Below are 72,089 nucleotides of genomic sequence, written 5' to 3'. Positions count from 1 at the left end.
ATACAAAAAAGAGTGCTAGCTTTTCGTATTTTTGATGAATCTCACAATGCTCTAAACATTTTTAAAATGATTAGTATTATTTTGGGAGAATATGGTCTATGTAAAAAAGTTTTTTCAATTGGTTTTGATAATGCATCCGCAAATACCGCTTCTATTGGAGAGTTGCGAGATCTTTGCCAACCTGGATTAGGTGGTAAATTTTTTCATATTAGATGTGCATGCCATATTTTAAATTTAGCCGTACAAGATGGTTTACGAGCACTTGAAAATCATATAAAACCTATTAGAAAAGCAATTTCTTATTTATGGGCACACCCTAAATTAATGAAAAAGTGGAGCACTTTTTGTAAAGTCAATGGAAAAAATCCAAAAAGATTTTCAAGAGATGTTCCTACTCGTTGGAATTCAACATTTGAATTACTCAAAGAATCACACAATTATAGTGAATTATTAATTGCATTCTTTGCAACTAACATGACCGAAATATTGTTGCATGAAAATAATTGGATTGTTTGTAATAAAATTTTAGAAATTTTATCAGTTTTTAATGATGCTACTTATACTTTGTCTGGTGTATATTATCCTACTACTCATTTATTCCTTACCGAGGCGTGTAATATTGTTGGTTGTCTAAATGAAGCTAAAAATGATGATTTTCTGAAGCAACCTATTAGGGAAATGTTTAGGAAATGGACTAACTATTATGAACATATTCCACATATATATTTAGTTGCTTCTGTTTTTGATCCTCGTGTTAGATTAGATGGTTTGCATGAGTATTTGTCATCATATTATGAACAAATATATAGTAGCGAAAATTATGCCCACGATGTTAGTAAAAAAGTGTTTGAAGTTAAAGAGCTTATTTGTTCTTTATATAATGAATTTTTTATTACTTATGGTGATCGATTTCCTACTAGTATTTTGGAACCCTCTAGTAACACTGATAATAGTCTTAAAAGGGCTGTCAAGATTGGTGATAGAATACTTCTTGAAAGGTCAAAACGACAAAAGGGTTCACCTAATACTAATACGGAACTCGAATCATATCTAACTACCAAGTTTGAGCATGATGATAGCAGCTTAACTAAACAGTTTAAAGTCCTTGACTGGTGGAAGCGAAAATCAGAGAATTATCCTATCCTCTCCCTTATTGCTAAGCAAATTTTAGCAACTCCAGCATCAACAGTAGCAGTGGAACAAGCTTTTAGTGCCGGTGGAAGCATTTTGGATGAGACAAGATCGAGATTAAGCCCAGAATCACTAGAAATTCAAGCATGCGTGGATGATTGGACTAGATCAGAATATAGACAACAAGAAATGGAAAAAAATGAAGAAGAAGAATTCAATTATACAACTGATTCTAGTGCCGTCGCAAGCAATGAAGATGATTAAATAATTAATGTTTGTTTTGATATTTCATCTCAATTTCAATGAAAAAATCAAATATTTTCTTTTCCATTTAAAATGATTACCATTTGATAGTGTAATGTAATTTGACAATGTAATGTACTTTTCATAAAATTTGTATTATCTATTTATTATTTCGTACTTTGTAGAATAATAATAAAATTAAAATATAATATTTATTTTGTATTTTTTTTTACATTTTATTTAAAATTTTAAATATATTGTTATATTTGTATTAAAATTGGTAAGGATAAGAAATTAAATAAAATTGCATATAACCATACGGAACCGGAACCGGAACCGGAACCAGAACCATAAGGAATCGAAATCAGAACTATGCGGTTCTGGTTCTACCTTTTTGAAGAACCAGAACCGCCGGTTCTGGAACCAGAACCAGAACCATCTTATATGGTGCGGTTCTGGTTCTACCTCTTTGAAGAACCAGAACCGGCGGTTCTGGAACCGTGGCCATGCCTACTCTAAAGGAGACTTCTTTCAAGAAATATCCATTGACCTTTTCTTTTTCTATTACACGCTCCATTAATTAATTTAATATATCCAGTAGTGGAGTATATACTGATCCTCCGTCCTATTATTATTATCATGTTTTTATTTTATTAATATTTTAAAATAAAAATTATCATTTTAAATTTGACACGTACTTTTAATCTTACTATTTGAAAAAGTAATTTTTTGAAATCTCAATATATATATCTATCAGAAGAATATTTTGAATTCAAATAATACATATATAAATTCACCAATATCATTCCATCTATATATAATGATTACCATATCTCTATGAAAAAATTGAATTCTCAAAAAATAGCTCTAATATTAGGACAGAGGGAGCAGCACTTTGCAATCTCTGTGTAGCAAAAAAGCAGTAGTATAGATGACGGGTGTGAGCATTTGGTCTGGTGGAAATGCGCACGCTGCGTCGGCAAACTGAGAATTGAGCTTGAGGCATCTGAACAGAATATTCTAGTTCCAGATGACCTTGATCGGGTGAGTGTTAACTTCGTGGAGAGATGCAAGGCCTCTTGCATTGAAGAAATCAGGGACTGCTTGGTTAAAGGGTTTGGGAATCACAGAATGGAATAAACCCCTTATTTGTTGCTTGATTTAAACCTATCGGAATGCAATCTTTGGAATCATTTCTAAAAAATTGGACTTCCTTCATTCCCGAGCAAATTGGGAGGTTTTGGACAAAACCCTCAACTGATTCCCTCAGACAATATTTATGACGGGCCTACCTCTCTTTCTCTCCATCACACGCAGCACCTTCTGTTCTTCTTCTTCATCAGATTTCCTTTCTCTTCTTCTTCATATCTTATCCAAAATTTCTTCTCCGTTGCCTCTGCAATTTTCTTCTCCGTTGCCTTTGCAATTTTCTTCTCCGTATGTAAGCTTTTCTCTTCCTTCTTCTCTATTTTTTCAGGCTACTCACTGGTTAGCGAAAAATAAAAAAGAAAAGAAGGGAATCTGATACAATAACACTAACTGGACAAAAATGCTATGCTCTGGACCCATCACCTTCTCACTTTTATTCCACTCACGCTACTCACTATGTTTTCTTGAATTACGCATTCAATAGAAGCTCAGAAACAAAGGGTCAATCGATTCTTGATATTTTGGTTATTTGATCCGTGAATACTGGTATAGTTTGGGTGGGCTTCTGGTTGCTTTGTACCTATTTGTAAAATTGTTTGCCTGAATACCTTTCAGTTTCATAGTTATGGGCATTAAATACAAAACCTGCGAGTTTCCCATAAAAAGCAGGTATCTTATGAGCTATTTCTTTTTTTTTTTTTAACTTTCACATATTTAATTTATGTTAAATACAAAACACACTAGTATTCCTTTGGCCGCTATTTAACCAGTTTTTCCTATAAAGAGCTGGTGTGTTTCTCATAAAGAGTTGGTACAAAACATACTACAAAACCTGCCAGTTTCCCATAAAGAGCTGGTATGTTATGTACTATTTAACCAATTTTTCATATTTAAACAAATTTATGAAAATTAAAATAACGTATTTGAAAGTTGCATTTTTATTTGGAAGAACGCATTCCTTGGATGCATTTTTCACCCTTTGGGAAGAGACTCAAAAATCGCCACCCTTTGGGAAGTTAGTTTAAAAACTCCCTCTTTTTGGGAATTTACTCCTTGTTAATGCAGCCACTACATTTATTTTCTGGTATTAATTTTTTTAAAATTTATGATTTTCTTATGTTTTATCAAAAAGTTAATAACTATTGTAGTTACAATTATGGAGATGTTAATTTGTCGTATGTGTAATTCTTTTATTTTATAAGAATTGTTATATCAGAGGTAAATTTGAAATTTAATTGCATTAAATTCTGAAACACTCATCAAACCAAGCATCAGGAATTGGAATGATGCTAATTCCAATGTGTGAACCAAGTTAGATATTGGAATGAAAAGTTTAATTCCAAAACTAGAGTCCATGATTCCATTTCCATTTCCGATTCCAATCTGTGAAACAAGCAGCCCCTCACTATTAACCCCTTATCATTTTGTATATTATAATACATTCCTCCTAACAGTTTAATATATGTACACAACTTCAATGTGAAAATTTAATGAAAAATAACATCCCTAACATTGTAGTTGGAATGCTAGCATTCGTCTTACTTAAACACTATATAGAACAAGAATCAAACCACCTTACAACAGAATGATTATTTGGAGGATGTAAAACCAGGGGCGAAGCTAAGACTCCACATTAAGTGGGGTCAAATTTTAGTACAATAAATTTTATTTTTTAAAAAAAAATAATTACTAACTTATATATAAGTTCAAATTGTACCATACGAGTACTCATTTTTTTAAAATGTTACAAAATCAATTCATTATGAATTTGTTAAATACATCTTTTTCAATGTAACTAAATGAATCTCTTGATTTTTTTTAAAAATAATTTGTGCATTACCATCAACTTGATCTTGTACGGGTTTCTTTTAAGAAATTTATCTTTGCCGTGTTATGACTAATAGTAACTTAATTTTGTATTACAAATAAAAAAGTTTATCGTCCACTTGAAAAATTCTTGTTTTTTGAAACTTTAAAATTTGAAAATTTGATTTTCTCACTCAATTCAAGAAAGTTCACCCCTTGTTTTTGGAAACTTTGGATGAATTTATTCTTGAACTAACTTCTATAAATAACTTGAAATAAATTCAAAATTATGGTGATGGTAAGAATTATGAAATTTCAATTGTTTGGGGTCAATGTATATAGGGATAATTGCAGAAACCTCCCCTGAGGTTTCTGACACTTGCACCGACCTCCCATGTGGTTTGAAAAATTGCACTGACCTCCCCTGAACTTACTAATCCTTTGCAAATTAAGTCCAAACGATTAAAATATTGTTTTAGGAAGTGAAATTAGAATTTTGTACCAGATTTGCCCTTTGTGCTACATGTCCAATGAATAACAAAGTACTACAAATCAATTAATAATTAATAAACTTTAAGGAGTGTAGTTTATGAGTAAATACGTATTACCCATTTAAAGTACCGGCTCTTTATGGATATTTTACTTTCAAACATTTAATTTATGATAAATATATCAATGTTTGTAAGTAAAATTCAAAAAGTGTTACAGTAATATTCTTACAAAAAAGAAATCGGTAGGTTATCTATTTAATATAATTAAATATTTTTTTAAAAAAAAAAGAAATGGCCCATAAAGTATTAATTCTCTGTGGCTTTCATCCATTAGATGAGTAAGGTATTGGCTCTTTATGGGCATTTTATTCTTAATCATTTAATTTATGTTACATACATAAATGTTTGTAACTAAAATTGAAAAATTGTTACATTAATATTTTTATGGAAGAAAAACTGGTAGGTTTTATATTTAACAAAAATTAAATATTTGAGAGTACAATCAAATATTTATACTACACCCTAGCAGTTTACTCTCAAATATCATTGTACTCTCAAATATTAATTGTTAATTGACTTGTACTACACCCCTACTAGTACAATCAAATATTTATACTACACCGCTTAAAGTTTATTAATTGTTAATTGATTTGTAGTACTTTGTCATTCATTGAACATGTAGCACAAAGGGCAAATCTGGTACAAAATTCTAATTTCACTCCTTAAAACAATATTTTAATCGTTTGGACTGAATTTGCAAAAGATTAGTAAGTTCAGGGGAGGTCAGTGCAATTTTTCATACCACAGGGGAAGTCAGTGCAAGTGTCAGAAACCTCAAGGGAGGTTTATGCAATTATCCCATGTATATAAGAAAAGAGAATTTGGTAAAATTTAGTGGGGTCAACTAAGATCAACTTTAAAATTTTTTAAATTACCTGTGCCTAAAAACTAATTTTTCAAAATTAAGTGGGGTCAATTGACCCCACTTGCTTGCACGTGGCTCCGCTGTGTAAAACTATACTGTATATCGGGATTAAATGGATATTTATATAAAATCATAAGAGAGTTAAGCGGATATTTTATCATATACCCATTTTCAAAACATGTTTGGATCAACCACGATAATCGAAGGTAATTTGTATTCATTTTTACTTTACATAAAAACACAATAGAACTATGTGAATATTTCAAACTTTAGGAGGTTATGTTATATATAAAATTACATGGACAATACAGCCCGAAATATTCACATAGTTCACATTTTTCATAGCCGTTGCACAATGCACCCCGAAATATGTTTATAGGCACTTTGCACCTTTAGAAAACGACCGTTCACACATTTCACGGTGAAACAAAGCACGTGGCTTGCACTTTCTCTCTGTTGAATTTGCTGACAGAATTGCCCTGACATTGCCACTGATGTTGAGATGCCTGCTGCTGCTGCAAACAATGAGATTGTCCCAGTTGAGCCACAGCCCAACACTATGGAAACACCACCAAGCAACCCAGAAACTCAACCTAATGAGCGTAGAAAGAAGAAGTCTATAGTTTGGGAACACTTCACCATTGAAACAGTTGGTGCTGGTTGTCGAAAGGCATGTTGTAAGCAATGCAAGCAATCATTCGCATACAGTACGGGCTCAAAAGTAGCAGGCACTAGTCATCTTAAACGCCATATTGCTAAAGGAACCAGCCCAGTTGTCCTTCGTAATCAGGAGAAAAATCAGTCCAGCCCATTTAGTGCACCTTCAAAGGTTGGTGGATATGGGGCAGGTACTGATACTCCAAGACGTCGTTACAGAACTACTGCAGCACCTTACGTTTCATTTGATCCTGACCGCTGCCGCGATGAGATTTCTAGGATGATAATCATGCATGATTACCCCCTTAACATTGTTGAGCATCCTGGCTTTGTTGCTTTTGTTCAGAATCTTCAGCCTCTATTCGATATGGTGAGTTTCAACACTGTCCTAGGGGGATTGTGTTGCAACCTACCTCAGGGAAAAACAGTCCATTCAAAAGGTGATTGAAGCAATGCCAGGACGTATTTGCCTCACCCTGGATATGTGGTCTTCCTGCCGAGGACTAGGCTACGTCTTTCTAAGTGGGCATTTTATTGATAGTGAGTGGAAAATGCACAGGAAGCTTCTCGACGTCATCATGGAACCTTATCCAGATTCAGATGCTGCTTTCAGCCATGCAGTTGCTGCTTGTATCAGATTGGAGCATGGAGGGAAAGTTATTCTCTGTCACCATAAATCAGTCCTTGAGTGATGCTGCGGTTGATAATTTAAGAGCTCTACTCTCTGTTAAGAACCCTCTTGTTCTCAATGGTCAGCTCTTGCTGGGCAATTGTCTCGCTAGAAGTCTAAGTAGCATTGCCCAAGATGCATTAACGTCTGTGTTCGGAACGGTTAAGAAGGTTAGAGACAGTGTGAAGTATGTGAAAACTTCAGAATCCCACGAGGAGAAGTTTCTTGAGCTCAAGCAGCAACTTCAAGTGCCTAGCACAAAAGTTCTAGCCATTGACGACCTAACTAAATGGAACACAACATATGAAATGCTGTTGGCTGCATCTGAACTGAAAGAAGTTTTCTCGTGTCTGGATACTTCAGACACTGATTACAAGGAGGCACCGTCACTGGAAGACTGGAAGCAGGTGGAGACCCTGTGCAGGTACCTGAAACCCCTTTTTGAGACGGCTAACCTCCTGACAGCCCCAACCGTCCTGACTACAAACACATTCTTCCACGAAGCTTGGAAGGTTCAGTTGGAGCTTAGACGCGCAGCAGGAAGCGAGGATCCCTTCATTAGCAGCCTCACCAAATCCATGCAAGAGAAATTTGATAAGTATTGGAAGATTTGCTGTTTTATTTTAGCAATTGCTGTGGTCATGGATCCCAGGTTCAAGATGAAGCTTGTGGAATTCAGTTTCTCCAAGATCTACAATGAGGAGGCTGCCACTTACGTCAAGATCTCTTTGCCTTGTACTTTCCGCCGGACATAATGGGTTTGATTGGGACGAAGTTATTATTTGAGGATAAAGTTGTCATTTATGTCGTAAAATAAACGGTGTGTAAAGATCCGTTACTTTTCAGTAGAGCTTGGGTGTAAAGTGTCTATAAATATATTTCGGAGTGTATTGTGCAACGGCTACGAAAGCTCATGGGGTTTTCTGCATTTAACCCTAAAGAAAAATCGAACTTTAGGGGTTAGTCCGTATTTTGGCCATACTTCATAAGAGGTAAATGCAATGAACCAAAACAATAACAACAAAACACTAACAACATCATCCTCTTCCTCCTTCTCTACCACTACCCACCCACCGTCACTATTGCACAACCTCACCGCTGCACACTCTATCCTCCCTTCCTTTATTATGCTCATCCTCCCCTCCTTTCCCTTGCTTTTCCTCACACCCCTTCCCCTCCCCGCCCCTCCTTCCCCTCAACCTTGTGACCAGATTTGGTCATGGGGGAAGAAGGGTAGTGGAGGACCTTGTGACCAGATTTGGTCATAGGGAAAGAAGGGTAGCGAAGGGGAAGGAATGTGAGGGAAGGAGGGGAGGGACAAGAGGGAGAAGAGGGAGGGAGGGAGGAATGAGGGGAGGAAGAGAAAGAGGGGAGCGAGGGTGCTGGGGGAGTGGTGGTGGAGGAGGAGAGGAGAGAAGTCGGTGGCGAGAGTAGTAAAAAGTGGACGAGAGAAGGAAGTGATAAGGGTGGTGGTGGAGGGGAAAGAGGAGGAGGATGTGATAGGAAGGTAGTAAAGGATACACCTATGATTGGGATGGAGAAAAGAGTGAGGTGGCATTATTTAGACATTTTATCCTTTAAAATTTCTAGCAGAAAGAGATTCTAATGGCTTGTTTTAGGAATTATGTGACCTTTTTGTAAAAAAAAAAGAAAAAAGTTAGACGACCAATTAATATCATTTTGAATAGTTTTGTGATAATTTTGGCCATTCACTCTTCACAGTATGGAAATGCAAAATTGTCTAATAACCCGATGCAATTTTTTGAGCTCGTCTAAGTAGTTTCACATCGGTGAAATTACTCTGATTGAATAAATTAATTACTTTTAAGGATGTGTTAAAAACTATACTACCTTTTATGAATAAATGTATATTGATATATTGTAGAAACACTTTAGACCAACCATAGGAGTTGCAGTGTGGCAGCTGAAATTTAATAATTTAGATCATTAATGCAGCAATACATACTATTTATGGAGCGATGGGCGCTATTAAACATTCGTCACCAAAATTAGGAGAGTCTGGCCGTGCAATTTACAGTCTAGACCTGCATAATATTTTAGTTTAGCTGGGACCTATGAAAATTAGTTTTACTAATTATTTTTTTTGGCAATTTTAGATCGTTAGACAAATTTAAACGTGCACTATTTAAAGAGTGTTGTTATATTATTACTAGATAGAAACATTAAGCATACATGTTAGTTCCTAAGGCAATTTGAAGAAAAAATCAAAAGAGAAAGTATTCCTACAGGTTTTTGTCGTATCTTTTCCCTATTTACCATAAAAAAAAATAAAAGAAAAGAGTATTTCCCCTCATTTTAAAGAGTAAATTTAAGGTGAAAATGAACATAAAAAATGCAGTGATTTGGGTAGGTATATTTCAAATTATAAAGTCTCCATATTTTTTGATATGTTTATTTCTAATTTCTTATTGGAACAATTACTTGTATGGTTTAGACAAAAATATGAAATGACGTAATTGAGATTTTCATCAATTATTGAGCTGTTATTTTCTATGCCTACATTTTTTGAACAATGAATTTTAAATTGGATTAAATTTTTATGAAAACTAAAATCTAAATAAGAGCAGTGATGTTCAAATTGAAACAACAAAACTCTTTCATACTAATTCTTTTATTAACCGAATAATTAATTTCTTTGCATTTTAAATAAATCTGGTCAAAATAGCCCCAAAAAATGGCTCAAAACCAGGGCCGCCACATTGCAGCAAAGACAGTGGTAATTACGGTTACTCCCTTTGCCCCTACCCCCTTCGCCCAAGAAAAAAATAAAATAAAATGTTCCAATGGCTCTCAAATTATAACAAATTTTAGCTTTTGACCCTTCAACTATTAAATGTGTAATTTTAACCCTTCAACTAATTAAAACATATACTCATAGTCTTTTCGTCAATTTGAGTCATTATATCTAACAAAAAATAGTACCAAAAGTGTCAAGAATCACATCCACCATTGAACATAACTATTCAAGTTGACGGAAGAGTTATGAATATGAGTTTTAATTAGCTAGATGGCTAAAAGTACCCATTTAATAATTGAAGAGTCAAAAGTTGAACTTTGTAATAGTTTGAGATTCACTAAAGCATTTGGCCCAATGGTTTAACACGAACACAAGTATTATTAGTTCACGCTTAGATTTCAAAGTTTCCTTTTCATGTGGTAATATTAATACTTCTTATGTTGCTCTTTGGGTTAATGTTTCTTAGACTGATAATAATGGATCTTAATGCATGATACATAACTTGTATCTAATTTTTAAATTATCTTTTTGTACATGTCATATGCATCTAATCCTGCGAATGTACAATTTATTTTAAATTGAAAATATAGGAAATATTAATTCATACTCTTTTATAGTTAGTGATTTTGCAAACGATTCATCACTAAGTAGTTACAAAAATTTTCTCTATTATTCCTTTTTTTAATAATCTTTTTATTTCACATATAATATATCACAAAAAATGTAATATTAAAACCATAGAAAAATTTTCCCATACGGTCTTTTTTTAAATTTTTTTTTTCAATAGGGGAAGAATGAAAATTAAGAAACAAAGAGAAGGCAGGGGCATTTTAATTCAGTACCTCTAATTCTGGCCTTAAATCAGGGGCGGATTTAAGTTGGGGGCACGGCCCCCACTACCCCTTTAAATTCCTATAATACTTATATAATTTTGACATAATTTTAAATGTGCCCCCAGAGTTTTTTTAGAAAAAATGTGAAAGAATAGGTCACAAAATTTAGTTTAGTTACTTATATTGAGAAAAATATACTTCGTGAAATTCAAAATGAGAAAGTTATAAACCGTTATCAAAATATGAAAACTCATCTTGAACAATTGTAAATATTTTAGTTTGTTTTTGAAATAAAATTATTATTACATTAATAATTTTGAGTTTGTCTTTTTATGTTTTTCATGAAATATACGTATCATTTGTACTTGTTAGTGAATTTTTTTTTTTTTTTTTGCTTAAAAACTATAAAAAGAGTAGATAAAAAATTTTAGTGTTATTTTTGCCCCCACTAAAAATTTTTTCTGGCTCCGCCACTGCCTTAAATCCCATATGATCTTCAATCCAAGCGGACCTGCAAACCAAATTTGATGGCATCCACTAATTTGATTTTGGTTAACTACATTTACATTCAAAGCCGAATTAGAAAATCTACCCTCTGCTTTGATCAAAATACAGTCAACTCCTATTGCTAAATTTAACTAATACCAGCCTCACACTAATCAACATCACAAAAGTGGCTTATGCTAGCACAATATATGCATAATACCCGAAACATACCTTCCGAAGTTTAAGTTATTATATTTACCTCTCCTAAGATTTGTTCAAATTACAAAATCAATTGTATAATGTATCCAACATTTTGAATGCCAAACAATTGGCAAAGAAACCCCCTCCATTATTCAATTGAGGTAATGATAAAAAAATTCTTAATGAAATTCTGGAAATAAGAACAAAAATTCATCAAGAAGTAGTATTACGTTGAAGAATATAAAACTTCTTTGTATTGTTTGATTTTCCATTAACATTTTTTTTACATATATCATAGGACAACGTATTACAATTAATAATACAAATCTTTCCATGCCATCGTCAAACTGTAAAAAAGAATGGTAGGATTCACTAATTTAATTTTAGATTAACTTCATTTATCTTTCTTGAGGTTTGACCAAATTTAAAAAACTATCAATAGTTTGACCAAAATGCACTCAACCCTTTGAATTTCAACAACTGTCATCACATTATGACTTACATCAACATAATACCACAGGATGAAAACCCGCACAACGCGTAGGTGTTTGGTGCCTCTATTTAAAATTTTTTACATAATTTTTAAAAAAAAATACAATAAGATTGAGAAAACAGAAAGTATTACAGATATAAGTTATTAAATATATATGTATATATAAAGTAAGTATCAACTCAATTGACGTAGAATTACCTATAAACAAATCCTTTCACACCCTACATAAAAATAAAGTCAATTTTTAAGTGCACATAGCATTTCTTCTACATATGTTAATCAAGAACCTAGAAGGAAATGTCAAAAAAGGCTAACTGAATAACGTAATAAGAAAACATCCAAAGTTGAAGTTATAATATGTTACTTTTTATTATTCAACATCAACATAACAAATGAGGACTTTTTTTTTAATGTCAAATAGATAATTCTCATCCCTATACTACAGCTCATTACAAGATTTAAAATGTTTAACCTTTAGGTTTGTTCTTAGCTAGTTTTATCTCATTCACATCAATTTTGACAAACCTGACACTCAAAAAGAAAGAATCAATCTAGTAAATATATTATGGAAAGCTCAAAAGTATCACACAAATAATTTGGAAGTATCAAACAATCCATCTTAACTATGATCGAGGAAGTCCCTAAGTTTTTGTGCACATAGAATCCAAAATCCAAACAAGTTGATGCCTAATATATTTTTGGTCTCGTCAAGCAATCTGTCAAGCATGATGTGGATTGGAGCATAGAATTTATAATTGTTTTGATCAATAGAAAAACAAAACATAACATGATCCTCCAAAAGCAGGATTTTTAAAAGGAAATAAATTTATAGGTTCGTATTGATGGAAATCCATTGAGAACTAATAACTTGAAATTAAGAGTTGGCTCATAGAACTTATTGAGGATAATTTTTGCACTTTTGCCTCTCCTAAAGCAATCGATAATGTCGACACCAAATTTGTTGCATTGGACAAACAAAAATGAGTAAAACTTCTTTGGGAGCTCAAGGTGTCTATTTCATAAAGCATTCTTGAAAGGAATAAGTGACCCGTTGTCACAATTTAGCTCTAAAGAGAATGCCCTTCACACTCTCTTGAAAGATTCACACTATAGGAAAATGTGAATATTTGTTTTTTATTTGATAACACATCTCAATCGTAATGGTGAAATACCATAGAAAAACACCCCTTATGTGAAAAGAGCTTATTTGGTAGAACAAACCCATCATGAAGCCAAAATGAGAAGAAATTGCACACCTGAATTGGAGTTGGTAGCCATAAGTAGAAAGTGGTTAATGATATTTCCCAATATTTGCTTGCAGATGTGGTATTTTCAGTACCAACCCTGCAATGATGATCAAACATTCACTCTATGTTTCAAAAATTCCATATGAATAATGAAATTATGCTAGTGGAAAACAATCATACATAGAGTTCTGTGAAAGCAAGCAAATGAAAATTTGGTGGAATAGAAAATACCTCTTTGGAAGGTTGTACTAAACTGAAGGGAGTAGTTAAATCAACAAAATTCTAATTTATAAGCTTCACAGCTTTGATACAATTAAATTGGAAATAAAGAAGATGAATTGGAACAAGCTGGCCGTGTTTGTGATAATGATCATCCAACATAAGTTTCATAATAATTTGCATTAATTTTACCTTTATTTCTTTCTTCCCAATTGGTTTTTTCCCCCTTATAAGAAACACAAAGAAATATATGAATTTAGAACAAAATTGGAAATGGCAAGAAACTGATCTTAGTTTTATAGAGTGGTATACATAACTGGCGCAATTTAAGGTTAGAAAGAAGAAAAATCCTACATTCGTCAATGTTGGGGAAAAATGGAAGAGCAAGAAGCAAATGGATGAATGTGTGGATAATTAGAAACAACTGTTACTTAGATAATAATTAATTCAATTGATTGTACATTATGGGAGACAAAAAGAAAGAATTTTGATTAGTTGAAATTTATTGATTAGGTCCGAGATAGTGGGGGTTGAGACAATAATGACGAGTCCATTAGAAACTTGAAATAATGGTATGTTGAACAAAATTCTTTCTTATTCATGCTATGTTCAAATCCAAGGATCACAGGATTATGTAGCGGGATCTTTCCTCAAAATCAAAATCAATAAGCATGTCAAAAGAGGGAGATTTTTTTCACAAAAAAGAAAACAATTAGTCATACCTGGAATAAAGAATGCCCGATTATCAAAACCCAAAGGCAACAACTATTATGCAATAACAAAAAGAAATAAAAGAGGAAGAAAAACCATCGCATATTATCGTAATGTTATTAAGAGGTAATTATATGATAATTAGAGAGATTCTAGTTTCCCTTAACCGTTGTACCTTTACTTCAAACAATGACTAGGATATTGCAAATTTAATTACCAATTCGAAATGACAAAAAATCCACAAAGTTGTGGAACCTTTGAGTGTTAATTGCCACGTCAAATGGCAAAGCAGTAATTTCACACATAAATAGTGTAATAATTAATTAATTGTCACATGCATAACCACACATTCAAAGCACAAGAAAGATAATATAGTCAAGTTAACAAAATTTCATGCTTCCATTATTTGTATTTCAAGGTTAACCACATATCAATACTCACTTTAAAAGACAAAGATAACCCTTCATGCAGTTGAAATTCAAAGATAAGTTTGACTAAAACTCATTATTATATAGTATAAGGATATATTAAGAGCCACACAACACCCTTTGGTAGAATTACATTTACCACAAATGATGTTTGTACAAATTACAAATTTAGTCATATGGTTTGCGTAGATCACGATCTTACGCTTTGAATAGCCAAACAATTTTCAAAGAAACCTTCTCCATTTTAAATTGAATTTATCTCCACAAAAATTTTAAGAACATGCTCGAAATAATCTCAATAATTCAACTTAAAATTAAAAAAGAGCATTTTTAAATCAAAATACCAAGTCTAACCATTACACAATAATACCCTTTCAATGTACAAAGCATTATCTATCTCACCATTATATTTGTTCTATACATCGAAAGATAATGGTTTTATGTACAATAAAGGATGGTAGCAGTTGAAATAAACCCCAAAAAAGGGGCACAAAAACAGAGATGAGAGGAAGAGCTTTCTTACTTTTTTTCAATTTCCTTTTGTCTTTCGTTTTTAGTAGTGTTATCACTTGGATTCGTTTAGCTTTTGTTCAATATTTCCTGGATGAGTGTTAATGGATGTTTTATTTCAACAAACAATTAGCAACTCAAAGGCTTAGAATATCGCATATTTTTAAGCTATAGAATCCCTTGTCATTTGCATGCAACTTTGGGAAAAAGGGTATTTTTGTCATTTCACATCTTCCATCTCGCACACCATCGGGTTAAGTGTAATTTAATTAAACTGCAAATTTCATTTGACAATTTGGTTAAATTTCAGGGAGGCAAATCTAATTAATCCTTTAATTTTGGTCAAATTTCACTCACCATTTTTGCCCTTTGTTTCGCCTACCTTGGTGGCTGTCTCATGGTCTACATGCTCAACCACCCCCTTCCGGCGGTTGTTGAAAATGAACTGCCACGCATCCTTACGCCCCGCGACAAAACTGCTTCCCCACTTACCACCATAAAAGCTACTATTCCTACTCCTCCTGTCCACGTTCTGCAGTGCCAGTTTCTTTATGTATGGGACAAGGGGCAGGACGGTCATAGAATGACTGTCCTTGAACAGTCAACGGCTAGATTTTGGTCAAAAAAAATGTGCGATCCACATCACAAGTTGTATATCGATTTTCACAATGTGTGTGGGTGTACAAATTTTTGTACTAAAATTACACGTTATGCAAATAAAATTACACCGTATGCAACTAAAATTATGCACCGTGTAAAATAACCAAAACTGCCAAGAACAGTTACCAAACGGTTACCGTTCCTGCCCGCTGTCCTTATGTATGCTATAGGCTTTTAGCGCACACTGTGTGTGCGTATACCAAAAATATATATTTTCACCTTTTTTTAATCTCTGCATCATTCTAAATCAATATTTTATAAAATTACATTTGAGTTCCCCTGAAAATGGACTCGCATAAATTTTGTCCCCATAACTCTCAACTCCTACATCCACCAGTATGGTGCCACGGCAGACCCATCCCTACCTTATTTTTTTTTTCAGGGTTAATTACGTTTACTTCCCTTAAGGTTTAATCATATTACCAAACAAATCTTGTGATTTGGCGAAATAACAAATACCCCCTAACAGTAACTTATGTTAATTTAATTTAACGGAACTAATGAAAAGTCAATATTACCACTTAGAATATCCGGGAATTAGGAGTCGAGATAAACATGCAAAAGTCCGGAAAATTTAACACTTCATTTGGGAGATTGGATTTGATAGGAAAAGAAAAGAAAGTAGGAGGAAGGAATATTTTTCTTTCGTTTGGACTTTACTCATGATAAAAAACAAAGAATTTAGCCTGATTTGGAGGGATCCCTTTTGCCGCTACCGTTGGAAAACTTTTCTTCCCACCTATGGTTATGGACTGATTGGGACGGAAAGTTTCGCCTACAAATTTTTTTAGAAATACAAATTTGAAACAAAATTTTAATGATATATATATATATATATATATATATATATATATATCCAAAATCATTAGTGTAGTATTTATTTCTTAAGCTCCCAAATAACATCAAAATCACTTCTATTCTTTTCTTTTCTTTTGTAACTTTTCTCTTCTTTTCTATCCTATGCTCCCAGACTAGACATAAATCCCCTATTTGCAGCCTCAACCCACAATTTGCCGCGTCATCCTTCCCCCTGGCCACTGCCGCCGCCGCCGCCGCCGCCATACCACTACCGTCTCTTCTACCTCCGGGCTAAGTCCAATTTATCTAGCTTCTCCACCAATTTAGAGTTAACTATGTACAAAAATTATAACAACTCTCACAGGACTTGCTCCAGATGAGTAACCAATGTTGGATAAAAAAATAGTATGACTTTCGTCAACTTCCAAATGTACCATGCATAGGTTCATCTCTCATCATGGAATAGTACACCAAATCCAACTTTAATGTGAAGGTCCATAGCCCATGCTCAACAATTCAACTCCAGATTCCAATTTCAGGAGATAAGAAATAGAGAAAACAATGCAGTCTTCATGGTTGAAAATTCATGGAACAAGATCCTCTTAGCCCAAATACTAGTACTCTAGTAGAATTGCAAGAATTACAAGAAATCCCATTTCAAGAAACCACGTAATAATAATTCCAGAAAAACCCATCTCACTAATCCCAACTATAAACCAAAAGATCACCTTTTATGGCAATTCACCGAACAGAACGCAAATGTAGGTGGAAGTGGGTTTAGGATCAAAAAAAGTAATGCTTATTATAGTGGGAGGAGATGGGTTGAGGATGTAAGGGATGCTATTTCCGCTGTTTTTCCTTTATGGGTTGCAAAATTTTTGGTTGATGTTGGTGAAGGTGGGTGCTGGAGGATAGGGGGTGAATTAATAAGGTCGGGTTAATGACTGGTGAGGAAGAATAAAACTGTACTTTTTTGGGATTTGGTCTGCTATTTTCTGAAATTTTTATAGAAAAAAATATATTATAATGATTTGATATATTTGAGAAAAAAGGTGATTAAAAAATATATTTATGAAAAAGATAAAAAAAATTTTAATGACAAATAGATTTCCAAATAAGGTCGAGGATTAAGAAGAATTGCGTTTCTGATACGCGGACATTTTGGGCCTTGAAACTTCTCAAGTCGTAATGTCATCGTCATTTCTAACATTTGATAACGGCAAGGGGGGTTGTGTGATAAATGTTTGGACATTGAAGGGGGTTTGTTGTTATTTCGTTAAACCATAAACCATAAGGTTTGTTTGGCATTTTGATTGAACCTCAGGGGAGGTGAATGTAATTAACCCTTTGTTCATATATACATTTTTCTTAATCTACCGGATTTTAATTTTCTTTTGTGTGCCTTTTTTTTAATTAGAGTAAAAGAAACTGAGAGAAGATAAGGAAAAAAAGGTTTTTTTTTTCAACAAGTAAAACGTTGGAAAAGTAGAAAGTCAAGAAAAGATAAAAGGAGCTGTCCTTTTTCTTTTTTTTCGGCAAAGAATCTTTCAGGACAAACAAATCAACATGGTGACAAGTCATGTCATCAGCGTCCATCCTGGAGTGGATACAGCAACCTTTATGCTGTGGCCTACAATATATATATATATATATATATATATATGTCAATTATTACGGTTCTGCTTTTATGTTTTTCTAACTTTTTTCTGGGGTTTCATTTTACATTTTCTTTTTTACTAAGAAATTTTAGAAAAGCATATGATTATAAGGGTATTCTAAAAAAATATTTGAATTTTTATAGTTTAACGTTGTATATTAATTTTTTTTTTCACTTAAGGGTATCCCAATCTTTCGCCCAGTCTAATTCCTTAAGACTGTATAGAGTCTTGTCCCAAGAATCTATATCTATATGTATTGTAGGGAGGGTTTTTATGATGGTTAAATCAAAATGCTTATAACTTCTCATTCTTTGTTTTATAGAGTTTTAAACTTTTTTAATTGTTATATATCATTTCATGTCTTTTGAATTTAAAAATAAGAAGTGGTCCACTTATATAGAAATTTGATTTGAATTCTATTAATGTGAGGGTAAATAAAAAGGAAAATCACTAACCCTACTAAAAGTAAAACAGTAAATAACAATATTTTACTTTTCAACTTAGTAATCCTAACTAAAGAGGCAAATTATATAGAAAACAAAAAGAACATAGTATTTATTGGTCGTGGATTTAAAATATCAATAATGGTACCATTTGTGAATCCTAGATTATGAAATCACTAAATAGAAAACAAAGTACTACTAGCCTAAAAAAATAAATTATGAATTTAAAGGGTTTGGGAGAATGGTGAAGGGAAAAGAATTGAAATTAGGTGGTAAAGACAGAAAGTTAGAGCCTAACTATAGGTGAGAGAAAGAAAATAGTAAGTAATTAAAGAGTGGTGGAAAAAGTCAAAAAAGAAAGGTAAACTACTACAAGATTGGACGAAAAGAGGGGAAAAGAAAGAATACGATTGTAGGGATATGACAAGAAGGATGACACCATGATAAGAGGTTTGAAAGTCATAGAAGGCAGTGGATAATCAGTTAGTAAGTAGAAGACAATGGAAATGTGACAGCCCCACCTCCCCCTAAGGCGAACCAGAGGGTTCGGCGGGCCGCCTGCCCAGCTCTCGCCGGAACTCAGTCGTTCACTACAATTCTCAAATGAATTACAAGAATAAACCTCAAATATTACAATATAAATCTCCAATATACATCAAATTCTCCAAAAATTACATGTCATAAGCGAAGCGGAAACAATTCCCAACTATACATAAAATGATTCCAAATCCAAACTGTAGAAGATATAGGCCATCCAGACATGTGAATAAGCACAACAAGTCCTTCCTTCGCTTTGAGCCCTGTGGAGGGGAATAAAATATTTTTGGGGTGAGTTAGAAGCTCAGCAAGTAACCGGTAAAATCAGTAATCAAATCGGTTTAACAATAGTTCATTTCAATGATGTCATAAATCAAATGTCATAATCAAATGATAAGTCCAGAAACAATTACAACATTTACAAGACATTAAATATGGAGTATCAATAATTCAAGAAACATGTACAATGGAAAGCGATAGTAACATTCATGAAAAGGATACGTTCGTTCTCCTGTCATTTCTTTTTTTTTTTCATTTGAAATTGCATTTTTTCATTCCACATTTCCCGGACATCGTCCAGGCTCCACCAACCTCCACCAACCTACAAAGGTAATACTCGAGTATACCAAACGTTCACCCAGGTCCCTAATCGCCCGACCGAGTCCGCTTCTGACTCGAGACGACCGGTAACAAGGGGCAATGGCCAGTTCAGCCCAAAAGGCTTACATTCATGCGCAAGTAGTATTTAATCATTAATCATGAAAATTTCACATTTATTTAGGTCGAGTGCGATAAAGTACACACTCGCCCAGAAAACTCGTTTTAACAATCATTGAAAGCACTTAACACATTATCAATCCATAATAGCAAGCCAATAAGTCAAGGAAATATATCAAACAAGGAACACTCTCATATAAGCACGCATGATATGTAGGAAAACAGTTCAAAAGTAACTTTGTAAACAGTTCAAAAGTAACTTTGGAAACAGTTCAAAAGTAAATAATGCAAGAAACGTTTCACAAGTACTTTGGAAATAGTTTAGGGTCACTCACCTCCATGGCTCAGAAATCATCCAGCATATAACATTGCCTTGCTCAAATCCAAGTCTTAGATCACAAACTCAATGCAAACAAATCCCTTCAAAGTTCGGACAGCACTTCCCCTGAATTTGCTAACTTTTCCAGCCATCATGGCTTCATTATTTCCTCATTCCAACCCAAAGGTACACACACAACAAAAAGTTCATCCAATAGCCATTCAGCAAGCTCCAAGTAGTACTAGTACAAGTCAAGCTAGGGAAAAGTCCGGAAATGAAAGTTAAGCTCAAAACCAGAAAAACAGTTTTGACGTCATTTTGCGGTAATGGTACCAAAGGCGCTACGATTGTCGGATGAAGGTGCAAGATACACCGTTTCGAAGCTAAGAGATAGGGCTACAATATTGCAGAAGGTCACTCAACCCAGTTTCGAGTGTAACCAGGTCAAAAATGCAAGATACCATACTAGAATCACAAAAACAGATCCACAGAACGCATTCTAGCGGAAACATCATAAAGCAGGCTATCCAAGTCCAAATTCAGAAATTCCAAAACCAACTGAAAGATAAGAAACAGGGGTAAATTTCATCAGAAGACCTCAACAACCAATTCGGAAGCAATTCCAGCCAAAACAACCAATTACAGGCGCAATTCTTACATTCGGGTAAAACCAGAACAGCAATAGTAATTTCGACTTTTCTCATTCTACACTACTCCGATTGACCTGAAATTTTGTAAGCACCTCTAAAATGTCATTCCCTACAACTTTCATGTTTTAAGCCAAGGCCAATTCGGCCTCTAACTAGGAGCTATAAATTCGGGCAGAATGTAATTGCCAAGAACCCTAATTTTCCAGATTTCTTCCAAAACAGAAATTGCTTGCAATTATCCACTTTTTCCACCTCATAGAGTCCTTAAATATCATTTCCAATCATCATATATAACCACACAATCATATCCATATGAAACAGAAAAATCCCCAATAATAATAAAACTTCATCACTTCAACCACAAATCAAGAAATAATCCATAAACTTGCATCTTATACCACCACCAATCATGAATTGAACATCATTAGAGGAAGGAAAGTGGTTTTTCACAACTCACCTTAGCAATACAAGAGATAGAGCAACTAGTCACCTTAACTTTCCAAACAACTACACAACCAAGCTCAACTCCACCAAACTAAGAGGTTTTACGAAGTAATTGGAAGATTAATCGGTTTAATTGAAAGATTGGACAAGATTGGAGACTAGAAAATTGAGAGCTTTTCTTTCTTTCTTTGAGCAAGAGAATTCGGCCAAGAAGCTTGCAAAATGAAGAGATTTTTGGCCAATTTTAATTAAATGGTAAAGTTATGAATAGTAGTCAAACTCAAGACTAAATCTTATGGTGACACTTGTCACCTTTAGGTTTAAAACTTATCTTTTTGTCTCTCCAATACAAATATCTTAACACTTTGTAAAATAATATCACTTAATACAAAAATTCCAATAAGTTGTCAAAAATATAATGCATTTACCACACTTGCAGGTCCCACGTTCAAAATACGCTCTTAATTTCTCAAAAACTAACCGATACTAGAAAAATCATTTTAAAACTATCTTTGCTTATAAACTTTATCTGGGGAATTTTTCTAATAAAGAAAATGTAGAAAAGGCGGGCGATTAAAAAAAATAAACCCTAGAAAATTAGAAAATTTCTGGGTTCTCACTCTCATTCTTTTCGGGGCGTCATAGGAAAGGATAATAGTTGTGAATAATTTTGAAAATTTTAAGAACACATCTTACAAAGATTATTTTAAATCTATATTAAAATTTATGAAGACCATTATTCTATAAGCACTCAACAATTTTAGGATTACAAGATGAAAGAAAAATTTTCTAAAATTGAGGAAAATGAATTAGTTATACTTTATATTTTAATGTTAAAAATTTTGATATATGGGTACAACACGATATATTGATAAATAAGTTTACACTTGCTCTATCATGTAAATTGTTATAAATTAAATTATTTTATTCAAATTGTTATCATATATTGGCAGACAATAGGTTAACAAAATTTGGTTTCAACTTATTTAAGATATTAAAATTTAGAAAGTCCATTTTGTACTTACAAATTAAACTTTTTTTTAACATGTTAAGCCTACACTTCTTTGAACTTTTTTGCCTTTTTAATATACCTCATCCTATATTATAATAAATAAGTATTGTTTTGAATTGAAATATAAATCCGTACACAGCACGGGTCAAAATGCTAGTCTATATGTATTGCAGGAGAGGTTTTAGTGGAGGCCTCCTCGATGACTTCCAAATCTCCCATATTTTTTTTTCTAGATTTTTCATTTATTTTAATACATAAATTCAATTAAAAAGTTGAAATAGTGATTTATAAATAGTCCTATGACAATTCAAATTTAAAATTTAAACCTATCTTTCCCACTTCAAATGAGTGCTTAATAAATCGTTTATAGTTTGTTATCAAAATTTAAACCCTTTTTCCTTCCATAAGTAAAGAAAATAAATTTGCATAATTTGACTAGTCCCATATTAAAATCATTCACCCCATTCCAATTTTATCACTTGAGCCCATTTTATTCCTTGATTAATAAAGATTGATTTGTCAAATTTGAGCAATAATGTGATTAGTCCTATTTTTTAATCATTTATATAGTAATATTTTTAGCACTTTCCTTCCAGGTATATATATATATATCTGTCAAACATTCAAATAACATATCCAATTATAACTGTTCTTTAACCATTTTACCTATTGCAACTAAATTAATTTTTTTGGCCTTAAACTTTTCTTATTAGACGATTATTCCAACCAATGAAATAAACATTCTGACATACAATGTCATCTAAATAATTTTTGACATGCACAAAATTTTATTTGGATAATTTTGCATATAACACATACATCAAAAGTGCACATTAAACAAAAATTTTATATGAATTTTAAATTAATAAAAGGGGCATTTAGATGGTAGTTTTTTTTAGTTTTATAAAAAAATTTAAAATAAATATTTGTTTAAACAATTATCGTGGGTGATCATCACAAAAAATAATAGTATTTCACCAAAATTATACCCAAATACTTTTCCTTAACGAACATAAATCTAACTCTTTATTTGAAAAAAAAACTTGAAAAGTGAGGTAATGAATCTTAAATCATAAAAGGAATAGAAAATTGGAGTATAGGGTTGGGAAGGGTAAAAATAAGATAATGAATCCTACATAATAAAATGAGTATAAAGATAAGAGCATAGGTTTGGAGAAGGTAAAATCAAGGAAGATGTAGTTGTGGCTTAGGATGAAACTATCAAAATGAGTAATTTATGTGGATTAAATGGATATAGTTTTACATAATTTTGATTATATTACCCATTTACAATCCACTACAAAATTTTATTTATTTGTTCTCCCATTTTCTTTGAGCAACAAAATAAGATATCATTGTAATCAACAAAAATAAAAACACATTGCATTAATAAATAAATTTTTACCTAAAAAATAAAAAAGATTACATAGAAGAACCAATAGTGGTGATCATAAAGAGTTTCAAATTTTTCACTCTACAAGAATCTCAAAATAATTTAGGTTTGCGTGCAAGAAATCAATTAACCCTTAATGAGTTAATTAAAACTTTGATGGAAGAAGAGAGAAAGTAGGATAAAATTTAACAAAATTAAAAGAAAAATTAAAGAACAGGAGAAGAACATTAAATATGCTTTTACAAAAATTAGAATGTAATTATTGAATTTGTAGTGACTTAAATTACTTATTAATGAATTTGAATCTACATCTAATTTAATTAGGTCTGAATAGGTAGTTCCAATCTATCAATTTAATAGCCACTAATTAATGAGTTTAATTGGGTTACCCATTTGAAGTAAAAAAAATTGCATACACATACTCATTTGTTGAAGAACAAGTTAAAAAATTGATCATTATTTACAACTATATATGGGTGAAAAGAGTAATAGTATAGGAGGTAAATAGATTGCGAAATTGGATAAGAGATTACACAATTTGATAGAAGCAGGATAGGATGAAGGAAATGTAGTGATGTGGTAGAGAGAAGAGTTGGAAAGATGTAGGAAGTTTAGGTTAGAAAGGTGACAAAGAGCAAGGAAATGTTAACAAGAAGTGGCATAAAAAAATAAAACATGGAAGGTGTGGGGTAACAATTTATAGTTGATGTGCTTTTAGTATTTTTTTAAATATTTTTGTAACCTTTGTTCATATTTTTTTAATATACGTTAAGGTTTTAGATAATGTACATAAATACAATATAAGTTGGATACTAAAATAGCACTCTTTTGATTTTTTTAACCTTTTTTATGTAACGAATATAAATAATTCATTTGCTATTATTATTATATTAAACGTAAATTCGTGCATAGCACGGGTTGCAATACTAGAATACAGTAAAGTAGTATATAAGAGTCAATCACGAAATCTACTGGTAACTTCCAAACTACGGAATTAGTTGAAAGGGACTTAACATTGTATATTAATAAATACACCAAAAAAGGAGGTGGGTTCACTATAAAATTTTAACGTTATTATTCACTCCTATAACAATGGAAATTCAAGCGTTTGCACTTTGCAGACAAAATGTACCAAACATTGAGTTTTTTAATTCTGTAATGGCGATACGCGCATCAATTACGCGTGGGATTGGGACTTTTCGAAAAAGACAATTGTATTGACGTAGTTTATTTGGTTTGGTATTGAACTGAATTGACAGTAGCAGTACAATAAGAGTGCAAGTGTTCCCTGTCAATTAGGAGTTGTATTTTGTGCTTTCTAGATCTGTGGTTGAATCTCGCGTGCTTTAATGATATGAACGTGGCCTTTACGAGTCCAGAAATATTTGTTCAACATTGGCGCCTTGGAGGCTAGCGTTGAAGTTTGGATGGCTTGTTCTTTGTGTGACTGTTAATGTTACGTGGAATAATATGAATTAGGGGCCGGAACGGTTACATTAGTGACTGTTTCTCAGCCATTATGTATGCTAATGCTAAAGCCACACCCATGTGTGTGTAATTTAAGAATAAATTAATTTTTATAAAATTTTTTTAATAAATTGATTGTTATCTTGATAGTTATGTCAATTGGTAGTTATCTTGATAATTAAACTCTTTTCATAACTCTTTTCATAAAAAAAAAACTCTTTTCATAATAAAAAGTTTGAATATTTAAATCTATTGGTAGTTGAAACAAAAATTATGTTGGTTATATAAAATTGGATAGTTAGGATAAAATTTAGTTTTTGTGAGGATAAAAATGAAAGTTTAAAAAGTGACAAAAGATGTTTAATGGATAATAGAGATTGATAATAGGGATAAACGTTAATGGATAATAGAGATAAGGATAATGGATAATAGAGATAAGGGTAAATTTGAAAACACACAAAGTAAATACCAAGTTAACTACCTACACAAGTTTTATTATTGTAAAGATTTTAACAAGATGTAAATACATTTGTTCAAAATGTAAATCATTTTAAGTACAGTATAAGTTTAGTATATATTCTCATAGGATCCATACATATTATTAAAAATGTTGTAAAATTAATAAAATGAAATACTATAATAGGAATTGAAATACCAGGGAAAAAGAGTAGAGGAATGGAAAATGATTTTCTTATATTTCAACTAATACAAAAAAGTCCTCACAAAAGGTGTCAATGTACCTCTATATATAAATACTACAAGATTAAACGGTACATCAATCCTATTAAATACCCATTACTACAAAAATATGAAAAATCCTATGAAACGGTTTCTCCACTACATGAATAGATTGTAACTTCTATACATAATATAACAATAAATTAAGAATTAATTCTCTTGGGAATACAAAGGAACATCCACACTTTTAGTTGTTTTATAACACTCCCCCTTGGATGTCCATTACACAAAGAATATGCCTAGTTAAAACCTTATTAGGGAAAAACCCATCAGGACAAAAATCCTAGTGAAGGAAAAATAGTATACTATTCCTGTGTATTAATTTCTCCCCTTGATGCAAACATCATTTGAGATTTTTTAATTGTCGCATTCTAATATTCTTCACCAATTTCTCAAATGTCGCAGTTGACAATGCCTTGGTAAATAAATCCGTCAAATTATTATCTGATCAGATTTGTTGCACATCAATTTCACCATTCTTTTGCAAATCATGGGTAAAAAAGAATTTTGGTGAAATGTGTTTCATCCTATCTCCTTTAATGTATGCTCCTTTCAATTGGGCTATACAAGCTGTATTATTTTCATATAATATAGTTGGAGGATTTTCTTTTTCGGAGGACAACCTACAACTCTTTCGGATGTAGTAGATCATTGATCTTAACCAAACACATTCTCGACTAACCTCATGAATTGCTATTATTTCAGCATGATTCGATGAAATAACGGCTAATGATTATTTTGTAGATTGTCAAGAAATGGTTGTACCTCCATATGTAAATAGATAACCAGTCTGAGATCTTGCTTTATACGGGTCAGATAAATACGCAGTATCAGCATAACCCATCAATTCAGATTTGAATTTATTTGAATAAAATAAACCAAGATCAATTGTTCCTTGGAGATAGCGAAAAGTATGTTTAATACCATTCCAATGTCGTCTTGTGGGCGAGGAACTAAATTTTGCTAATAAATTCACTGCAAATGATATATCAGGTCTTGTACAATTAGCAAGATACATTAGTGCACCAATTGCACTAAGATATGGTACTTCAGGACCAAATATCTCTTCATTTTCCTCTCATGGTCTAAAATGATCCTTATTAGGATCTAGTAATCTGACGACCATTGGAGTACTCAATGTATGTGCTTTTCCACATAAAATCGCTTTAATACCTTTTGGATATAAGCAGTTTGGTGGATAAAATTTTCACTTTTCAAATACTCAATTTGTAAACTAAGGCAGAATTTTGTCTCTCCAAAATTTTTGATCTTAAATTCCTTTTTCAAATATTCAACAGCATTTTGAATCTTTTCAAGAGTTTCAATTAAATTAAGATCATCAACATATACAGTAATTATCACAAAATTTGACCCATTTTTCTTGATAAAAACACATGGACATATTGGGTCATTAATATAACTTTCTTTAGTTAAACATTCACTGAAACGGTTATACCATATACGTCCAGATTGTTTGAGCCAATACAAAAACTTTTGTAATTTAATAGAATAAATATCTTTAGAATTTGATTTGCATGCTTCAGGCATATTGAATCCTTCGGGAATTCTCATATAAATATCATTTTCAAGATTCCATATAAATATGCAGTAACAACTCCATTAGACGCATATCTAGTTTTTCATGTACTGCAAAACTCATAAGATATCTAAATGTGATAGCATCCACTACAGGTGAATACGTTTCATCATAATTAAATTCAGACCTTTGTAAAAATCCTTGGGCTATAAGTCTTGTTTTATACCTCACAATTTCATTTTTCTCACAAATACCCATTTATATCCTACTGACTTTACACCTTTAGGTATTTGGACTACAGGTCCAAAAACTTTTATTTTAGCCAGTGAGTCCAATTTAGATTGGATCGCATCTTTTCATTTTGACCAATTATTTCTACATCGACATTCATCAACCGATTTAAACTCATGATTCTCGTCCTCTGCCATAATATCAAGTGCTACATTATATGCAAAAATACCATCAATAATTATTTCTTTTTTGTTCAAACTTTTTTCTTAAAGTAATAAAATTTATTGAATTTTCTATAATTTCATTCTCTTCAAGAATTGGTTCTTTAGGAGCGACCTCTTCAGGTGATTGAATTTTGTTATTAATTGTTAATTCATCTACTCTTCTTTTCTTTCGAGAATTTTTATCTTTGGAACCAAGAGGTCTCCCACGTTTCAGGCGTGTTTTAGACTCATTAATACTTGTAATTTATCCTTCAGGAACATCGATTTTAATCGGAGTATTTTCAATAGGAATATGTGATTTAGTAACTCTTCTGGAGTCATTAAATGCATTCGGTAATTGATTTACAATTTTTTCCAAATGTATTATTTTTTGAACTTCTAGTTCACATTCTTTAGTACGAGAATCATGGAAATCCAATAATATTTTTGAAGTGATTTCCTTTTTCGATTAATTTTTATCTCCCCCTAATGTCGGAAAATGTGATTCATCAAAATGACAATCTGCAAATCTTGCAATAAATAAATCACCTGTCAATGGTTCCATATACTTGATGATTGAAGGTGATTCATAACCGACATATATCTCTAATCTTCTTTGGGAACCCAATTTACGACGTTGGGGCGGTGCAATTGGAACATAAACCGCATAACCAAATATTCGTAAATGAGAAATATTGGGTTCATAACCAAAAGTTAATTGTATGGGAGAATAAGTATGATAACTTGTCGGTCTAATTCTCACAAGTGTTGTTGCATGTAATATAGCATGTCCCCAAGCAGATGAAGGAAGTTTAGACCTCATCAACAATGGTCTAGCAATTAATTGTAACCGTTTAATAAATGATTCGGTTAGACCATTTTGTGTGTGAACATAAGTTACAGGATGTTCAACAGATATTCCAATGAACATACAATAATCGTCAAAAGCATGTGACGAATATTTACCAGCATTATCTAAACGAATTTTCTTTATTGGATAATCTAAAAATTATACTCGCAATTTAATTATTTGAGCAAGCAATCTCGCAAACGCCAGGTTGCGAGTAGATAATAAACATACATGTGACCATCTAGTTGATACATCAATTAGCACCATAAAATATCGAAATGGTCCACATGGTGGATCTAAAATTCCACATATATCACCATGAATTCGTTCTAGAAATGTAGGGGATTCAGTCCCAACTTTAACTTGCAATGGTCTAATAATTAATTTCCCTTGAGAACAAGTAACACAAGAGAATTCATTGGTTTTTAATACCTTTTAATTTTTAATGAGTGGTCATGTGAATTCTCAATTATTCGTCTCATCATTATAGATCCGGGATGTTTGAGACGATCATGTCAAACCATAAAATCATTAGGATGAGTAAACTTCTGATCTACTAGGTGATGAATTTTAATTGTACTAATTTGTGCATAATATAAGTCAGAAGAAATAGAAGATAATTTTTCTACTATACATTTTTTCCCAGAAATGATACTTGTGATTAATAAAAATTCATCATTTGTCTCAGTCATTGTCTCGATATGATATCCATTTTTGCGGATATTTTTAAAAACTCAATAAATTTCTCCAAAACTTGGAAAAGAGTAGTGCATTATTTACGACAATTTTAGTCCATTCAGGAATAAATAGAGTAGCTCTTCCGGAGCTCTCAATCAATTTTGCACTATCACTGATGGTATTAACATTTGTCTCTCTTATTTTTAAACAAAAAAATATTTTTTATTTTTCAATATGGTGTACGTAGTAGCACTATCAATGAGACAAATGTCATCATCACAATTATTTAATCCCAAATATTTAGCATCCATTTCTTCTTCAGGAAGAAAATTTCAAATAAAAATAAATATTAATAAAGATGCGAAAATAAATATTAAATAGAAAGAAAATTACATGAAAGATATAAAATATCATAAAATATCTAAATAATCATGGAGTATTTGTTGACATCTTCAGGATGTTCAAAAAAATCAGCTACATCAAAGTGTGTCATATCAGCATCATCACTATCATCATTCTTTTGATCAATGAAATTTGTCTCAACACCTTTGTCTTTCTTTTTCAATGATGTTTGATAGAGGTCAACAAGATGCTCAGCCGTACGACAGGTACGGAACCAATGACCATCCATACCACACCGGTAACATTTTTCTTCATAAACTTTCTTTTCTCCATTTTTTTTATTGTAGTTATTTTCCCTCTTTTGGGAAATATTTTGTTGTTTGCCACGGTTATAATTTTCACGGGGCACAAATCTATTACGATCACGTCCAAGGCTACGTTCACGTCCACGACCTCCTACACAGCCACCTCTATAGCCACGTCTACGACCTCGATCAGATTTTGAAATTGAGTTGCATTCGATTCAGGGAATGGACTTCCACCAGTTGGTCGGGATTCATGATTTTTCAGCAATAATTCATTATTTTGTTCAATCAAGAGAAGACATGTGATAAGTTCAAAATATTTTTTAAATCCCTTCTCTCGATATTGCTGTTACAGGAGCATGTTGGAGACATGAAAAGTAGAAAATGTCTTTTCTAACATATCTTCATCGGTGATTTTTTCACCACATAATGATAATTGAGAAGTAATTTTGAACATTGTTGAATTATATTCGTTGACAGATTTGAAATCTTGTAGCCGTAAGTGAAGCCAATCATATCGGGTTTTTGAAAGAACGACCAACTTCAAGTGGTCGAATTTTTCTTTCAAATCTTACCAAAGGACAATAGGATCTTTGACAGTAAGATACTCTATTTTTAATCTTTCATCTAAATGATGATGAAGGAAAATCATAATTTTGGCACGGTCTTGGTTTGAGAATTCATTTTTTTCAACAATAGTATTACCAAGACCTATTGTCTCAAGATGAATTTCAACATCTAATACACATGATAAATAATTTTTTCCAGAAATATCAAGAGGTACAAACTCTTGTTTTGTAAGATTAGCTATAAGAAATTAAAATAAGTTTTTGAGTAAGAAATTTACCTCAGAATTTACTTGAAGAAATATGGGCAGAATTTCGGCAAAATCTTGTGTTTCACTTTTGTTCAAGGAAGAGCCTCCGTTTTCACCTTTTGCTCAAAAGTAGAGACTCGTGCTGATAACGTGTTGTAAAACTAATAAAATGAAATACTATAATAGGAATTGAAATATTAGGGAAAAAGAGTAGAGGAATGGAAAATGATTTTCTTATTCCAACTAATGCAAAAAAGTCCTCACAAAAGGTGTCAATGTACCTCTATATTTAGGTATTACAAGATTAAGGGGTACATCAATCATATTAAACACCCATTACTATAAGAATATGAAAAACCCTATGAAACAGTTCTTCCACTACATGAATAGATTGTAACTTCTATACATAATGTAGCAATAAATCAAGAATTAATTCTCTTGAGAATACAAAGGGACATCCACACTTTTAGTTGTTTCATAACAAAAAATGATTTATTGCTCATAATTTGAGCCATATATTTTTTTTTCCTTGGTCAATCCTGACCATTAGGGATGGCAATTCCTGACACGACCCAAAAACACGACACGAATCTAACACGAAATTAATGGGTTTGGGAGGTTCGGGTCAGAATCGGGTCGAACCAGATGAACCCGAAAAGAAAACAGGTTGATTTTGGGTCAACCCGTGGTGACCTGATATGACCCGTTTACAAATTAAAAATAATTTAATACACATAAAAATTATTTGATCTAACTAAACTAAATCATTCTTTTTTTTCAAAGGCATTAAATCATTTATTACTTAATCCTAAATGAATTTATTTAACTTGTGTGAAGTTAAAATTATCATATTTGGACAAATAATATATTACATTATTTTTTACTTTTATGCTATTTTAATTTATTTTATATTTGGTTTGGGATAAAACACTTTTACGGTGTTTAATTTATTTTACATTTGGTTTGAAATTATTTATTTAAAATTTTATTACTTGATAATGTAATTAATTTTGTAAGAAATTGATTTTATTAGAAATTACAGTGATAAATTAATAAATTAAAATTAAGTTTCGGGGTCATTTCGGGTCGACCCGCCAACCCAAAATTTTCGGGTTCGTGTCAGGTATCCTGACCCGTTTCGGGTTGGCGGGTCAGGTTCGGGTCAGTTGTTATACTTGGGCCTCAACCCGACCCGCCAACCCGAACCCGACCTGATTGCCACCCTTACTGACCATAAACCTTCCAAGAATTGTTGCGCTGCAATTCCCTCCCCAAACTCGGAATAATTGTGACAGTCCTGTAGGGGATTGGCAACATTAATCGTGCCATTTTTGTTTAAGTTTCTCCACTTTGTAAATAATTTTCCTAGTTTCAATTATTTTGTCCATTGTAAATTTCAATATTCTAGCCCTTTTCCATTTAATTTGATAAGCTAATTGTTGTTACTTTGTGATAAGTTGTAATAATTGCCATACTTTTAGGATATCAACTGCTTTCTTGAATCAAATTTCTGCTTGGAAGATATTTTCCGAGTTTCAAGTCTCAAATGCTTAATTTCTATTTTTTTCATTTTTTTTCATTTTTCTTAGATTGTAAATGTTGTACATAAAAAAAGAAAGAAAATAGTCTAAAATATTGGTATATCAATATCTAAATTATTCTTTATATATATAAAATGTAACGAAGTTTATAGCATTAAGTTTTATATTTCTTGAACCACTTTTTAACTTTCACAATAAGGGGTAAAACAGTTCTATCTTTTTCAAAAATTATCCTTTTAGTTTTTATTAGAAATCCTTTTGGGTACATTTTTATAAGAATTAAGGGAGGGGCACATGCACATTAAGTAAGAGTACAATTATATGAAAATTATAAATGAGCAGTACTGCTCCTTTACAAGGCCAATACAAGGAATACTCATTCTATCTAATCTAAGAAAGCCATTAACTTCAAAAAGGAACATTTGAAGAGGAAACACATATATATATTTGTGTCAACACAGCTTGTTTTGCAAATGATCCGCTACCTTGTTAACTTTCTCCGTAAGCATGCCTGAAAACAAACTCTCTTTGAGAAACTTGGAGCCTTTATTTGCACTATGTACTGATGAATCCTCCAAGGAACCTTGTGTGAAGCAATAGAAGATAATAGCACCTGCGAGTCCATCTCAACAATCAATCGAGCAAAGCCCCAAGACACGCACAATTGAAGCCTTCAAGTAATGCTTTAGCTTCTGCCTCCATATTAGTGCAATGTCCATAAAAAGATGATAAAGCCGCTATATTTTTTAACAACTTCTTCATGAGTAGACGAGATGCGAAAAACTCCACCCCCTTTGAAGTTTAAGACAAGCATCAACGCCTCTTGTAGAAGGAATATCCAGAAAATTTTCAAATTCAGCCACACATCTTGCAACCTGTAACAAAGAGCAAAAGCATGATTAATGCTATCACAAAACGGACATTTGGAAACCATATGAAAGCCGATAAATCTCCACGTAACAATGGAGACATTTTTTTCAATAGACTTCTTGGAAAGAAAAGCTCGTGTGAACTGTGATGTGGCTTAAGTATTGTTGGTGTATTTTAATAAAATCTTAATTTTTTGCCTTGACCAAATCTTTACAAGGAATTATAATAATTTATTTGGAAGTTATGGGAATTATAATGTTGGGAGTTACAATGCATTTTGAATGGAGTTATTATACAATTATTTGAATAAGAGTTACAAATGAATTATTTGGTCAAATGAAGAATTATTGAGTCTTTATAAACCATTCAAATGTGAATCAATTTTTAGGTTACAAATTCTATCAATTAACTACAATTTAATATGGAAAAATTGTTATACATTGGACTTTCAACCCTTTTTCTAAAGGTTTTTGTAACCTATAAATAGTGAAATTCTTTGGAAAATTATAAACACACTTCCCTCAACAAAAGATCATTCTAAATACTATTTTTCTCACACTCATTTCTTTCTCCCTCATTCTGTTTACTTTGGACAAAGTAAGATATTGGAAAGCTTCTGCTTCTCTTGGTCGTGCAGATCAAAGGGAAGCAACAACTATAGAGTCGGCTGTTGTATGCTGAAGGCGGTAGGCATGCTAGACCTTCTGCATCGGTTAAACAAATATCATAGGGGCGCATATCGTCTTCAATAGAGCGTTCTACGCTTCAACCCTACCGAACTTTATAGCAGCTATCAGATTTAAGGTGGTTGGATTGAAAATCAGAAGTTATTCGTGTACTCTCTTTCAATAATTCTAAGATCTAGTCCGCGCGTTAACTCATGCCAAATTAACTTTTGATGGTACAAATTATTTGTATTTATTAATGCAATATTGAGGCATGAGATTTTTGTTAATTTCTTTGTTAAATTTTATCAAAGAAATTACTATTACTTATATGATTATTTGAGTCTAGAACCAACAAGTATTGTGAATCGAGTAATTAAAGCCACAACTCTGGGATGAAATCCAATATTTTTAAGTAGCAATGAGACGCAAGACCACGATGGTGCACGATCAAAAGCCTTCATCATATCCAATTTCAAAATAAATTGTTGTGGTACCTTGTCAATTGATTGAACAAGTCCTTGTGCTAAGAGAATATTGTCTGGCGTTTCACGCCCCTGAAAATTTGTTTGCCGAAAGAAAATACCACAGATTGATATTTTTTATCAATTCTTTTTCATAGTTTATGTTGACCATTTTTGCTGTTTCGACTTCTGCTATGATAACTCAAGCCAGTTCTGTCTCAGGTCTAGCACTTGAGCCCACTAATGAGCAATGAGCTAATGGTTAGAACAGAGCAATGAAAGAAATATTATTGAATATGTTCTTTAATCTTATGTCATGGGTAGACAAATTCTAGAGCCATCACATAAATGACAAATCACAATTCCAAAATATGAACTTATTAATTCCACTTTGCATCCCGTAAATTCTTTTCAAATTTCACTTTGCTCCCTGAGATTTCAAGTATGGACATATTACAACTTTGGTTTGCACATCCACCCACTTTGTCCCTTTAAATTAAACACACTGAGAAAATTGACATTTTATGGCATATCTTTGATTAAACTTCATGCACCTTCAGTCATAATGTCAGATAAAAAATGTGCAACGGGTATAAATGGGCTTTTAATTGGTATTTTACCAACTTGCTCATGGAGTCAAATATACAAAAACGAGAATATTGAGACAATATCACTTAACATTCTTGAATTTTCAAAAATATCACTAGCCTTCCCTAGATTTAGCTTTTTGTAACATTCTAAACTTATTTCATAATGCATAATTAAAATATTCATTTTGAGAGAGAGAATATAATATTCTTCCAAAATTGCGCTTTTCTCGTGGTCCTTTAATTTTGATAACAAACAAATATATATGGTTGATTTTATGTCAAAATATATACATTAACTCGAACAATTTCCCAAATTAAATTATATTTAATTAAAAGAACAAACAAGATTCTCTTTAACTCAATATTGCATGAAAAAATACAAAGAATTTGTACCGTTAAAGTATATTTGGCATAGGTTGAGGCGCATAATAAGTCACTCTCTTTAAGATGATTTGTACCCCCATGGAATATAATCCGGTGTAGTAGGCCTCAACATATTGTTTCCAGAATACAATACCGCCACACCCTTCCCTTTCTTCCTCCTCCATTGCCAACACCGCCCCTCTCCCTTCTTTATTTCTTCTCCTTCTTTTCATCCTCCTCATTCCTTCTTCCTCCCCCCTCCTCACTCCTCTAGTCTTTGTTCCCAATGTTATGAAAACCGGACCGGACCGGTTGGTTCGACCGGTTGAACCGCGAACCGGCCATGGCACCAGTCCAGTTCTATGCTTTGGTTGACTTTGCTAAAGAACCGGTCAAAACCGTGAAAAACCGGTGAACCGTATTGAACCGGTTTTTGAGTTTCTTTTTTTTTTTTAACTTTTTGCAAAATGCTTCTATCAAGATTCGAACTCAAGACCGTTGCAATAGAAGACCAATGTAGTAACCATTGCACCATCACATTTTATTTGCTTTTTTTGATAACTTATTTATATAAAACAAACATCTATATTTCATTTTTCCATTTTTCTTACAAAATCTCATCCTCTCATGACTTTTTCTTTTTAATCTTCAACTCTTTCTTTCTCTCTCATCTTTTCTTTTGTCACTCCATTTTTAATCAAACCTCATTAGTTTTAATTTATTGATGTTTTCTTCTATCTTTTAATTTTATTTTTGTCCATTAAATTGGAAAAAGTTAAAAAAGAATTATTGTTCCTTAACCCAAATTATTTAATGCCACAACCACTCACTTTTATCTCATTTTTTGTTTCTTATCAAGTTTGCATTTCTATTTTCAATTCTCTTAACTTCTTTCGAACTCAAAACTTTCTTTTTTAAATTACAATCTTTAAATCTCAAATACGTAAATTAAAATTTAAGTTCACAATGTCAAATTCTCATAGACGTGAATTTTGTATAATTTCAAAATATTGTGATATTTTTGGGTTGGATTTAAGATTTTTTTTGGTAGATATAATTGAAATTGAGATGAAATTTATTTGTTTTAACTTATAATTTAAAAAATTTATTTTTGAAAATCCAAATTATTCAAAAATAGTGAACTTTTCATCATATAAAGTTTTAAATTAGTCCATTGCATGTCTTATTTTGTGCATATATATATTTATATAAATTATTTTTAAAAAAATTCATTGAACCGAGGTTGAACCGGTCCGACCGGTTGAACCTCGACCCTTTCACCTCACCAGTTCAATTGACGGTCCGGGTTTTAAAACATTGTTTTTTCCTCTCCCTTCCCCTGCAACACCCTTCTCCTCTCTATGCCTAGAGAGGGAGGAGAAGGAAGAAGTGGAGGAGAGGAAGAGGAAGAGAAAGGAGAGAGAAGGAGGGAGGCAGGGAGGGACAATGGTGGATAGTGGTGAAAAATAAATAAAATTTTAACAATACCCTAATAAAATTTTAAATTTAAATAAAATCCTAAAATACATTTTCAAAGATATTTAATATATACGGACCCATCTAAAGTAAAAAGTTTTCAAAATACAATACTACAGTGTTGTTTTTCAAATACATCCTTGAAAACACCTCTAATTTTTATGGATATTATAATTTTAAGCACTTTGTCTTTTTGTGCTACTCAAGCCGTCTATCTGGAGAACAAAAGTTTTAAGATTTTTAAATAATTTACGAAACTCCTAAATTCATCCAAAATACCTTTACATTAATTTTTAATTTTTTTTCCTATCTGGTGCCCTAAGGATACACAATAAAAATAAAGTTGGGTCCAATATTGAAGTTTTAACTCACCACTTACCCTCTGAGTTCCAGCACTTCTACATCTACCCTCTGTTGTAACTCACCACTTTTAACTTACCCCATCTTAAAAACAAAATAATACTGGGTCCATTCTTTATTGTGCGCCATTAAACTACCAACTAAATGAATCCTAGAGGAAAAAATTTCTTTTGCAGATTGAAAACATCTTTAGTAAAGTTTTAATTGTTTGTTTGTACTTTAAATAAATATAGTGCTTATGATTACTGTTGCCGTATTTTGTCTCTTTAGAGTTACACCTTCAGACTTTTTGTCTTTGATGAATATGCTTACAATTTTGCGAAATAGTAGGACAACAAAGAGAGAGCATGGAAAGAATTATCTTCCCTCCTTCAAAATGAGTATTTACTCATACATTTTAAATTGGGTTTAAAATGTTACAAGAACTTAAAAATAGGGGAGGTCACTGATATTTTTAAAAGTTTAAGGGTACTGAGTTATATTGTAAGAAAGCTCAAGGAGGTTTCTAATATTATCTCAAAATTATACGTGCATATGCTTTGCCTTTTGTCATTAACTCTGTTTTCAATTTGATTTTCCTTCTCCTCATCTTCAAAGAAGGAAGCTGCTGTGTCACACAACCTCAAAATAATTTTTTTTGCTTGTACTTTTTTTTTTTTTTCGGTGTTTAAGAAGAAACAAGTTGCTCCTCAAAGAAATAAAAGGAACAACAACTTATGGGTATGCGTCGTTTTCTAAACCACAAGGGAAGAAACTTATCGATAAGGACCTTCATAGCTTGCAGTAGGAGCTACAGTTAACAAACCAGGCAAATCACGTGATTTAATTTATTGACTGTAATTAGATTGTGCAATCACTAAAACTAGCGTTTTACGAGTCATGAAAAGGACTTCTAAGCTAAAGGATTCGGCACAAGGCTAAATCTGTGCTGCGTGTTTAAATTGTTTCTAGGGTTAATTACCCCAGAGTATACCTTGATTTTTATTTTAATCTTTATATTTATTACTTAATCCCATAAGAGACAAAAATGCCCATATATTATACTAAGTTTTATTTCAAATTTTCTACTCCTTTTAAACATTGAATTTTTACCTATGGATTGATTTCGACCACTCTAATTGGTAGTGGTAATGTTTCATATGAAATTAGTCCATATATTAAGGAATACCCTAGAAATTGAGTAGTTTCAAAAAAAAAGGACAAAGAAAAGATCCTAATAAGCAATAATTCATTAGAGGAAAAGCAACAACAAGAGAGTCCAACATTTGACATGTAAATATGCGATTGTGAAAATGAGTAATTGACTTTGAATTGTCTAGTTATAAGACAATAGAATACAATTTTTTTTAATTCCTTAAAGTGGAGAATAGATTAAATTGATTTATAAAAAATATACATAGTTTCTTCAATTTTATAAATTAGCCAATGTACATCATAAATTTTTTCTTAGAAAAAATTTTTATTTACTTAAAAATAAAAGTTTTAAAAAAATAATTTGGAATAAAAAAAGAAAAGAAATACCTACAAAGGAAAAAAATCAACATAGTAGAGGGATATTTTTGCCACTTAGAAGGTTAAGTGACACAAAATAAAGGTTAGGGAGGTAAAGTGAGAATTAAGGTATACTTCAGAGGATAAATTGTAATTGACCCTTGTTCCTATTTTGAGCTTTAATTTACAAAACATATCTGAAGTGAAACATTATCCACACTTTGAAAATAAATATTTTATTCTACTCACAAAGTCTCTTGCAAAATTATACTCCTATCTGTTTTATTCTTCTAGAAGAAAATATATTTCATTGTGAAAAAATTACTATTACTTCTTTAAAAAGTAAATTGTGTACCATCAAATTAAAATGGTTGGATAGCCAAATTATAAATTGGTTCATCAAACTAAAAAACTCTTCCTACTTGATACTTCAAAATTTAAGATCTCATTCCAAGTTGATACTTCAAATTGAGAAATATATCCTACTTTAGGCTATTTTTTTAAGGGATATTCCGATTTAGTCTTACAAACCGACAATTGATAACTAACTATGGAAGGATATAACCGAAAAAAAAGCAACCACTTTTTAGTCCTTCTATAAAAAGCTTTCAAGCATTTATTATTTGTATTGTTTCATTTTCCAATAACATTTTTTTTAATGTCATAGGACAAAATATTAGAACCATTATTTCCATTCAATCGTCAGACTGTACACAAAATTAGTAGGACGCACTGATTTAATTTCCAGTTAAGTACACTTATCTTTCTTAAGATTTGACCATATTACAAAACTAGCCAATGGTTTAACAAAATTGCACTAAACCCCTCGAATGCCAACAAATAGGCTTCTCACGTCAACCTATTGCCACAAAAGTTGGCTTAAGTAAGCGTAATATCTTACTATCTTACTATATAATAAAGCATGAGTAGGGTTTGATGTATAACAAAAAGTGTTAATATTTATCCTTCCAAAAATATTCTTTCAATATTTATGATTATCTATTCACGTCGTATTTGAAAAAACGCACACTCTTACATAACTACCGCTACATAATTATCATTACACTTCTCGATTAACTAATTAATTACTCCACTAATGAACATTGCATCACCTCCCAAAAATCCTTCTAACTAATTTTTTATTCGATATCTTTTTTATTATTTTCTTTTTTCTAAAATAAGCACACACATAATGTGTGCCCAACCCACTAGCATGTTTTAAACCCCCGTAGTACTCTTTTGCAGTTTAAGTCAATTACATTTATCACCTTTGAAGTTTATAAAAATTAGAAAATAAATTTTGTGGTTTGTCTGAATCACAATCTTACGTTTTTTTTTTAACTAGTTTTTTCAGCCTCACGCAAGGCGTGAGGATGCCCTGAGTCTATGTTAATCAAGATCAAATGAAGGCAAGTGGATTAATGTAAAATGGTTATATATTTAATACATGATAGGTGTTAATAAATGTGGAGAATTTGACTTTAGGTAAATTGAATATTGCTGTTACTCATTTACTCATTTGATTTGTAATTTTCTCTTAGATAGTCAGTCTTTGGCTTAAGATCTTTGCGAATTCTTGATACTATAAATAAATGATGCATTCATTTAAAATGTACAAGTACATACAAATATCATAAATATGGTGACGCTGATCACTTTTAAAATTATGCACACACTATTTGTATCTAATCAAGAATGAAATAAGTTTAAACAAGATCAGCTAGGTGAGAGTGCGAAAACTTTACCTTGTAAAACCGCCAAATCCAGGTCTTCAATTGGAGAAAGAAATACATCCAATATATTGCTTTTCAGATGGCTTTCTCTCAAGATTACATAGGCAATACAGCTTTGTGCGGCTCCCACAGACCGCTTCGGACACTACCCACCGCCCACTCACCAGGGGAGCTCAAGCAACTACAACTATACGATGAAGATACAAATACACGTCTGAACTCTGAAGCACAAACACAAAAGCCACCAAAGTTGACCAAGCACACAACTGAAGCACGAATGCAAAAGCCACTGAAGTTGCCCATAATTTAGGCGGTGGATCTATTTTACAAATGGGGTAACAAACTCGTGTTTAAAATCCAAAAATATATATTTATAGAATCGTTTTTTCATGCTCGAAAGAAAAATTGGAACTACTGTAAAAGTTTAAAAATTATAATCCATTTCTTAAATTGCATATTTTTTTTATGAAGAAAGTTTATCCTTTTGCAAAAAAAAAAAAAAAAGGTTTACGCAGCCACGGGATACTTTCATATTTTTAGTAACAAACTCGTGTTTAAAATCCGAAAATATGTATTTATAGAATCATTTTTTCATGCTTGAAAGAAAAATTGGGACTACTGTAAAAGTTTAAAAACTAAAATCCATTTCTTAAATTGCATATTTTTTTATGAAGAAAGTTTATCCTTTTGCCAAAAAAAAAAGAAAAAATGTTTACATGGCCACGGGATTCCTTCATATTTTTTTTAAATTTTTTTTTCCAAAACAGGAGGACCCTCTTGTTTATATTGGTAGTATACATTTTCACATTTTAATGCATATTATTTAATCCAAATTTGAATTCTAATATCAACTTTTGTATATATGACATGTATCCAAAAATGATAGTGAGTATGTTTGGATTGAAATGATTTGAAAAAATAATTTGCTTCACAAATTCCAAACACCTTTTTATCTCATATATATAACATCATAAAATATGCTATAGTAATTATCTCAAATAAATCATCCAAATAAACTCCTATCCAAATAAACTCAGTGTATACTGTATATTATGAAACTCTTGGTTGAAATGTAAGATAATTAAAGAATATTTCGTAAAGCTACATATGCAAAACAGTGGAAATGTAAGATGCTGCTTTCAACGTGAATCAAACACAAAGATGCCAAGTTTCATCGGTCTATTGCAGCAAGAAAAATTTGCTTGCATGATATTGCACTATTAATGCCTTACACGAAGAGAATTAAAGAGGATAATAATGGATATGCCATATTATATCTAAAAGTTGAAGCACTCAAAACTGGTCCAACTTCCACCATACATATACCCAAACCCTAAGAAAACAAATCGAATGTTCCAATTTCTAGGTTTCAATTTTTATAGCAAGCCTAATTAAGAATATAAACAAAAATTAAAACTCTGAATGAAGAAAATACGAATAAAAGTATCTAAAGCTAAAGGTTGGATAGTACATTACTTTTCTGAAATTTCTTATCAAGAATTAGTTCAAACATGTTCAATAATTATTTTCTCGTTATACATAATAGTGATTAAGGCACACTCAGATGTGTGTATAACTAATTAGAATAAAAATATTTGTAATAATAATTCTCTTATAAAAGTGAAGTATTATAGGGGAACAAGTGAATGGACTTAATTTGGGTAATGTTAATAAAGAAAAATTGAAGAAATGTGTGTCAAATATAGTAGATAAACATGGAGAAATTGAACATAAAAATATGGGAAGATTCGAAGTTATAGTAAAATTGTTGTTTTATTATTTTGTTAGATAATAAATCCATTTTATCCTTTATAACAAAGGCAAAAAAAATAAAAAGAAGAAGAAAGAACTAACAATATAACACCAAAGGGCATCAAGCTTTATATATGGCACATATATAAAAATGCCACGGAAAGGGTAAAGAATTCTAGCGTCTCTCTGGGGCAAGAGGGCAAGCCCAAACAAATTCTTATGAAATGCCATTGGAATTGTCGAAATTTACAGCATAACCAGTCTATCTGCCTATGAAAAAGCCACCGAAGTTGCTCAAAATTACCGGATAACCGGTCCATGAGCACTGTAGCAACTCCAACTGACGCTTTTAGTATAGTATAGTAAGGATTAGCAAGCCTGACAAGAGGTTGGGGTGCCAACCCAACTTTTATTAAATAAAGTAAATCAAAGGATGGAGCGTCTTACTACAGTCTTACGTTTTGAATACTCAGACAATTATCAAATAGACCTTCTCTACATCAAGTCGAACTTATGTCTACAAAAATTTTTAATAAAATGTTCAAATTAACATAAAAATTCAAATTTCAAAAGAGACCATCTTTGAATCAAAATACCAAGTCCTATTGTTACGCATAATCTAGCTAAATTTTCTTGTTCTATATTCAATTCTAAATCTTTATATAATGGTTGATTCTTTTACTGAAAATGTCGGTTGAGAAAGTATGCAGAGTTGAAATAAGGCAAAAGCAAAGAAATATAGATGAGAGGGAGAGTTTTACTTGTTTTTTTTTGTTGCCATTTCGTGTTGTTTTTCGTTTTCTAACGGTGTTACCAGTTGACTGTTTTCATTTAAATTTTGTTCAAGATTTTCTGGATGAATTTTAATGGATGGCTTTTATAAACAATTAGCAACTCAAAGACTAGATTGTTTATTTTTCAAGCTTCGGAATCCTATTTGTCAGTTAAAAAACCCTCTACGGAAAATTGCATTTTTGTCATTTCATGGCTTCCATCATGGCTACCATCAAGGGTAGATGTACTTAATTTAGGGTGTGTTTGTATAAGGATTATTTGTCAAAAAATTATTTGCTTGCACCGCAAATACATTTTCTAATACACATTTTTTATCATATTTTATCTCACATGCATCATATTACAAAAAGTACAATAGTAATTATTTTAAATAATCTTCCTATCCAAGCACACCCTTACTTAAACCACAAAAGTATATTTAATAATCTTATTCTATATAAGGCAGGAAGGAAGGGTTCGATGTAAACAAATTGTGTCATTTTGTGTATCATCTAATCTACCATTATTACTTATTTCTAAAATCAATTACATCATTTTTTTAACATCTCATCCTTCTCTACACCTTCCTACCCCAATTGTCAGGCTCTAAAGACAATTGCATCATTTTAACTAGGGATAATTTCAGAAACCTCTCTTGAGGTTTCTAGCTATTTCACTAGCCACCCTTTATATTTTAAAAATTACATTAACCCCCTTCAAGGTTTATTATCTTATAACATCTAGATCTAACTAACAATTAAAAAGTGATATTAGGAGAGATAAGATAATATGATTCCACTATCGTCCCTCATTTACTGTATTATTTATTTAATCTAATATCAGCGTACACATTAAGAAAAAGGCTAGAATTTGCTGTTTATTATTAGAGATCAAATCACATATAACATCAAAAAATAGTATATCATTCTATACATTTTCCTTAATATTAAGATTCAAATTACACTTTTCAATTACATACCTATTGTCAAACATGACCAGTAACAAATAATCAAAAAAATCTGAAACCAAAACATTACAAAGGCAAACTTTAAGATCATAAAAATTTTCAACAACTAATCTTAATATGTTGACAAAGATATTTATGATGTTAAAGTTCACTCTTTGTAATGTTTCAATTGCAAATTTTTATTATTATTTGTTGTTGATCATGTTTGACAATGGATTTATAACTAAAAAAAATAATTTGGATCTTACATTAAGTAAAAAATATAGAATGATATATTATTTTTTGAGATTATATGTGATTTGATCCCTAACGATAAACCACAAATTTAGTGTTTTTCTTTAATGTGTGTGTTGGTATTAAATTAACTAAATAATGTAGTAGATGAGGGGCAATGATGAAATCATATTATTTTCTCTTTCTTAATATTACTTTTTAATTACTAGTTGAATCTAAATGTTATAAGATAATTAATTTCAAAAGTAATTAGTATAATTTTTAAAATTTGAAGAGAAACCAGTGAAATATTCAAAAACTCAAAGAAGGTTTCTGAAATTATCCCTTTTAACTATCCACCTGTCTATTACCACTCTGCTTCTTTTGAATTAATTATCACTTTCCTAGTTTAAAAACTACCACTTTTAAAACAGCTGAGCTATTTTTTTTACTACCTTCCCACGAAAAATAACGCTACTCGTCCGATAGTTGCACACATATTGGGTGCGTCTCACCCGGTAGTTTGATTAAACATCGGGGGAGGTAAATCTAATTAACCTTTGTATCTTGCTCAATTTCACTTACCTTTTTTTTTCCCCTTTTTGTCACCTACCTTTGGTGGCTGTATTTTGGTCTTCGCGGTCGGTCAGTCCGTCCCTCCCCATGGTAGTTGTTGACAGTAAGCTTCCACCTGTCCGTGCGAAACCCGTACAAAACGTGCCACCAGCTGCCCTATTACCACCAAAACCACCTGTCCTGCTTCTCGTCTATTTCTTGTACTAGTTTCTACATATTCAGTATTACTACTACCTCTTTTGGACTGAGTTAGAGTCTCCCAACTCTCTCCTTCTTCCTCTGCTTCTTCTTCTTCTTCTCCCAAGCAGCAGCTTTAGGGGTTGTTGAAGCAGCTGATCAAGTGGATAGTAGATACCACTACAAAGACTCAAGTAAGTTTCTCTCTTTCTTTTCTCTGATGGCGTTTATTCCAACATTTTGCTGTGTTTAGAGCCTGCGCATACCCCTTTTTTTTTTTTTTTTTTTCCCTTTTTTGAGTTTTCTTTGCATGTTTCTTGGATAACATTTCTTTATCTACTTCTGGCTTCAACAAAAGCTCTTTGATTTTATGTTTCTTTCTCTTTTCTGCTTTATTGGGCCTTTTTACTGGTCTTAGAGGATGACCGGGAAGAAATCATCTGAGTTTCTTGAAAAAGCTGATAATTAAATTTGTATCCTCCGAAATTTTATAAAATTAAATTTCAATTCACCTGAAAATGGACTCATACAAATTTTGGCTTTTTAATATTCTTTTGTGTGCTTTTTTAATTACAATAAAAGAATTTGAGGAAGAAAAACAAAATTTTGTACAAGTTAAAAGTTGGAAAAGTAGGAAGTCAAGAAAAGTTTAAAGGAGCTGTCATTTTTGATTTTTTGTACCACGGAATCTTTCACGACAAATGAATGAAAATGTTGATAAATCATAATTTTATCTGGTTCAATCTCAATCGTTTATTGAAAATCTATTTATTTTCAAATGAGTGGTTGAGATCGAGCAAAATTGTTACGACCCGAATTCCAACCGTCCATAGCCCAATGCAATTCCTCTGCGGTTTTTCTTTGCCAGCCGTAAGAGGAACCAGGTCCTCAAATTTGCTGACAGAAGTTTCCTATAATGGACGTATGCATTGCTTCATCAATTACGTGTAGGTTTCGCACTTTTTCAGAAGGGACAATTGTATCGACCGAATTGATTTGGCTTGTTATGAGTTAAATTGACGGTAGCAATATTATACCATTTTTTTCCCTGCATAACCTAATCTATCTTTAGTATAAAAGAATCCATCTTTAGGCTGTATAAGGTCTACTAGATCAAAAGGTGCTTTGACATTTTATTTAAATTTATTTTATTTTATTGTAAATGGGGTTCGAAGTCTTGATCTACAGTTAGAGAAGGATTGTGGTTACTTACTGAGACAAAGTTCAGTGGTTCAGTAATCATTTCTTGCCAACTAGCAATTTTGTATTGTGTAGATTTATGGTCGTGTCTCACGTGCATTAATGAAAGAGACGTGGCCTTCATGAATCCAGAAATGTAGTTCAACATTGGCATCTTGGACGTTAGCGATCAAAGTTTGGTTGGCTTATTCTTTTGTGTTACCACTGAAGTTAGGTAGATGAATTCTAACAGTCCTGCAGGCATTGGCAAATTTAATCGTGCCATTTTCTTTTTCTTTTTTTTTTTCACTTCATAAATTATTTTTACTGGGTTCAATTATTTTGTCCACTATAAATGTTGATATTCTAGCCCTTTTCCATTTGATTCCGCTTTTATTCTAGCCCTTTTCCATTTGATTTGATGTGCTAATTTTTGCTTTGTGATAAGTTGTAATAATTGTCTTACTTTTTTGTTCGTCCTACAATATTAATTGCTTTCTTGAATCAAATTTATACTTGGAAGATATTTTCAAGTCTCATGATTGCTTAATTTCTATTTTCTCATTTTTCTCAGATTGTAAATGTTGTACTAAAAAACATCGAAGAAAACAACCTAAAATATCGGTATGTCTATATCCATATTTTTCTTTATATATAAAGTCTAAGGAAGTTTATGTTGTTAAATTGTATATTTCTTGAACTACCTTTTTAACTTTCATAATAAGGGGTAAAATAATTCTATCATTTTCAAAAAAAAAATTTATTCTTTTTAATTTTTATTCGAAACCTATTTGGGTACATTTTTATTAGAATTTTTAAGTTATGTCAGTAACTACGCATAACTATATGTAGCTATCCAAAAATACCCATTTGCATAATTTAGCTATAAAACCAATTTCAATTGCAATGATCTTTACTAATAACCGTACATTTTTATTGTTTGCACACAATACTATACCTTAATCAACAATTTGATACAAAATATGAACAATTATAAGAATGGCATCAGTTCTCCACGTGCTCATTCACATCGTGGGACCTATTGAGTTTTTAATCCCTTTTTGAAAACAATGTCTAAATAAATAAACAGAAGGAATTTGCTGCTCAATGTTCAGATGGCTCAGTTGAGCTTTTATACTATTCCCATATTCTGTTTGGACATTCCACATAATTCACTTACCTAACCACCCAGAAAAATGTGCATATCCAGCTAGAATCCTAAATAAAGGGGTTGGGTTAAAAGCTTGGGTGACAGTTGGCTAGATGTAACGTGACCTGTCTATCCAATAAATGGGAATGGACAGCCACTATATTATTATATTATGTAGAAGGGCACAAGTCTCTTGGTCCGTCGGGAAATTTTATATTGGTGAAGAATAATTACTTGACATGTTTAATAATTAGTACAGGATTAATAGAAAAGTTCGAGCTCTTCTATTAATTCTTGTATGTTCGAACTCTTTTATCGATTTTAGAATAATTATTAGACCTGTCAAATAATTATTCTGAAATGATTTAAAATTTTTTTAGTTCATAGCATCTTCATTTTTTGAAAGAATTTCTTTTCTTTGAACATTTTGCATCGGGCATTTGGTTATGAATTATCTCATCCTTTTGCTGTCTGGAGACGTAATCATTAGTACTTTTGAATTTTCCTGAATGATGATTGAAACTGCTCTGGGCCAGAGTCTATTCATTCTAGCATAGACCATCGTTAGGCAATAAATTTGCTGTTAGGCAATAAATTTGCTGGGCCCATCTATATTCCTCTGCCTTTGGGCAGTTTAGGTGCACCTTTGTTTTATTTTTTAAATCTTCGTTATTATTTCTACTAAAAATATAGCATGGATGGCAAAAAATCAAAAGTGGTTCTGAGCTGAGAAAACTTTATTCCTTAATCATACTTGTAAATCGTTAATGATGCTATCCCATGGCTAATTTGACTAAGGTACAGGTAATTTTTTTTAGAAGCAGATTATGGTAGAGGTAAATAACATCTTAAGCAAAGCGAATATAAGACTCAAAGTTTGCCAATACTATTTATATTTCTAATTTTTTAAAGTTTAATTACAATTTGTCTTTTCTAATTAAGTGTTAGCAGCAAATTATTCCTTGTATTGGCAAAACATACAAATTACGCTCAATGATTAAGACCCAATGCACTTTTTTTTAAAATTTTTTAATTTTTAGATTTGTTTTCCTCATCCTTCTTTCCTATTACTATATACGAATTTGGACAATAATGAAATGAATATATTTTACTAAAAATATTAAGTATTTTATTTCTAATTAATAATTTCTTAGTATGCATAATTGTTAATTAAATGTTATAAATGCATCAATTGTTGGTAAAAAAGAAATTATGTAAGTTTACTAAATATTATAATTTTCAATTTCTTATAATAAACTGATGATAATTAAATATTATATGCAATGGTCTATATTTAAGCCTTAAAAAAAGAAGAAAAAAAGAAAAAGGTAAAAGTGAAATATTGAATCTAAGTATGTAAGGTTTTTTAAATAGATTTTGATAATTAAAGGAATGTGTAAGCAATACTAACACACACTTTTGTCATTGTGCTTTTTCAATATATTTTTCTTCTTTTCCATCCGCAGCAACTTTTTATGGTGGTTAGCTTGGAGTTCTCTTTTGCGTTTCCCTTTTTACTTTTCTTAAAAAGACATTATCCAGTGACTAGATAGGAATCATTTTTTGCTAGCCATTCCTTTCAATTTTTTGTGCTTCCAAATTGTTTCGGAGATAAATGTTTCATAATTGCCAGGAATCTATTTATCTACTACTCAAAGAGTTCATATTTCTAGCACGTGCATCCCTCTAAAAATATGCTGTATTAGATCTTTCTATCAGAATTTTATGCTTCCAGTTTAGCCTATTCAAAAAGGAGTAGCAGCCTTTACATACTTCAGTTTGGAGGCTGCATAGCAATTTTGGTGCTGTTAGTGGTTTAAAATACTTGAATGCAACATCTGAAAACAACTCAGAAATATGTTTTTTTGATAATGGTATTTAGACCGGAAAGAAGATGATTGACGGGGTGTCTTAGATTGGTGAAATTACAGACAAGGTAGCCAAACTTGGTTAGCTGATAATGTGGTACCATTTCTTGGAAATCTTCTAATTAGTATTTGTTGACAATGACTAGTCAAATCATTATATACTTGCTTCTTAAGTTCCAAACTGTTATGATCGTGGGTGCACAATCAAGTTTCCATTGCGAGTGAAAACTGTGAATTATATGTCCGAACTTAGATCTTTGTCATCAATAGTACAAGATGATTAATTTGCTTCTTTAATACCATCTTGCTTACAGAGCCATGGACAATGGGCTACAAGAGAGGCTGCTTAGCTCAGGAAAAGAAGAGGTTGTTAATTTGAAAGGACGGATTGCTGATGAATCCAAGAAGATATGGAAGGTTGCATTGCCCGGTATTCTCGCACGAGTGTCTTCATTTGGGTGCATAGTGGTGACACAATCATTTGTCGGACACATTAGTGAATTGGATCTTGCTGGTTATGCTCTTGTACAAACTCTCAGCGTGCGGTTTGTAAATGGAATACTGGTATGTTCACCAACTCCTTGCAGTTGTTATATATGTTGGATTTTGACCATTAAAAGTTTCTCTGGGTTGTAAATTCTCAAGATTGCTAGTACCTGAACTCTATGCACCAAGTGATTGCTTCATCTTGATTAAGAAGTTTTGCAAGGTGTGAAAGGTGAATATAAACTGTAACTAAGACAAATAAACCAGCTGCAAAGAATTGTTACGTACACACAGAATGAATGGTTCAATGTTATAACTTGTCATGTGTTCTGTAATCTATATACTTACAAATGTACATGCTAATAAACAAGCACAAACATATAGTGTTTCCAGCATCTTCAAAATGTTTCACTTTGTGAATTCCTTAGATCTCCTGTCACACAGTCTGAAGGAAACGAGCAATAGGGTATCACTAACTGGAACTCATCAGATTTCGAATTTTATTCTTCCTTCCACCAAAGGACAAGTAATCTCATCAAAACTAATTGATTACTGGTCTTGCATTTGGTGGCAGTTTGAATATGCTTTCATTTCATTTCTTCTGAAAGTTAGCAATCAATTAGCAAGACATTATTTGTTCAGTATTCCCCTCTTTGTATGTAGCGTGATAAGAAATTGAGAATTCAGTAGATGGAGCATATGAAAGAGGAGTATGAAATACAAACCCAAATGTAACTGCGATTTTACCGTAGGCATCCACAATATGTTCATAGTTCCGATGCTTTTGCTGTTATGCCTATTCTTGTAGAAATTATTAGCCATCTGGAGGCATGGTTTTTGTCTATAATTTCAGACTCGGGCTAGGTATCGACTCGATTGAGTTCAAGGGTTAGGGGTCAATGGATTCAACCCATGGTCAAACTGGATGATGTCAGAAATACGCCACACACACACACACACATTCATTTTTCCTACAAATCAAATTTACAAAATATAACCAAGAATCTAAAGATCCAAATCCATATCCAATTCACTAAATTCATTCAAACTCACAAAATTCATAAAATAGAAATCTCATAATGTTCAATCTTTGACAAATATAAATCCAAATAAAAATATGATGTTTTCTATATTGCATCCAGCAATACTTATTATGAATTTATGAGATATATTCTGTTAATTTTTCATAAAATTTTTGCCATGACACATTCATGTACAACAGTTTTATGATACTGAAGAACAAATTCCCAAGAGCTGAAATTGACTGAGAAGTAAGAGTACCTTTTCTACAAGTTCATGTCTCAATTCCACTGTCATACTTCTAATTGCCCTGCTGGTTTGCCTTTCTTCTACATAGTAACTTGTTGTGGTAAAGAAAATGATGGATTTTTCTATACCTTTAGTGTAAATGCTACACACAACGGTAAGCATCCTATAATCAAATAACAATGAAAGCATACAACAACCCAAAACAATGAATATACCTAGAGGTTTTGTCATTTGCAAGCATTAATGTTAAGCATTAGAAGACAGAATGAAAGAAAAACAGCACAATAAATTTGGTAATAAAAAACTCAATATTCAAGTAAAGGTTCGAGCAACTGTGTTTAAGGCTTTATTTGATAACCCAATTCAGCGCTTAAAGTTAATGGGTTTAGATTTTAACATGTTTAGACGTGCTTGATAACTAAAACTTGAACATCTGAATTAATTAAGTAACACTGAATTTCTTGGGCAAAATTTACTTTAAAAAATAAATGATAACCTATTCACTTATCACTTAATGTGATATATACTCAAATGTATCAAATTTAGTACTTAACAATTTAATAAGTTAATGGATTCAGATTTTGGACTTTCAGTTTTCAAACTTCAATTTTTCAAACGCACCCTAAGTCTGGAATCATCGGGTATCAATTACTATTAAATACTACTGTATCAAAATTGATAGTGAAAGCAAAAAATTACCTTAGCTGTGAAAATAGAATAGACAAAATATTTTAAGTTCATATCAATTCCAGTTGTAAGAAAAAAATTATAGAAAAAAAGGAAAAGCTACAATCAAATACCGGTCCCCATGTAAGAAAAATGATGAAAATTACCAATTTGAAATGTTGGCTTGAGCCTTGAGCTTGAAGTCCGAAGGAGCTGCCGGTGGTAGATGCTTGAAGTCCGAAAATTATCAGAGGAGCGGCGGCGGCCCTATTGGGGAGTGGTGGCGATGGAGAATCCTGTTGGGAAGCAGCAGTGGACGAGCTAGGGTTAAGGTTCTTAAAAACGAAAAAGAGGAGATTCGTTAATTCACTTTGTTGGGTTTGTTTAATTTTTCCAGATTTTTTGGTCTTTTTTGGTTGTTTAATCGGCAGTTCATGGGTCAAGACAAACTCAAGTGTTAAAGTTTTTTTAAAAAAATTAGGCAAAAAAGGGGGTAGGGGAAAAACCGGGTTTAATCGAGTTCTATTGGTTCACTGGTCAAATAAAACCCAGATTTGACCGAATTCATTCATTACTTCTGAGTATTTGATTTGATTCGGATCGGCTTTCGACCAGTTTGACCGGTTGATCTAGTTGGAGTCTTAGAACACTGGTCTTTGGTTGGAGTTGCTGCATATAAAGCTCATAATCAAGTATATTGAAGGAATGACTACATAATTGCGACAATACACATTGACGGATAATTGACAAACCAAACATTGAAGACACTAGAGCTCTATGGAGGTACAATTGGTCAAGGAAACCATTTTGTAACATGGTTTATTGTTATTGCCTATTAAATGGAAAATAAATCAAGAAGATTTCAGTTAAGATTAATGCATTAAAATTTGAAAAAAAAAAAAACTTGAACTGAATCGAAACGTAGAGGCCAACAATCAAGAATATCTTGGCTTTTAGAAATGTTTCCGAAATAATTTTAGCTGGCATAATTTTGAGATGTTTTGAAAGAAAATCGTTAATTGAGCAGTCTAAGGGAATTTGGGAAGGGCTATGAGATAGTGTTGCCTCTGTTTGGATTCAAGAGTTTTTGAAAAATTAGTTTTTCAAAATAAAATTTTTAAAAAGTACTCTAAAAAGTAGTGTAAATTTTTTTTAATGTTTAAAAAAATCCCAAAATATATTGTAAAAACTCTTCTACGCTTAAATATTCCAAAATATTTTCTAAAAATATCCCAAAATATACTATAAAAACTTTGCTATAGTAAAATTTTTCAAAAACACCCCTAAAAACAGCTAATCCAAACGTAATTACTTCAGGATTAAGTTACTGATTAGTGCTAGGAAACACCAATAGTTACAATTTTGAAGCAGATGGGAAGCAATTAGATTGCTTATTTAATCTTGTCAAGCACTTAATAGGGCTGTTAAGGAACTTACAGGGTGCAAAAGTTCTTGCATAGAAATCTGGCAAAGACATAGAAGAAGACTTAATAATGATTCTAACTGAAGATTGAGCTGCATTCTTTCTAACAAATATGGCATTCAATCCAAAAGCTTTCAGTGAAGTTTGCATTTACGTGTGTGTATTTGCCTAATGGAGTAAAGAAACTAATAAAAGTCCTATATAGTTATTTTCCTCTCAGGCGGTTGTCACTTTGATCTTTAATGATGCTATTTGCTGGAGTGATTATTCTTCCCTGAAAAAGTATGACTGGTAGTCTGTGGAAATATTATTGAAGGTGAAGTATACTTCGTATTGAGCCTTTAGATATTTCTGAGTGGATTATGTACGTGTCTGGTTTTGATATTTCTTTTTGTTTAAAATGGTTGGGCATTTTTATGTAATTTTAGACCCTGAGGTCTCTTTCTCTGAGAGCTATTCATGAACAGGCTCAAAAAACTATTCATGAACAGATATTAAATTGGAACTCGTTTTTTCCGCCTTGTACAATTATTCCATATTGCATCCTGTAAAATGAATAATGCTTGTGTGGCTTCATATCATCTGCATGTTTGCCTCATCGTATTTCTCAATGCTGTGCCACTAAATGATTATCAGTTGCTGAACTCAGCTTTGATAGCACCCATGGCATTGAGTTCATGTTATGTGACAAAATGGAAGATTCATAATCCAACTTTATTGCTCAGGCATACATTGATTTTCAATCAACCTTTTTGCTTTGACTGTGATTCTTTTGGTTGTCTTACATGAGTGCTAAACTTGATGAAGCTAACCACTTGAATGCAATTTCAGTCATACCTCATCTTATGTCCTCTCAAACTTCATATGTTCTGCTTCAGTTTTCTTCATTGTGCTGTTGTTGCAGATTGGAATGTCCAGTGCGACAGAAACTCTTTGTGGGCAAGCATTTGGTGCAGGACAGCTACATATGATGGGTATTTACCTGCAGAGATCATGGATTGTTGATTTTATTACTCTAACTATCTTGCTACCGGTTTTCATCTTTGGAACATCCATCTTTAGATTGCTTGGTGAAAAAGATGATATAGCACAAGCTGCTGGGTACACCTCTCTATGGTTCATCCCCTTTATCTACAACTTTGTTTTCAGTTTGACTATCCAAATGTATCTACAAGCACAGCAAAAGAACATGGTCATCGCTTGGCTATCCATCTTGCAGTTCATTATCCATATTCCTTTGTCTTGGCTTTTTGTCTACCGTCTAGACTGGGGAGTTGGTGGTGCAATGGGTGCACTTAGTATCTCTTCATGGTTTGTGGTGTTTGGTGAGTTTGCTTACATCTTTGGTGGTTGGTGCCCTGACTCATGGAAAGGATTTACTACAGCTGCATTTAAGGATATATGGCCCGTAGTGAAGCTCTCAATAGCTTCTGGTGTGATGGTTTGGTAAGTTTTTTCATCCTTTTCTTTTTAATTATTTGTTTTAAAGGATTAACCATTTGTTTTAAAGAAAATATTATCACGGTAATGCAGAGAGAATAAGAAATAGTCATATAATAGGATGCAGTAAAATAAGAACTATAGTAAAAGATACCTGAGTTTGGAAATCGCTGTTATTATTAATCGACTTTATCTGTACATTTAACACAATCAGGATACGATGTTACTTTTTGATTTGCCCTCATCTAGCATAATCAGAATAAGCAGTTGCCTTTTTTTTCCTAACTTTCTTCAGGCTAATTTTGTGTCAAGCATTAGAAAACCATGTTTGTGTTCTGTAAATTAATGTGTTAAGTAGCATACTGCTACACAAATAAAAGTTTGGGGTCCCAAAATAGCTAAGTTTTTTTTTTTTTTTAAATGTTATAAACAAGTATTTCTATGAGAGACGATTTCAGACCCCAAACTTGTCCCTCATTCTGATACTCAAATATTTCCAAATTGCTTGTAATCATGTGAATTAATTAGCTTGCTACAATCATAAGTATTCCTCACATCTACTTTAGGTGTCATGATCAGAGCTGCATACAGTTAAAGAGAATTGAATTTTTGTCCTTGACACATTGAACTGACAAAATAAAGTTTCCAGATCTACCTTCCATCCAAATTTTACTTGGATATATATTTCTGACTGTTCTTACCTTGGAATTTGTATGGAAACGAGATTGAAAACAGTGGCTTTTCCTTTGACTTTTAAAATTATGACAAGTATTTTGAAATGGACAAAAATAAAATGCATGCGACATTGAATGAGACGAACGGAGTATATCTTTCATAAGTTAGGACCAAAGTCTTGTTAAAGCACTAGTACATTTCATAGGCCTAGGATGTGACAAATAATGTGAAATGTGAAGCGGTAATGTGGTTAATTTACAAGGCGTGTGAAAAGGTCCTGAATTAAATTCAAGTGCAGCTCAATGATATCGCTCGAGTAACAAGTACTCACCATGCTAAACCAAATGTAAACACATACTTTTATGTAGTATTTATATTTGCTCTAGTAAACCAAATGTCAATTGAATATTTAATCAGATGCTCCATGTAGGTGTGCTGAAACTTCTTTAGTTCTTCAAATTATCTCTGCTAGTATACATTCTCACCGTAGAACTGTGTACTTAGATTAAAATTAATTTGATTTGGAAGAGAACTACATTGAAATTCATGCCTGGCCCATACTATTTGATCATGGATTTTTTTCTAGTCTCCAATATTTTTTGTCATATAGGTAATGAAAGAGGAACTTCTGTTCACATCTCATGCATTCCCTAGGTATCCTATGAACACATTTGGACAGCCAACTCAATAGCAATTAGCAGTGAGTGGAGTGCCCAAGATCTTTATTTACTTGTTTGGAAATCCTTAGAAAAACCAATGTCAGACTTGTCATTGAACCTCTCTCACATGAAACTTAAGATTGATAAGGACACATGAAACTGAATGAAATTCAAAGAGGTTATTGCAGCTCATTGAGGTGCAAGTTAACAAAGCCATAAGAGGAAAGAACTTGAGGTATGAATAAACAAATTCCTGGAACCTTCTGATCTTTCGTAGCAGAGTCCTGTGTGGAAACCACTTTTGAGACAAGTTACCAAAATGGAAGATCACGGGATCCCAACTCAAATTGAATAGACAATTGCTGAAGTGGCTCAAGATGCTTATAACTTGTTTCAAAATTTTTTGGAAACCAATGGGAGACTTTGTCCCTCAAACAGTCCAAAATAGCAAGACATAATAAAAGATTTATATTTTTTATTTAGAATTTTCTATAATTACTTGCTGCAGGTTGAACTTGACATCTGTTTCTAATTCTGTTGTTTGGTTTATAGCTTAGAGTTGTGGTACAATGCTGTCCTTGTATTACTGGCCGGATACATGAAAAATGCTGAGGTTGCAATATCTGCCTTCTCCATTTGGTAAGGATGATTGACTCAGTTATTCAGTATTCTCCTACTCAATTAAGGTTTTTATTGATGACAATGATTTTTAACAGCCTCAATATCAATGGATGGGAGTTCATGATAAGCCTTGGTTTCCTTGGTGCTGCTTGGTATGTTAAGAATGAGTTCAATCATTGCCACCCCTTCCTCCAATGAAGCACTATTTGTCTTTTTGACCTGGCTTCTCTTGCTTCTTTGTGCAGTGTTCGGATTGCTAATGAATTAGGGAGAGGAGATGCTAAAGCTGCAAAGTTTTCCATTAAAGTCCTTCTGAGCACTTCAATTGTTATAGGACTATTTTTTTGGGTGCTTTGCTTGGTCTTTGGTAGTAAAATTGGATACTTATTTTCGGACGAGAAGGAAGTTGCAGAAAGTGTATCTGACCTTTCTCTTCTATTAGCTTTCTCAGTGTTGCTCAATAGTATCTACCCAGTTCTGTCAGGTAAGTCATGATGTTGTTTCTATTCTTGTCCTGATTGAACAACAAAGATAATGTACCATCTGATATTTTGGCAATTTATGAAGTTTTGAACAATTATCTTATACTTTGAAAATACCCAAAATATGCGTGTGATGCGTCTTTAGCAATATCTTCAAACTTTCATCCTAACATTTAGATTTTGCTTTCAGGGGTGGCAGTAGGAGCAGGTCTACAGAGCACAGTTGCAATTATCAATCTTTGTTGCTTCTACCTAATTGGAATTCCAATTGGAGCTTTGCTTGGATATGTTGCTCATCTTCAAGTTAAGGTAAATGATGCTTTCTTGATTGAGACATTTCTCATAGCTTGAAATACTATTGACCACTATGTTGTAATTCTTGATTCATCAAAAACTGTATCAGTTGATGTAACAGCAGCATAACTTGATTCTGTTCTAAACTTCATCTTGGTTTGATAGGGCATATGGATTGGTATGCTTTGTGGGGTGATTACTCAGACTATTGCACTTTGCTTCATGACATGGAGGACAGATTGGGATGTAGAGGTAAACCTCTGAAGGAAAATCACTTTAAAAAATGGGGCAAATTCTGCTTTTCTTCTGATGTTTAGTAGCAATCTCCACATAGTACTCTTTTTACGGCTTTGTGCTCGGCATTTGAGTTCTACATATAACACGTTTGATCATCATGTTCAGCTCACATCTTTTGAAACATTTGTTCTGTTGTGTTTAGCAGGTCATGTTAATGTAGGTTAGCTAGGAACATGCTTTAAGCACAAAAACAGAACGAATGAAATGCATGAATATCATCATATTGGTGTGCGAGTTGGAAGCAGCACAAAAAATGAACAACCTGATGTGTTAAGATATTAGGGAATAAAACTGAAAACAAAGGGTTTTAGTTCATTATTTGATGCATGATGTTTTGCTTTACAGGTTATTAAAGCTAAAAACCGTCTTCAGCAATGGTACTTGAGATCGCCTGAAGAATCTTCTGATCTTGCTTAAGAGTCAAGAACCTGAGATTTTAGGCTAATGAACCACATAAATGTTGATTTTGTTATTGCCAAATTTTGCGCATGCTGAGGCTGTCCGCGAAGATTTCGTCCTGTGTGGTCCGTCATATTGGAAATTTCATTTCAAGTCCAAACATTTGTTTCTTGTTTGCCATTTCTATTCAATTGTCCTGTAAGTAAGCTTTGATGCCTTCGAATTTAACTCGAGCAGGATGGAGAAAATCCGAGAGCTGAAATTTTTTTTTTTGTACTACTGTTATCTGGTGAACAATTCGGCTGTCTTCCTCAGATCATGAAAGCTAAGTGTTTGGGTAGGAACAATAACAGATTTGAAATTTGTGTTTAGTGCCCTGTTCTTGCAAATTCTTCACAATGCTTTTACTCTTTTTTTTTTTTTTTGTTGGTTTTTAATCTGTAAATGCTGTAAGGTTTTTAATAGTCAGTTTTGTCAACTAGTCTTCTATTCCCAGTAAGGCTTAATTTGGGCTATGAGTTTCTAGAAAATGGCTCGTTACGTCTCGTCAGTCACATTCTTCCAAAATCTTCATATCTGACAAACACATTGGGTGGACGTGATTTTTCGTGAGGCCTACTTATGAAAAAATAGCCAGCCAAACAGTCCACGACTCGGTGGACGTGAATGATTTTCTGTATATTTTTTTTCCAATCTCTAGATGCTGTGTAGTTTTCTAAAATCTCCCTGCTGATCCTTAGCTCCCTCCCATTGAATAGGAGCTGCCTTCCAGATTTCCATCGTGTGTGGGCATGTTAGCAATAAATGTTCAATTGTTTCCTGTGCCTCTCCACAGGTTCTGCAAATAGGATCCCCCATTCCTGTTCTTTTATTCACTGCTTCTCTAACTGGCAAGGCTCCTTGTATACAAGAACTTGATTTTTTGTCTGATGTTGAGCCTCCAAATAGTATTCTACATCTGTGTCACTTGTTGGCTTTCATCTGCATAACTTGAGCCAGCTTCATCTAAGCTATTCTTCCTTGCATTCCTGTGATCCTCCATCTGGATTTTGTAGCCTGAGCTGACCGTGTACCTCCCACCAGCCTGTGGTTGCCAAAAATAGCTGTCTTCCCTCCCTGACAGACTTGAGGGAATACTTAGGATCTTCTCAGCATCATATCTATTGAAGACTCTAAAGATGATGTTCTTGTTCCATCTGTTGTGGCAAATGAGCTCATCCACCCTTTTCAGTTCACAATTACTTGGTCTAATTGTAGTGGGCATGCCTGTGACTGTCCGTGGTATCCATTTATGGTCCCAGATTCGTGTACTCCTTCCAGTCCCAACTCTCCTGATCAGGCCCTTATCCAGTACACTTCTTGGATGCATTTTGGGGGGGGGGGGTTACAATGTAGAATAGACTCCTTAGGGAAGTATTTAGCTTTCAACACCTTACTAATAAGAAGGTTTGGATTTGTAAGAATCCTTCATATCTGCTTTCCTAACAGTGCTTTATTGAAGGCTTCAAGGTCCTTGAATCCAAGTCCTCCCTCATTTCTTTTCCGTGTCATTTTTTCCCAAGAAGTCCAGTACATTTTATTCCTGCCATTTGTTTCTCCCCACAAGAAGTTGGCCATCATAGCAGTAATATCTTTACAAAGCTTTCTTGGCAGCTTAAAACATGACATGACGTACGTTGGTATGGCCATTGCTACTGCCTTCAGCATTACCTCTTTCCCTGCTAAGCTAAGGAATTTGTTTTTCCAGTTTTGAAGTCTTCTTTTGATGTTTTCTCCTACAAAGCCAAATATCTGATCTTTAGTTCTTGAGATCACCATTGGAAGGCCTAAGTATTTTCCTTGCTTAGCCTCGGTCATCCCTTCCAGTGCTTGGCACACCTCTTCCCTTTGCTCACTTTGCATGTTTCTGCTGAAAAAGACTGCAGATTTGTCCAGGTTGACTAGTTGTCCTGATGCTTCTTCATAGATTTTAAGGACTTTCATAATCTCAGCAGCCTGTTGCTTGTCAGCTTTGCAGAAGATGAGGGAATCATCTGCAAAGAAGAGATGAGTAATGACAGGTCCATTCCTACTGATTTTCAACCCTTTGATCTCTTTACTATCTTCAGCTTTCCTCAACAAACTGGAGAGTCCTTTAGAACAGATTAAAAATAAATAAGGAGACAAATGGTCCCCTTGTCGTATTCCTCTCTCTGGGGTCACGAATCCTTGGGTTTCACCATTGCAGTTGAATGAATAAGTTACAGTCTTCAAGCATCTATTGATCCAGTTGATCCATGTAGAGCAAAAACCCATTTTTTCCATCATAGCTTATAGAAAATGCCACTCTACCCTATCGTAAGCTTTTGCCATGTCTAGCTTGATTGCCATGTATCCATCATTGCCTTGTCTTTTGTTTTTGAGGTAGTGCATATATTCGTGTGCAACAATCACATTGTCTAAAATCTGTCTGTCTGGAATGAAGGCAGATTGAGTTTTGCTAATGCATTTGTCCAGAACAGATTTCAGACGGTTTGCTAGAATTTTTGAAATGATTTTGTAAAGCACACTACAAAAACTGATAGGCCTATAGTTTTTCAAGCTGGTTGGGTGCAAGATTTTGGGGATGAGGGAAATGACAGTATGGTTTACTGATTTAAGCATGAATCCTGAGTTAAAGAAGGCTTTGATTGCTGGGATAATGTCACTCTTTATGGTACTCCAGAACCTTTGGAAGAATAATGGGGTCATCCCATCTTGTCCTGGGGCTTTTTCAAGATTAATAGAAAAAAGTGTTTCATGAATTTCCCCCTCCTCCACAGCTTTAGTTAGTTTTTCATTCATCTCCTGGGTAATGGAGTGAGGAATACCATCTAGAATTTCTGACATATCTCCCCTCCTCCCACTTTTGAACAAATCCTTAAAGAAATCTGAAATCTCAGTCACATTCTCCTCCTCATTTGCTGTCCACGACCCATTTCCTCTCTGCAATGTCCTAATTCTATTGCTCACTCTCCTACCCTTGACATAGGTGTGGAAGTACCTAGTATTCTTATCACCCTCCCTGAGCCAGTTGATCCTAGATTTTTGGCTCCAGAATTTTTCTTCCTCCTTGTAAGCTTTTTTCAATTGGTTCTTAATATCGTCTAAAATGCCTTTCCTGTTCTCAATGCTAGAGTCCCTTACTCTCTCGAGTTCCTTTCTCAGAACAGTTATTTTATTCCTAGAGTTAGCCTGGAAAGTGTTCCTCCATTTCAGAAGCTCAATTCTGCAATTTTTAATCTTTTTAGTGACTTTGAACATTCTGGAACCTTGTTCTTCCTTACTCCAAGCTTTCTCTATCACCTGTTGGACTCCCTCCCTTTGGAGCCATCTCTTATCAAAATAGAACCTTTTTTTTCCTTTCTTGTCCAGGGTCAGTATCAAGCAAAAGCATGTAATGATCAGAAGCAAAGGTGTCAATATGTTGACATCTAGCCCTTTCAAAATCTTGGAACCATTCAGTATTGCACAGGCATCGGTCCAGCTTTTGCCTAATCTCTCCTTCATTATCCCAATGGTTGCTCCACGTCCAAGGATGTCCTTCAAAACCAATATCTAGCAAACTATTCTGATATATGAAATCTCTAAAATCCTTGAAGCTTCTCTCATCCCTTACTGCTCCTCCCCACTTTTCATCATTGGACAGGATATCATTAAAATCCCCAGCTATTATGTATCTAGTTCCCCAAGGACACTTCCTATTGCTTAGTACCCTCCATTGCTCCTTTCTGATCCTAGGGTCACAGCTAGCGTAAACTCCAACGAACCACCAAAAAGCCTGAGAGGCAGGGTCTTCTATCTTGGCTTCTATCGTGAAGGCAGTTTTATACACCTCCAAGATGTTAGTTTCCTGAGGCCAAAGCAAAGCCATGCCACCTGCTTTATGCATTGCCTCAACTGTTACATTGCAGTCACACCTTAGTCTTCTAGCAACTCTGTCTATCACCTGTTTCCTATTCTTGGTCTCACAAAAAAAAATCAGATTTGGAGAGGAGAGGTTATTCACCTCCCTCAGATGGGGAACTGTCAAGGGAACCTTGTGGGGTCCTGTGACGCCCCGTATGAAGGAGGGTTTCCATTTTGTATATATATCTTTGTTGGACGAGCGGAGGAGTGCAATGTTTGAACTTGGAAAAGAAAAGAAAAGTTTTGAAAAAAGACAGGGGCCGAATCCGGTCGGAAATCCGGCCAGTTTCTGGCCGGATACCTGGCCGGATTGCCTTGCAGTTTTGGAAAAAAATTGAATTGGCCACTGCCTTGAATCCGGCCAAGAATCCTGCCGGAAATCCGGCCAGATTCCGGCCGGATTCTGACGTGGCAGCTTCGGCAGTCACTTTTGACCAACTGTTTTTCTTGATAAATATCTTGTTTTGGCTGCTTTTGCTCTTCATTTTTCACCCTCCTTGGCCGGCTGTCTTGGAGAGAAAACAAGAAAGGAAAAACTCCATTTCTTCTCTTTGATTTCCTTCTTTGAATCTTGAGTTTTAACCGGTGGTTTTGGAAAATATTTCACACAAGGACTCACTAGGGTGGTTTAAAGCTTTTGATGGATTGCTTTTGGATGGGAAGCTCTAAGTGGATAGCTTTCTTGAATTTGAGGTAAGTTGAATAAACAAGTTCCTTGTGGTTCTAATATTGGTTAATCTCGGGTTTGTGATGTTTGAATGTGTTATATTGTGGAGTATTTCATGGGTTTAAGGAATTTATGGTGAATTTCTGATTTATTGGGGATTTTCCCGATTTTATATGAAAGTCATGATTGGTCTTGAATTGATAGCTTATGATGGTGTCAAATGAAGCTCTTGTGCGTTAAATGCAATCGTTTGCGGAAAATTTCAGGGTTATGCGGAAATTCCGGTTGCTAGGGTTTTATTTAGGGATTTTCCAAGGGTGACTTATAAGTTGCTAATTGGCTTTGATTGAAGGATTTTGTGGCCTAAATGGATATGTTTTATTGCTTGTGAACTATATGTGCAAGTGTAGTTGACTGTTACGGATTTGGTGAATATTTGTAGGTTGGAAAATAAAGGAATTAAGGGGAAATGCTGTCCGATTTTGAATAGCGATGGTTACCTTAAGTTTCAGTGAAAGGCTTGGACTTGAATGATGAAATTGTCTATATTGGACGAGGATTGTGAGCCGTGGAGGTGAGTGACCTTAAACTGTTTCCAACGTTACCTTTGAAATGTTTCTTGCATCGTTTTTTTGATTGCATATCCTGTGTGCCGGCATATAAGTTCTTGACATGTTTTGGCTCAAATGAGTACTTGAAATTCGTGTGCTGGACCCCAACGTCTCCTCCACCGTTTAATGTTCCTGTAGAGCACCAATGGGCTCTTTCTCACTGATCAATGTTAAATGTTCAATGTTAAATGATTGTTTGGAGCGTTGAACGTCTAAGTACCATGATTTCACTGGCTCACGAGAGCAAGGAAAGTGCATTGATTACTGAATCATGACATTATTGAAATGAATGATTGTGAAACTGATTTGATAACTGATTTTATGGGTTACTCGCTGAGCTTCTAGCTCACCCCAAAATGTTTTATTCCCCTCCACAGGGTTCAAGGCGAAGGAAGGGCTTGTAGTGCTTATTCGTGGATTATCTCATGTATGGATTGAATTTGGATTTCCTTTTGTGTAATCGTTCATATTGGGATTGTATTGAACGTTTAGAATTGATTGGATGTGTAATAGTCTAGTTTTGGACTTCCTCCTGTATATAGTTGGTATCAAGGATCAGAGTGGCGCAGTGGAAGCGTGGACGCTTCGCTTTTGTTATGTAAATGTTGGAACATTTGAGTTCTATTTGAGATTTTTATCTTGTATTTGATTGAGGACCGTAGTGATCGACTGAGTCCCGGCGAGAGCCGGGCAGGCGGCCCGCCGAACCCTCTGGTTCGCCTTAAGGGGAGGTGGGGCTGTCACAGGTCCCTTTCAGGAATGACCCCGTCACCTCTCCCTTAACTTCAGCAGAATAGATTTCATCCATTGGTTTGGTCTTTTTCCTCTGAATTAACTCAGTATTAGCTTCCTCCATCTCTTCGTCCCTGATCAAGACCTCTCTTTTCCCACCATGCAACTGACTAACTTCATTGCCGTTTACTTCTCTCAAAGGTCTTCTATTTCTGGTTGGGGACGTTAACCTTCTAAATGTCCTCTTAGCCTGCTTGTTAATAGCCTCCTGAACCTTCTCAGTCCTATGGGGTTCTTGGTGGATCACTAGCACTCCTGTAGTTTCCGCATTGACCTCATATTCTTGGTTTTGGTTGTGCCGTTCTGTCTCTTGTTCCTCCTCCATTTCTTCCACTGCAATAGGGGTCTGATTCCCTTCCTCAACTTGTGTCACTAGTGGGAGGGCAAGTCTTTCCTTTTCTAGGTTCATGAGGTCCTCACTACAGCTAGGGATAGCTTCCGTGTGTCCCAGTACATTTGGTGAGGCTTCCTTTTCCTAAACAGTCCTTGACACCTCCCTATCTTCCTTCACTTCCTGAGTGCTGTTTCTTTCTTTGTCAGTAGACAACAGAGATTCCACAAGCCTTTGGTTCAGTTGCTTCCTATTTTGCTGTTGTTCAACCAGTTCTCCTTCTTGAAATCTCCAATATCTTTTGTCACTTGACCCTTCAGTCCTAGTAGAATGTTTCAGAGGTGAGCTTCTAGTGTTTTCAGCTCTCAACCAGGGTCCATACTGATTTTCCCCCTTGTTTCCCCCTAAGACTCTCTTCTCTTTGCAGGATCTCTCACTATGGCCTACTATCCCACAACTATAGCAGAAATCAGGGCACCTTTCTTATTTAAAAGCTACCCACTTAAGTGATCTTGCAACTTTCACCACAGTTCCTCTGAGCAGGGGTTTTGTCAAGTCAACTAAAGCTAAAATATTCAGATGCCTGCCCTCTTTCCCTCCATTCTGAGGTATTAACACCTCTCTTACTTCCTTAAACACTACCCCTATCTTTTTTCCTACCTCCTTAGAAAGCCAGTGCACTGGCAGATTCCAAAGTTGCACCCAAAGGGGTGCAGTCATAAAAGCACGGTAATCCGCTGCTATCCCTTCCTTCCACCTGTTCATAACTAACATTTGGTTATCCATCACCCAAGGACCCCCCTCGATAATTCTTTCCTTATCATCATCACTAGGGATGTTAAACTGAAACACATTGGGTCCGAGCTCCATCACAGTCATATTTCTAGGATATCCCCAAGCAGCCGAAGCAAAATTTTTTACCCCTATGAACTTAGCTATTTTTTCCCCTATAACTCTTCCTATAAGACTACCCTCACAAGCTCTTACTCCCTGATGGAGGTCTTCCAGTTCCAAGGTGGCACCTAACAGCTCATTTCCCTCCAGTGAAAATTTTTTTAACAACTCTGACAAGTCTCCCTCCATAGATAATGTCAGACACTTCTGGACTGTATTACCACTCCACACCCAGGAAAACACTAGTTGTAGCAGAGTTGGAGCAGATAAAAATATAAGAAAGGCGAACTAATAAAACTATTTGATAAAGAGATGCGGCTACTGATTAGAGAAGAAAGTGAAGATTGAAATGCACAAGCAAACTCTGGTCGCAAGCACCTCTAAAAACAAGACAAAGAAATGAAAGACACAGAACCTCAATACGTCTGGCAAATGCTTACCATAGAGTTATTCCTTCTGACGCTTGAGCTTCTGCTTTTCATGCAACATTCACCAAGTGATTGTGCTGCATTCTTTAGCCTTAATTCCAGTCCAGTTTGGAAATGGAGATATCTCAGAAATTGCGGGAATGTGGTAGTTTGAAAATGTTTGATTTTGCTGACTTTCCCACCAAGGGGGAAGTGGCTCTTATCCCAAGAGAGAGCACTTCTACTAAGAGTGAGAAACACCTCTATTTAGAGAGAGGAATCTCCTTTGCTTCTCTGGGGTCCTTTTTCCAATCTCTAGATGCTGTGTAGTTTTCTAATGCAAAGCAAGGCTCATTTTGGGTGGTAAATTTAAGACAATTATTGTTTAGACGCATTCTGTAAATACTTTTGTATCCCACAAACATGTATAAATATAGATTCTATAGTCAAAAGTTTGAGTAGAACTTTTACAAAAGTTCCATCCAAGAAATCCCTGACCTAGTGGATGTGGAACATTAAAATGTAACTTTAAATCATGTTATATTTGGGTAAAATTTTCATGTATTGTCGGTGTACGTTAGCGGGTTTAAATATATGTTACATATGTTAAATTTAGTGTTTAAATTTAAATTGAAATGATGTGACATGTATCTAAACCCATGAATATATGTATATATATATTGTAGGAAAAATTAATCCTCCCTAGTAAATATTTAACCTTAGTAATTAGAGCAAAGCAATTGAGTATCATATTTAGGATGATTTTAGAAGTTAAACTAAAAAACCAAAAAAAATTTAAGCAGTTTTTCAGCCCCGTGGCTTCTTTGGAGAAATGGTAGCCACAATCGGGAATTTTAGCCAGCCACTTCGGTCTGGAATTACGCGAATGCCATCATTTTAACCAAAATTCCCTCTCCAATCTCCATGTGCCATCATTCAAGGGTGCACCTCGACAGGGGACAACGTCCTCCCAAGGTTTAAAAAAATTCAATTTTACTCCTATAAAAATTTGAAAAGTTTTAAATATTGAACTTTTGCTCCTGAAAAAAACTCTAAACTTTTTAAATTATATATTTAGATGTAGATAAGTTTTTTTTTTACTTTTTTTTTAATTTTTTAAAACAAGGCAGGGGTGGGACTTTAAGAAACAGGGAATGAAAAGGGAATTTGAATCCAGAACCTCTAATTTAGATTTAAATAAGCTAAAACACTCCTCTCAATATATATTTTCTGGTTCCATCTATGCCACCATTCTAACCAAAGTTCCCTGTTCATACAATCCAATCATTTGACACCCTACGAGATTCTTTATTGCGTGCATAGACCATTGAAATTCAGCTAAACAGCTAGAATCATTTTCACACTCCTAATTCACTTGACCAAAAACAGTCACATTTGCCATTCTCTAATGGGAAAAAACCTTAAAAAAATAACGCAGCTTGGTACTTTTGAACAACTTGGCACATTTTTAGTATACTAAAATCTTGATTACTAATATGAATGTAACATGGTAGTAATACTCACAGCAACAGAATCCGACCAAAAACTAGCTAGTTAACCAACAATTGTCAAATATGTCACAGGCGAACCGTCTCCTTGAGCTAAATGCATAGTTATTAAATCCGGTTTGGGAAGGAACCCGGCGAAAGAGATAGGTCAACGGGTTATTAGTTCAACCAGTGGGTGAGTGACCCAACCGATGGGTTACTAAATATACTTAAATATTATGTCTCATAATTTTTTATATGGTTGAAACTATAATAAATTATGCCATAGTAAATGCTCAGTTAGTCCAATTTATTATAGAATCATTAATTCTTGTAAGAATTAACAAAAGCTAAATTTAATTAGTAATCCACCAAACTTCAAATATAAAATTTTATCTAAGTGTAATTATCTAGTTTATTTACGAATTTTAAGTGCAAAAGGTTATTAAGAATGATATTTGCCTTTTAAATGAATTGTGTAATATGTTATTTTTTAAATCCATTTCATAACTTATAGAATTTGGGGAATAATAAATTATTAAAAGATTCCAAGAAAATTTTGTTTTGGAGAAATAAAATAAGAATAAAGTTTAATATATAATATAAGAAGGACCAAACAAGCAACACATGGTTGTTGGTCCAGTGGTGATTGCATTTTATTTCTATACCAGAGGTTTCAAGTTTGAATCATCGCTTCAACATCTACTAAAATTTTTTCGCACAACACGGGTTCCTTACAAAACTGTCCAGTTCAGCCGAGTTGATCGGTCAAACTGGACAGTGGTGATTGCAACACATGGGTTGTTGGTATAGTGGTGATTGCACTTTATTTCTATACCGGAGTTTCAAGTTTGAATCATCACTTCAACATCTTCTAAAAAATTTTCGCACAACAACCCGGGTTCCTTACAAAACTGTCTAGTTCAGCCAAGTTGATCGGTCGAACCGTCGGTCCGTTGACTTGCTCAAATGATTCAATTAGCAACCCAACCCGGTTTCATGGCCAGTTCACCAAGTTGATCGGTTGAACCTCCGGGCCGGATTGGGTTTAATAACAATTGCTAAATGTACCGTAGGTATGCCACATGCTTGAAGAGCTACTACCATAACTTGTCACGGTAACAAAACTAAGGTAGAGGTGTGATTTATTTTTGAAACTTTTCTTGCTCATCTAGTCACTTTGCTTATATCTTACGTGTTGGGATCCAAATGCGAAATAAACCACTATTAAGAAATCAAGAATGCAATGAAATACAAGTCATAGTAGATATATAGAAGTGACACATAAGATTTAACGTGTTTCAACTGCACATCAAACCTTGTAAGGTTGATACTTTTATAAAACAAAAACTTCTATTCAAAAAAAAACGTGATTCAACAAGAACACATTACTCGATTAACATATAGGAAGGATTAATCTTTTCTAAGCATTGGATAAATGACAACTATGCAAAATTTGAATTTGAAATTCAACTTTTGCATATATGTCATGAATCCAATGATAATAGTGTATATATTGTCAATGTAAATAATATTTACTCTAATAGAAAACAATAGTTTTGAGAGTTTCTAGACACGTACAAATAAGAAATTCCTGATTACTATCCAAATAAATAGAAACTGCTAAAAACTATTTATTTGTCACATGGAATAAAATTTAGGATTAATCTTATATACACTGCTAGTGTATATACTATCACCATTAAATATATGACACGTGCAAAATTTAAAGAGTAAATCTTATATACACTGACAGTATATACACTATTACAAATAATTGATTCATGACATATGTACAAAAGTTGAATTTCAAATTCAAATTTCATATCATTCATTCAATGGTGACAGTGTATATACTGTCAGTGTAGAAAAGATTAATTTAAATTTAAATTTGAAATTCAAAATTTGCTCGTGTGTTATCCATTCAATCGTAATAGTGTATACACTGATAGTGTATATAAAATTTACTCTACAACTAATCTAAGGTTATCTAAGGTTACACTGACAGTGTATATAATACACTATCAAGTTTCTATAAAAAATTTTCAAAAATAACTAAATAAGACTCATTGACAAGTTGAGCCATTTAATCATAGGACAACCTTAGATTTTGATACGTCAGAGGCAACTCAATGAACATTCAAGGCTTAGGAAATAATTACCCTGCGAATGTAGGAGCAGGCTTCTTTTGGTGCCTCTCCTCCCTTTTTTACCTTAGTCTTCTACATGCGAAGCCATCTTGTAAAAGACCTGCCAATTTTGAATGCACTCATCAAATGACAATTGTGACATCAAAATAAAAGAGTTAGACCATCAAATCTTTTGTGAACTAGGCCCAACATTTAAAAAAAATAAAATTCTTAGTGAACCCAATTGGCTAGCAGTTTAATTTAATAATTATCCCACCAATTTGGTTTAAGCAGAATGAATTGAAATTTAACTCAAAACAATTCAAACACAAAAGTTATTTTTCCAAACGAAAAATTAATGTTTTAGCTAGTCCTAACTAGTTTTTGGTTTTTTAGAAATGAAACCACTTTGATGTATAGCTTCAGTGAAAAGTTTCATATTATTAGGGAAATTTGCCAAATTGATCCTTAACATTTTCACAAAAAACTTTTTTAGTATCTAACACTTAAAATCAGTCAGAATAGTTCTTAACATATAAATTATGAGCCAGTTTGGTCCTAATACTCGTATCTGCTCTCTTTTCCCGCTAATTTCAAGGGTAAAATTGGAAACATTCGTTAATCCATAATTTTCCACAAGTCCAATTCCGCCCATCTGCTTGCAGCACTTTGTAGGTGCCTTGGAATTTCACCTTCTATTCCACATCCAGCCAAGTGAATTGCGTTTATCGATGGCATATCCACAAGCCAAGTTGGAATTGACGAGAGTTTCAGCGGATTGAATGATAGATAGAGTCTTGAAAGATTCGTGAGAGAAGACATCTCCACAGGTAGTGGTCCTTCAATCATGTTGTTCGAGATGCTTAAGGTGAAAAGTGGGAGCAGGCCAATAGTTTTTAGTAGTCTACCAGATAATCTGTTCCCACCAAGATTTAACTCTGCCAATGATTGTAACTGGCCTAAGTTGGAAGGGACTGGCCCCTCAAGCTGGTTATTCTCAAGGGACAGTGTGACGAGTGACTTCAGTTGCCCAAAAAAAGAAGGAATCCTTCCTGCAAGATGATTATTACCCAGTAAAATAGAGCGCAAAGAACTTTACTTGTCAATGGAAAACGGAATTCCCCCAGTCAACAGATTGTTTGATAGCTTAAGATCTTGGAGTGCCTGCAAGTTACCAATACTTTTTGGTATAAAGCCTGTTAGTAAGTTATTCTCTAGATACAAGTTCACCAGATTCATCAAATTTCCAATAGAACCCGAAAAATGGTTTGAAGTAAGATCCATTGTTCCAAGACTGCTGAGATCTCCAAGGCCGGAAGGAAGAGAGCCAGAGAAGTTGTTAGAATTTAGATGCACTTCCTCAAGTTTCGATAGCTTACCAATGCTTTCTGGTATTGGATCACTTAGACCATTGTAAGAGAGGGCCAAAGTTCGGAGCTTTGCCAAATTCCCAATCAGCGGAGGGATCTGCCATAAGAAAGAAAGAGAATGGTGGAAAATTATGGATTAACTAATGTTTTCAATTTTGCCTTTAAAATTATGCCGGTGTGCTTTTTTTAGTCGGAAAAAAGAGCAAATATAAGCATTAGGACCAAGCTAGCTCATAATTTATATGTTAGGAATTATTCTAACTGATTTTAAATGTTAGGGACTAAAAAATTTTTTTGTGAAATGTTAGGGATCAATTTGGTAAATTTTCCCATATTATTATGACTAATCTGAGTTTTAAAAGATCACATGTTGAGTGAATTATTAAGAAGAAAAACTACTAATTTTGCTCGTCACAAAGTTGCTTTATTTTTCAAAAAGTCAACTACTCTTTGTGAATAGTTGTTTTTTTTAAAGGGATAATTTCACAAACCTCCCCTGAGATTTCTGACACTTGCACTGGACCCCTCCAGGTTTTAAAATTTTCACCTAGCTCCCTGGCAGAGTATTGGGGTCCATGGCTGACATGCAGAGCGCTGAAATGACCAATTTGTCCGCAGAATTGTATTTTTCCTTCTTATCGTGCATATTAACCTCAAAATGCATGCACCATTTTAGCTAGCTGTATACTGATTGCAGAGATAGTTAATAGACTGTGGAGCTGATTAATTTTCCCGTGATATTTGTTTTTTATTTGTGGTTTATGAACCAACCTCCTTTGAATCGATCAGCAATATAACAGTTACAAGTGATTTGGCAGGAAAGAGTAATTGAGAATAGGTTCGAAGTTGGTTCTTCACAGGGACCCCAAAAATGGGCGTGGCAAATGCAAAGTCAGTTAAGTGCTGCCCCAGTGACAGTTTTTTCAACTGCAGCATCATCAGGATTCTCATCTTCGGCTTCCAATGCTTCCTCTCCTTCATCAAAGGCTCCTAACTCCTCGGCTCTCGGTCTATGCTTTGCTTCACACCCGGTGTCATCTACTAACACTAGTCAATGCCGTTTCCAGCTCGGGCCACAATGGCCGCCTACATAAATCTGCTTCCTTGACCTGAGCATAATATTTGTGAATAGGCAGACCTAACAGAGACCGTGCATTCATTTGTATGACTTCGAATTAGACATATAGATGGTGTGATTGACTTGTTTCACACATATAGTGTTCTAGTTTCATGGGGAAAAGATGCTGCCCTCATTTGATCTTTAATCAACAAGACTACACAACACTTGTGCTTTTTCTTGCTTCTTGTTCTAATGCTTTTTTTTTTGTGGGTAGCAGAAATTCTTTGACGTCTTGATTCACATTCTACTGGTCAGCTAAGTTTTGCAGTTGCGATATTCATGATACCTATATCCTGTATCGAATCTCTGATAGCATTTAATTGTGATTTGAGGAGGAAGACATCTATTTTACAGTCCCTGGCAAAATGAGAGTTACCCATGGACGCAAAAGTTCCAACACACCCATCCCATCCCATCCCATCCCATCCCGTCCTGAATAAAATGATTTTGAGCAGCAGAAATACAATTTGTCCGGATTCTTTTGCTCTCTGATATCTTCACTGTGGCCTTGCGATTGCAGTAGCAATATCTGTTTTTAATAGTGAAAGTTGTGGGTGAATTCCAGGATTCTGCTGGTTGGCTTGAAGAGGACATTGAATCTGTTAAATGTTTTCACTATAGCCTTCTGTTAATGCTCCTCACAATCTTTTGGCATGAGGATAAAATGTGCTTTCCAG

General features: G+C 33.5%; 3 protein-coding genes and 1 pseudogene across 4 annotated transcripts; 3 read left to right on the top strand and 1 right to left on the bottom strand.

The window, feature by feature from the left end:
* Positions 1-678: 678 nt before the first annotated feature.
* LOC140009869 (zinc finger BED domain-containing protein RICESLEEPER 1-like) lies at positions 679-1,395 on the top strand. Its single transcript, XM_072056202.1, has one exon. It carries the CDS (start codon positions 679-681, stop codon positions 1,393-1,395), a length of 717 nt encoding a protein of 238 aa, XP_071912303.1.
* Positions 1,396-6,269: 4,874 nt separating this feature from the next.
* LOC113695298 (zinc finger BED domain-containing protein DAYSLEEPER-like) lies at positions 6,270-7,950 on the top strand (annotated as a pseudogene).
* A 36,516-nt stretch (positions 7,951-44,466) lies between these two features.
* Positions 44,467-58,048, top strand: LOC113695974 (protein DETOXIFICATION 24). Of its 2 annotated transcripts, XM_027215234.2 has the most exons (10): positions 44,634-44,963; positions 46,523-46,572; positions 49,281-49,530; positions 53,715-54,256; positions 56,137-56,223; positions 56,301-56,357; positions 56,451-56,689; positions 56,878-56,996; positions 57,147-57,233; positions 57,624-58,048. In XM_027215234.2, exons 3-10 carry the CDS (start codon positions 49,285-49,287, stop codon positions 57,693-57,695), a joined length of 1,449 nt encoding a protein of 482 aa, XP_027071035.1. In that variant the 5' UTR covers positions 44,634-44,963; positions 46,523-46,572; positions 49,281-49,284; the 3' UTR covers positions 57,696-58,048. The 2 variants fall into 2 exon arrangements, with proteins under 2 accessions (XP_027071034.1, XP_027071035.1); XM_027215233.2 differs by lacking the exon at positions 46,523-46,572 and having other exon boundaries at positions 44,467-44,963.
* Positions 58,049-59,987: 1,939 nt separating this feature from the next.
* On the bottom strand, positions 59,988-64,083 carry LOC140009868 (uncharacterized). Its single transcript, XM_072056201.1, has 3 exons — positions 63,627-64,083; positions 61,048-61,595; positions 59,988-60,890 (listed from the first exon to the last, which is right to left on the bottom strand). The coding sequence occupies exons 1-3, from the start codon at positions 64,081-64,083 to the stop codon at positions 59,988-59,990; spliced, it is 1,908 nt and encodes a 635-aa protein (XP_071912302.1).
* Positions 64,084-72,089: the final 8,006 nt, after the last annotated feature.

This window comes from Coffea arabica, chromosome 6e, assembly GCF_036785885.1.
Source record: "Coffea arabica cultivar ET-39 chromosome 6e, Coffea Arabica ET-39 HiFi, whole genome shotgun sequence".
NCBI classification, from domain to species: domain Eukaryota; kingdom Viridiplantae; phylum Streptophyta; class Magnoliopsida; order Gentianales; family Rubiaceae; genus Coffea; species Coffea arabica.
This window is presented reverse-complemented; position numbering and strand designations above follow the sequence as displayed.

Excerpts from the sequence above, each read along its gene's own strand:
- LOC140009868 (XM_072056201.1), bottom strand. The coding sequence starts at position 64,083 with ATGAACCTAGAAAAGGAAAGACTTGCCCTCCCACTAGTGACACAAGTT. Across the intron at positions 61,596-63,626 it reads GTCATTCCTGAAAGGGACCT|TTGAGGCAATGCATAAAGCA; the intron begins GTGACAGCCCCA and ends GCAATGTAACAG. Across the intron at positions 60,891-61,047 it reads GACAAGAAAGGAAAAAAAAG|GCTAACTCTAGGAATAAAAT; the intron begins GTTCTATTTTGA and ends AACACTTTCCAG.
- LOC113695974 (XM_027215233.2), top strand. The coding sequence starts at position 49,285 with ATGGACAATGGGCTACAAGAGAGGCTGCTTAGCTCAGGAAAAGAAGAG. Across the intron at positions 56,358-56,450 it reads GGTTTCCTTGGTGCTGCTTG|TGTTCGGATTGCTAATGAAT; the intron begins GTATGTTAAGAA and ends TTCTTTGTGCAG. Across the intron at positions 56,997-57,146 it reads TTGCTCATCTTCAAGTTAAG|GGCATATGGATTGGTATGCT; the intron begins GTAAATGATGCT and ends TTGGTTTGATAG.
- LOC140009869 (XM_072056202.1), top strand. The coding sequence starts at position 679 with ATGTTTAGGAAATGGACTAACTATTATGAACATATTCCACATATATAT.